Genomic DNA, 72,089 nt, shown 5'->3' with positions numbered 1-72,089 from the left:
TTACAACATTGTCTATCTAAGTTAATACAGAAGAATTTCATGACTAAACACTATTTTACTCTGAAGATATTCTATAAGCATACATGTCTCTTCTTCATGAGGGCCAAAAGCAGGCTGCCCTATTTTGGCCCACTTTGGCAAAAATATTATTTTGAGTTAAAAAGAATCCCAACCCAGAAGGTTCAGAAAAGGCTCTTTACCTCCTCTTGACTGCCTATTTGTACCAGAGAGCTATTAACAGAGATTTCTCTTTAAGAAACTTAGCTGCATAACAGGGCAATCCTTGTTTTCCAAACACCTTCTGTCACCTTCCTGATAATTATCTTTTCCCCCTTTGAATCTTCAGACTCCTATCCTTCTTTTTAGCTCATATAAGCATCACTTTGCCTGTCTTTGGAATTCCATGGCTGTATGGATTCCCCATCTGTACATTATTAAAATTGATTAACCTGTTATCTGTCTCATGTCAATTTCTTAGTCCAGCTAGAAGGATCTTGAAGAGTAAAGGAAATTCTTCCTCCCCAACACTGACAAAACAATCAAGAGTATTTCTTTTAACAACAGGATAAAAGGGGATATGGAACAAGTGTTACAGAATTGGGGACAAAATACTCACTTAAAGAGTAAAAATTTGGACTACTTGACCAATGGCTCAGATAAAATTGAGCACAGTAAATTAAACCAAATAATCATAGACTATAGAAATGTTCAAGCTGGAAAGAAGCTAAGTATGCATTTGCTATAAAACCCTCAAATGAACAAAGTAACCCAGAGTGATCAAGTGCCTTGTCTGAAGACACCAGCCCATAAATATTAAAATTGTCTCAGTTTTCCAGGCCACCAGTTCTGTTGTTATGAGAACTGCCCAGTTCTCTCAAATGCCAGTTGTATTGCAATATAAGTGCCAGCAAATCAAATAGCAAATGAATAACTATACCAATTCAGTTCCACACAAGATATTACTTGTTTTTTTTTTCTCTTTTTCTTCCTCACCTTATTTTTGCCCCAATTTGTTATTTTATTCATCAGGTTTTCATTTTATGTTTTGATTTCCTTTGTTTCCCTCTCTGTTGTCTTTCTGGGTATCCATTTTTTTTTTTTAGATACACCCCTGGGTTTATTTATTGAAATATTATTTACAATAGCCAAATTATAGAAATAGCCCAAGTGTCCATCGATGGATGAATGGATACAGAAGATATGGACTATATACAACAAAACATTACTCAGTCATCAATACAAATGATGTCTTGCCATGTTCAGCAACATAGCAACATAGATGAATCTAGGGAGTATAAAGCCAAACGAAATAATTCAGTCAGAGAAAGCAAATACTGTATGAATTTTTTCATGGATGTCCTTTTTGATGGAGGAAAGACATTAGGGTTCAAAGCTGACAGCCAAGAAAGAATTCTTGAGACATCTTTGTTGCAAAAAGGTAGTTTTATATGTCACTCTGGCTCTTTCAAGGACTTGTCAATGGGCTATATAGGTAGTAAAGAAATTTAGTACTTTTTCTTCTGCCTTTGTTTCCCACATCACGTTTTATTTAGTTTTGGCTGAAGTAATGATTTCTTTCAGTTGAGAAGACAGACGTAGTAAACCTACCTCAGCCTCTGCTGCTAACCTAGTAGTCTTTAACTTTGGTAAATGTCCTTAGCCCACATGATCAATTAATTAATCTTCCTTTGTGTATTTATAGATCACACATTCTTTTCTAGAAAGAACAGAGCATTTAAGAAAACACAAAACAAGAACCAGACCACCTTGCCTAACCCCTGAGTACCCAAGACAACATCTATAGCTAGCACCACTGAGTCTAAACGTAATCAAAAAATGTTAGAGACCCCGCACTCCTTTTACTGATTAACTAACCTTGGAGTTGGCCTTTGGACAAGAGTCTGCTCCCTCCTTAGGTGGCCAGCCTCCTGAATAAAGCTCATATTACTTTCCAATCAACACTCATCTCTTGAGTATTAGTCTTCTGAACAACAGACAGCTGAACTCGGGTTTGGTCACAATAGCAACTTCTTTCAATAATTGATAGTATTAACAAAGTTCCTCGATTCTGCAATATTGAAAGGAGGTCAGGTACTGTGCAATGTGCTTTATACATGTTTCCCCAGTCAACCTTCCAATTCTATTTCTATAGAAAAGGTCACTTAAGTTAATCATTATATGGCCTTGGTTAAGGAGTGGGATCAGAATTCAAACCCATGTCTTGATGCACCCATAAGGACACCCATTGTGATGCAGAGTGCCTTAGGAGTTTCCATTTAAAAAGTATGCTTAGGTAAGCAGTCTTTTTTCTAGGTCTCTGCAGGTTATGAATTTATAAATAGATAAAAGAAACTATGACAGCAGATGAGGTTATCTCTACTTTCTTTGACCATTTCCATCTTATTAAATTTTAAACATATTAATTACTAATTAGACAAATCTAGATGGTAATCACAGAGATTTAATTTACTCAATATCATTTATTGGAGGGAGAGATTTGTTACTTGGAAATGATAATTAACTCATCAAAAATGTTTGGGGATAGGAGGAAAAAAAATTAAAGGAAGTACTCAGGAATTATGCTAAAAAAAGAAGCTAAGATTCTCATGGTTACTGAATATACTGGTGCAAGGCAAAACAACCTCTCAACAGGTAACATGTTTGTGGCTTTAAAGCAGGAATTGTAAAGAGATACAATACTGGAAAGATCTTTGGATATTTTAACATCTTAATGTAAGTTTAATGGTCTGTGAATGTTGGTTTTCTAATGCCTAATCAGAATTACAAATTGATTTTCAAAGTTCTTTTCTTCCCTATTGTTCTTGTTTTTGCTGTCTACTATGGAAGAAATGCATACACATCCATAGCAAGTCTTTTTAATCTCATCTCCCTATCTCTCTAACATACAAACACTACAGTTAGACACAAAATAATAAATTTCATTACCAGTGTTATTGAGCAAAGAAATGGTAGCCTTTTTAAAACATGTTTATTGAAAGTTATGCATTAGGAGTTTAGATACTAATAATAACAAGAATACCAAGTCTATCAGGAAAGATATATTTTCAGTTTCCACCAACCTTTACAAAATCACCTATGTAGTACTGAACAAATTGCATCCTTTTGCAAAAGATCTAAGTCTGACTGGATGAAGTGTAAAAAGCTCAAATATCTCATGGGTTTGACTTCCTTAATTCCTTGCAAAATATTCAATAGCAATGAGAAATTTTAATGAAAAAATAACAAAAATCATGCTTAAAAATGAAAATTAAAAAATAATATGGAAAATAAATAAGAAATGTGTGGGTAAATCCCTATGTACAAGAAGTTAAAGAGGGGGGATCCTGCATTATTATTCAAAGATGTCTCTGGTCCAGGTTATAACGGTAGTGTAGTCTGTGCCTTATTGACACTACTGGACTCCTCTCCAAAACAGTGCAGTTTCCCAGCAATGCTGTTCAAAGAACTCTTTAAATAGTGGCTTTTTCATTACAAATTTTGCATGTAAACACTTTGCATGTTCTGATTTAATGAGGCCATTCAATGCTTTCTTAATACTACTGAAACTTTCTCCCCCGGGACTCATTTGATTGCTCAGAAATATCTTTGATTCATTTGCATTTACTAATTCAGGGAACCATGAGGATATTTTCTAAGCCCTACTAAATTCCTGACAGTAAGCCCTGGGGATACAGCAATAAACAAGACAAATGTGGTCCTTACCTTCACTGAGCTTGTAATCCACTGGCTAAAACAGATTTTTGAGGAAGTAATTACAAGAACAGTGAATTTAACAAAGAAGTTCAAGGCACAATGCAAATATAAATATTTTATACAATATAAAATGAACAGATGTCAAAGTTTTTATATAATTTGTTAATTAATGAGGGAACCAGAAATATACTGAAGTTGGTTCAAATGAGAATTTAATTTACAGAGATTTATACTCTATCAAACAAAACTTAGCTCATTATTATGAACAGGAATAATTTACATTGCTCTGGACTTGAAGCATTTACATTACTATTAGTTTTCCTCTATCCTTATGTAGTTGTAAAACAGCTTAGTCCCTCAAACACAGACACCCCTGTGGAACAAGGTCATCCCTAAAGGGTCCCCCCAGTGACCTCTTCTGCTCACTTACAGGTCTTTGACAGTTTGCTCTGGTAGCTTAAAAGGGATAAACCTACAGAGAAAGTTGGTAATAAATGGGATGAATGGATAGTCACTATGTCTCTGTAAACCTTACCTAGAAGGCTTAATATGAGCACTGAAGGGAGTCTAGAATCTCAAGACTAGGGGTCAGTGCTTATACATAGATTGAAACACAATCCTATTTATTTTACTTTTTAAAAAAATTTATTTATTTATTTATGTAAGATTTTACTTATTTATTTGACAGAGATCACAAGTAGGCAGACAGGCAGGCAAAGAGAGAGAGAGAGGAGGAAGCAGGCTCCCTGCAGAGCAGAGAGTCTGATGTGGGACTCGATCCCAGGACCCTGAGATCATGACCTGAGCTGAAGGCAGAGGCTTACCCCACTGAGCCACTGAGGCACCCTAAAAGATTGATTTATTTACTTTAGAGAGAAGCAGGAGTGTTTGTGAGTGGGAGGAGGGGCAGCGAGAGGGAGACAGAATCTGAAACAGACTCCACACCTAGCCCAGAGCCCAATGTGGGGATTGATCCCATAACTGCAAAATCAAGACCCGAGCTGAAACCAAGAGTCGGACATTTAACTGAATGAGCCACCCCGATGCCCACAAACACAATTTTAGAACATGGGTCAGCTTGCCTTGTTTTCCAGGAAAAATACTGACAAAAATCTATGGTTTCTTGTGATTTGGTATGTCAGCTGTAACTTTATGTCAATGATCTTTATCTATCAATATGCATGCAGCTACTTACTTTTCAAATGGAATCTCTGTGTGATGCTTAATTTTATGTGTCAACTTGACAGGGCCTGTATGCAGATTATTTGGACAAACACAATTATGTGTATTTATGACAGCATTTTTGGATAACTAACATTAAAGTCAATGGACTACATATAACGGATTTCCTTCCCTAATATGGGTGGGCCTCAACCAATCAAATGAAGGTCTGATAGATCAAAAGGCTGATCCTCCCCCAAACAAAAAGGAATGTCTTCTTGTCTAACTCTCTTAAGCTGGGACATTGGTTATTTTTCTTCTTTCAGGATGGAAACAAAGTATCAGCTCCTTCAAAGGTCTTGAGCCTGCCAACTTTCAGCCTGAACTACATTGTCAGCTCCCTTGGATCTCAGCTTGCTGACTGCAACCCTTGGGTCTTATCAGTCTCCGTAATCATGTGAGCCAATTTCAAATGTATATATGTTTTTATATTATAGTATATATATAATTTAAATATTTGGAAGACTATTTTTCAGTAGTCTCTTGACTATCAGATGTAAGTTTGAAAATTCAGTTCCACATCTAAGAAATAACATTTAAATTTTCTGTGTATGTATGTATCTTTTAAATTTTTATTTATGCTTGCTTATATAGCATGGAAAAAAGTGTAGAACATCATGCATTTAAAATTTCTTGAGGGGCACCTGAGTGGCTCAGTCAGTTAAGTGTCTGCTTTCAGCTTAGGTCATGATCTCAGGGGCCTGGGATGAAGCCCGGCACCGGGCTCCTTGCTCAGCGGGGAATCTGCTTTTCCCTCCCCTCTCCCCCCCATTTGTGCATGCTCTCTCTCATATAAACAAAATCTTTTACAAAATTAGAAGTAAATAAAACTTCTTGATAATATGGAGAGCATATATCCATTAAGATAATGTGTGTACTAGAGTTTATTCAACAACCTCTTTTAGTTGGGTTTTCAGTTTTATTAAAGCTTTTCACTATTAAAATAACAACAGCCTTATATGTACCTATTTGCTCACATATCTAATAATATATCTATAATCTATTTTTACTGATAATATCTGCAACAAAGAGAATGTTGATTTTTAAGTAATTTGAAGCATTATTCTGTCAATTAACATTTTTCTTCTTCCTTTCTTCCCTCTCTTTTCCAATACTAATTGGAGCAGATTTTTTAAAAAAGATTTTATTTATTTATTTATTTATTTATTTGACAGACAGAGATCACAAGTAAGCAGAGAAGCAGGCAGAGAGAGGGTGGGGGGAAGCAGGCTCCCTGCTGAGCAGAGAGCCCGATGTGGGGCTCGATCCCAGGACCCTGGGATCATGACCTGAGCTGAAGGCAGAGGCTTTAACCCACTGAGGCACCCAGGCGCTCCTAACTGGAGTAGATTTTTATTAAAACAACAACAATAGCAACAATAAAATCTCTCTTCTTACTATTAAAAATAAGTGAAGGTTTCTTAGCCTATAGAGTGCTCTACCTCCCACCATGACTAGAGCCTGGTGGGGAAAATGCCCTCTTAGAGAACATTTCTTCTTCTTATCCCTGTTGTTGGGTTAAAAGAAAAATCATGGAGAATTTGAATGTCAGTAATTTAGAAGAATCCACAAGGGAGACAAATATGCTGGTTAATTTAAAATGAAAGGGGTGGGTACATGGTGACCAGATACATGTTGGTAGCAAGAGGAAGGCCATCTAAACCATTCATGTCATAGAAGAAGGAATACAGATGATTTTCTTTTATCCTCTTGAAGAATATTTTAAGCATTTCAATCACTTCAGAATTCTGGGAAGCATGAGCAAAAAAACAAGGCACTGACTTGTCTATCTTTAAAACACAATTTAAAAAAAATTCTTTCTGGGAGAGAGAGTGTGCAGTGTGGAGGGAGGGGCAGAGGAAGAGAGAGAGAGAATCTTAAGCAGGCTCCATGCCCAGTGCAGAGCCTGATGCGGGGCCCAATCTCACGACCCTGAGATCATGATCTGAGCCGAAATCAAGAGTTGGATGCTTCGTCAACTGAGCCACCAATTTTTAAAAGAATTTTGAGACAGAGAAGCAAATCAATATTTGTCAAATGTAATGCGTGATTGTGGGTTCTTTTATGTAAGAAATGACATGGGGATGCTTTTTTAAAAATCACTTAATATGTGAGGCCGCTGTAATTATAGGTAGTCAGACATGTACCTGTTCTAGTTGGTTATGAATTAAAATGATGGACTCCAGAAATGCACATTTCCATATGGCTGAAGCTGATACTGAACTTTTAATTGATCTCACTTCAGCCATCCTACCTTATTGTTTAAATCCTCTCTCAGTCATATGGACTCTTTGAGTTGGATTATGGAAGCACAATTTTGTAAGACCCCATTAATAACTCAAGTTCCATACCTAAAAATTATTTGATATGATTTAAACAATATTAAAAAGGGGAATTTGGCAAAGTGGTAGATGATTGTCTAGGGACCAGGAATATAGTATTTATTACATTAATTATTATTAGCATTAATATTAATTAATATTAATAGCATTCTGTACTTCCTAGAAACCCCCAACAAAAGGGAACTTTGTTGAGTTATAAGTCTCATTTTCTAACAGGAAATAGTATTACCTGGTATGTATATGTTTTTGCTGACAAAAAAGTATAGAACTTACTAGCCAACTTGTAAGACATGTTAGATAGTGCTATGGTCTAAAAGTCTGTGTCCTTCCAAAACTCCTATGAAATCCTCATCCCCAGAGTTGATGGTATTAATCAGGTAGGGACTTGGGGAAGTGATTAGATCTTAAGGCTGAGATCTCATGAATGGGATTAGTGCCCTTATAAAAGAGACCCCACAGAGAGCCCTAGCCCCTTCCACCATGGGAGGACACAGTAAGAAGAAACAGCTATGAATCAGAAAATGGGCCTCACTTGACACATGACCAACTAGCAATTTCACCTTGGACTTCCAGCCTCCAGAACAATGAGAAATAAATTTCTGTTGTTTCTAAGCAACCCAGTTTATAATTATTTATTATAGCACCCTGAACTGACTCAAACATATAGTACAACACAAAAGCTGTAACTACTGTGTAATATTATTTCGTAGATTTAGTTTTATGTTTTATACTATGAGACTACTTAAAGACCTTGATTTCATTCTGTTTGTACATCATTTGGGTGTTTGTAAAGGGAAAAAGACCCTCACGTTTGGAGTTCAGAAGTATGGCAGAAACGAGCACAGAGTATTTCTTCGTGTTATAATCTTATTATGTCTCTTCCCCTCAAGCTGTTCTTTGGGAAACTTCAAAATGATTGCAAATTCTAAGACTCACTTAAAGAGGGTAATGAAGATACCTCAGAGCAAGATATGAAAAGGAGAAAGAAAATAGGAAAACTATAAATCAAATTTGGCTTAAGAGGTCATGAAAGGTTTGTATTTTCATGTCTTGTATTTTTTATTGTTGTTGCTTTTTTAAAAAAATTATTTGACAGAAAGCGCGCGCGCGCGAGAGAGAGAGAGAGAGAGAGAGAGGAAGAGCACAAGTGGCAGGGCGAGGAGGGGAGGGGAGGTACAGAGGAAGAGGGAGAAGCAGGCTCCCCACTGAGCAGGGAGACCAATGCAAGGCTGGATCCCTGTACTCTGAGATCAGGACGTGATCCAAAGGCACACACTGAGCCACCCAGCTGTCCCAATTTTTGTTTGTTTCTTATGTTACTTGGTAGCAAGAGGACAAGTTGAGGAAACAAGATCACCAGGGAAAATAAGGGATACAATAAAAAGAAAAAAAGAAAGAAAGAAAAGATATGGAAAAAGAAATCCTTGTTATTTCAGGTACATTCTTTTTTTGTTCTCTTGTTTGCGTTTACTTATGTGTTATGGCTTCATCTCTTATCTGAGCTCCTGGTATTCAATGCTCCAGATAGGGAGTACCACAATCCTTCCCATCTCCTGAGGAGACCTGGTTCTCTTGAGGTCTTCAGCAGGCATCTCTGGGGAGACTTAGGCAAGTGTTTTTTGCAAAGCTATATTTTTAGGCATCACATTGGAGAATGTCAGCATACTTAACTCCTACCATGCCCAAGACACTTCAAGATAACTAGACACATTTTTTTTTTGACTAGACATATTTAAATCTCCCATTCTAATTGACCAAGGAATTACTATTTCCTTTAATAAATAATATCCCTTGGGTATTTCATATACTATAAAGGCTTTTTGAATGAGTGAATTTATCTATATTTCCTTGTATAAAAGACATTGTCTGTGTACGTATTTACACATCATCCATTCATCTGGCCTTTAGCGAATTTAACAATGCGATTTGTATCATCGTAAGTGGTGGGGAAATACAACTTCGGAACATACAGAACTTGCACAAAATACTGAAAAAATAAATTAATGTGTGTTAGTGTTAAAGCAGATGTTAACTTGTTTTCAAATTATGTGAGTATTTGCTTATTTCAAGTACTGCATGGGATCTGCCATCATAAAAACATAGGGTTGCTTTCTGGCTTTGTCATTTTCTAGTTGAATGATCGTGGAAATGCCATTTAACTGCACTGAGCCGCAGATTCCTCATCTGTAAAATAAAGATCATAAAACAGACTTCACAGCATGAAGACTGCACGAGGTGATAATGTATGTGAGGACACTGGAATATAGAAAAGAGTCCAGAGTTTTAGTCTCCGTGCTTTCCTTTCAATGTCAGAGAAAAAAAAAAATGGTGTTTCAGTTCCTCTTCTGCAGGCTTTGTGACTACTGCGTTACAGTCAGCGTACAGAGTAAATGTATGAATCGGGTCAAATTCATACATGGGGGAAATCGGGATTACCTGAATGAGATGCGGGCATGTTCCCCTTAGGCACAAGCATGAGTTGGGTCTTGAGAAAATGCAAGTAGACATCCTTTTACACTGACACCTAGTGGACCTTTCAGGTAGTCCTAGGTATAGGATAAAAGTAAAGAACTGGAAATGGCTAGTCTGAACTCCAAATCCTGACCGATAGCATGCGTTGAGCAAAATGGCAGATGCTGTCTTTTCGTAAGTGTATGACTGTTTGTTTGATGAGCACTAGGCTTCAGGCCATTTAAATCTTAGCAAGAAAAAATTTCCTTACTAACTTTCTTTCTCTTTCCTCCCTCCATTCCTCCTCCCCTCTCTCCCTCTCTCTCTTCCTGATATTTTAACTTTTCTGAGTGGCAGTTTTCTTTTTTCCTGCTTTACTGAGAACTTGTTAACATAAAACATGTTAAATTTAAGGTGTGTAACATAATGACTTGATACATAATGATCACCACAGTAAAATTAGCTAACACCTCCATTCCCTCACGTAATTATAACTTCGTGTGTGTGTGTATGTACATGTGAGTATGGTGAAAACATTTAATTATCTACTCTCTTAACAAGTATATAATATTGTTAACATAGTCACTATGCTGCATTTTAGATTCCCCAGAACAGACATACCTTAGAGTTTGTCTCCAATCACCACTACTCTACTTATTTCTGAGCGTGTTTTTTTTTTTTTTTTTTTAAGATTCCACATATAGGTGAGAACAAACAACATTTGTTTTTCTCTGATTTCACTTAGCATAATGCCCTTAAGGTTGCCATCTACATTGTCGTAAAAAGCAATTTTCATTTTATATTAACTTCCGGCATAATTTACACATATAACAAAATGTACCTGTTTTAGAGTCAATATGGAGCATTTTGACAAGTGGATATATACACCAGTGGAATCAAAACTCCAGTCAAGATGAAGAACATTTCTGTCTCCACGAAAGTCCCTATCCACCTCCTTGTAGTTAAGCTGCTGGTATCCTTCTTGGGACTACAAAGAGTTTGTCTCTTTGGGAATTTTATATCAATGGAATTATGCAGCATGTGTGCTTCTGAGGCCTGTCCAAGTTGTGTGTATCTCGAAACAGTCTCTTTCCAATGCTCAGTGTATGAATGTAACACAGTCTACCCACTGTCTCATTGGTGGACACTTCATTTTTTCTTAGTTTGGAGCTATTTATGAACATAACTGTGATGAACATTCATGAATAAATCTTTAGGAAGATACACATACTTATTTCCCTTATGAAATGACCTGGTAGTAGAAATGCTGGGTTGAGAAGTATATAAATATGTTTAGGGGCACCTAGGTGGCTCAGTGGGTTAAGCCTCTGTATTCCGCTCAGGTCAAGATCTCAGGGTCCTGGGATCAAGTCCAGCATCCGGCTCTCTGCTCAGCAGGGAGCCTGCTTCCCTTCCTCTCACTCTCTGCCTGCCTCTCTGCCTACTTGTGATCTCTCTCTGTCAAATAAATAAATAAAAATCTTTAAAAAAAAGTATATGCTCAATGTTTTAAGAAGCTACTTAACTGTTTTTCAAATGTTTGTGCCATTTTACAATTTTCCCAGCAGAGGCCCAGTTGTCCCATATCTTCACCAATATTTGATATTGTCAGTCTCTTTAATCTTAGCCATTCAGATAGGTGTGTATTAGAAAATCATTGTTATTTTAATATACAGTTAATGGATAGCCAGTAATGCTAACCTTTTCACATGCTTATTGGTCACGTACATTCAAATAGATGATTTTTATTTTTTCTTTGAAAATAATTTCAAATATAGAGAAAAGCTGCAAAAATCAAAGTAAAGCAAATAAATGTTTTCCCCATTTATGCTCTACTCAAATTTGCTAACTCACGGCATTTGCTCTCTCATTTGGTTCCCCCCCCCCGCCGACCAAACTTTCTCTAATACTTACGCATGCATGTGTGAACACATGTGTAATTTTGTTTTCTTTAAACAATGTGAAGGTAAGTCAGGTGTGTTATGGCCTTTTACCTCAAAATATTTTAGGGTGCATCTCCTAAGAATAGGATAAACTCTCATGTAATAACCACAATACAGTTGTCAACAGCAGCAGAGGTAGAGGTGACAGAAAACTTTTACTTAGCCTGACACCTGTTTTCCAGATTTGCCAACCATCCTATCAATATTTAACTCTCAATATTGCAAACTGGTCTGTCTCTCCATTTATTTATGATTTCATTAATTGTTCTCATCAGTGGGCATGTATCTTGCTCAGACTTCACAAAAATCATTCCTATGTATTTCATATTTATTAAAAAATTTATAGTTTTGGCCACTAATTGCTAGTGTATACATATACTACTCGTTACCGTATGCTGACTTTGTAGTCGTGACCCTGCAAAATTATTTATTTATTTATTTACTTATTTATTTACGTCCAGGGAAGAGGCAGCACAGGGACAGGTCCCAGGGCTGGATCCCTTTCTGACTAACCCTCCTTCTCTCCCAACGCATCTAGTGCAGTAGGATGAATGTCAGGCACTCCTGGCCATGTACACATGCCTACAGACTCCCACTGAGCCAATGGAGAGAGAGGGACAGGGACAAATGGCCATGGGACCCCAGGTCCCACCTGTCTAAGGGTTCCCTCAGCCCCTTTGGGATGCAGGTAATATCTCCAGAAGGCAGGTAAAGCTCCTCTGGGCTCCAGGCTCCCTCCTCCGTTGGCAGCTCATCACGTGGGGGCCCCCCAACCCTTCCCTTTTTATTTTTAGTAGCTTGTTCACAGGTTTCTTGGGATTTTCTATGTATATTATCAAATTGCCTGACAATAAAGACACATTTGCTTCTTTTCTTCCCATCTATATGCCTTTTGTTTCCTTGTGCTTCCGCACTGGCTAGGCTTTCTAATGGAACTGGTAATAGGGTATCCTTACCTTGTTCTTGATCTTAGGCCAAAAGCAATTAGTTTTTCACTACTAAGTGCCATGTTAGGCCCAAGTTTGTTTGTCTGTTTGTTCTCATAGATATTCTTTATCAAGCAGAGAGCATTTCTTCTGTTCCTTGTTTGCTTAGAGTTCTGTCGTGAATGCATGTTGAAATTTCCTAAATGCTTATTCTTCTGCCCTCATTGAGATAATCATATGATTCTTCTTTTAATTTTGTTAATATGGTTAAGTACCTTAATCGATGTGCATGTGTTGAATCAAACTTGCATTTTTGAATAAAGCTAACCCTACATAATGCTGAATTTCAGCTTGTTAACATTATGTTAGCCTTTTGCATCTGTGTTCATGACAGATACTGGTCTATATATTTTTTACTTTTGTAACACCTTTACTTTTGATAGTCTGGTTATGGTGGTCTTATAGATAAGTTAGGAATCATACCCTCGTTATCTATTTTCTGATGAAAAGAATGGTAATATTCTTTTTTTGAACACTTGGCAGAACTCACAAGTGAAGCCATCTGAGCCTGGCACTTTCTCTATGAAAAGTCTTTTATTTAGGAATTAAATATCTGGAGCAGGTGTAACACAATTCAAATTTTGAATTACAGAATTGGTTTTGGAAAAATCATGTCTTTCAAGGAATTAGTTATTTCATCTGGGTTGTCAAATATACTGGCATAAAGCTGTTGATAAGATTCTTGAATTACTCCTTTTACGTCTCTCAGGTATCAGGTAAAATCTTTTCTTCCATTCCTAGTACTGACAGTCTGTGTCCTCTCATTTTCTTGATCCGTCTATAAAGGTTTATCTGTTTTTATTTATTTTTATTGATTATTTCTACTGTCTGCACACTTTCTTTATAATTATCTTATCTTTTGTATTTGCTTTCATTTATTTATTCTCATTTTAATTTCCTCTCCTTTTTCTAGCTTAAGAGGAAAGATTATATTACTGGTTTTAGCCATGTCTTCTGTTTATATTTCAGCATTTAAGTCTACAGTTTCCCTGTAAGTGCTGCTTAGCTACTTAGCTACTTCTTCATTTTCACACAGTTTCAAAATATTTTCTAATTCCCCTTCTGATATCTTCTTTGACCCATGGATCATTTAGAATTCTGTTGTTTAATCTCCCAAATATGTAAGTATTTTCCAAATATCTTCCTGGCACTGATTTTTATTTTAATTATGTTGTGATAAAAGGATATGTTCTGCATTATTTTAATCCTTCTAATTTTGTTGGGACTTGGGACCAAAAATGTACTCTACCTTGATAAAATTGTGTAAGCATCTAAAAAGGGTGTGCATTTCTCTGTTATTTTTTTGGCATTTCTACAGATGACACTTATTTCAAGTTAGTGAATAATATTTATAGGCCTTCCATGTCCTCTAGATGTCAATTATTTTGTGTTAGTTAACAATAGTTACATCTTCTATGTCATCTTTCCTTGTCTACTTTTACATCAATTTCCAATAAAGGTATAAGAAATATCTACTCCACTATAAATGTAGGGCTATTTCTCCTTTCTCTTCCATCAGTATGTACTCCAGGCATTTTAAAGCTCTATTATTACATGCATACACATTTAGATTATATATGTCCTTGTGATAAACTGATCTTTCTATCATTATGAAAAGTAACCTTTGTTCCAGATAATGTTCCTTTTCCTGGGATCTACTTTTTATATTAACAGAACCACTTCAACTTTCTCCTGACTGGTATTTGTATGCTTTATTTCTAAAAAATTTTTGCTTTTAAGCTACCTGTATCTTTTTACTTAAATTAGTTCTTCTAGGAGCCCCTGGGTGCTCAGTCATTAAACATCTGCCTTTGGCTCAGATCATGATCCCAGACTCCAGGGATTAGGCCCCACATCAGGCTCCTTGCTCAGCAGGGAGCCTGCTTCTCCCTTTCCCTCTGCTACTCCCCCTGCTTGTGCTCTCTCTCTCTCTCTCACTGTTCCTCTCTGCTAAATAAATAAATAAATACATACATACATACTCTAAAAAATAGTAAAAATAAAAATAAAAAATAAAATTAGTTCTTCTAGAAAGCATGTACTTGAATCTTGCTCCATTTCTTTTTTTTAAAAATATTTTATTTATTTGACAGACAGAGCTCACAAGTAGGCAGAGAGGCAGGCAGAGAGAAAGGGGGAGTAAGCAGGCTCCCCACTGAGCAGAGAGCCCGATGTGGGGCTCAACCCCAAAACCCTGAGACCATGACCTGAGCCGAAGGCAGAGGCTTTAACCCACTGAGCCACCCAGGTGCCCCAAATTTTGCTCCATATCTTAATAGCTTACAGTTTCTATTTTTTAATTGGAGTGTTTAGACAACAGTTGTGTTTACTTTCTTACTGTTTTGTTTTTTTTTTTAATTTATGCCCTCAATTCTTTGTTCTTTTTAAAAAATATCCTTTCTTTTGGACTGAATATGTAATATACACAAATATATACAAAACACTTCATGGGTAGGTAGACTTCTGAACTTCACAAGCATAGCATAATTTTTAACTGCTGTTTTTATTACCACAAACGATGAAGAAACAAGCCCATCTAGTGAGATTCATGATTTCACACACACATATTTTGTGATGAAACTGAAGGTCATCGATTGCTTAGTCTGGCTCTTTGTAATATGCTGTTTCTACTACAATGCACAAGTTGCAACATGCATTATGTATATGAAAATTTGCTTGGAGCGTATTTACCTGAAAGTGATAGCTTTCATTCAGTTAACTGACCCTTAGACTTATTTTTGAATTAATTTCAGATTTGAAATATTACTGTGTTCTAGTAAAACAGTAATTAAAAATTCAGTTTTTGCCATCAGACACTTTGGTGTCAGATCTTAGCTTGACTACTAATAGTTTGCCCAATATCACACAAGTAGAAATTTTGAGCTTTAGTTTTCTTTATTTGCTAGGTAGAAATAACAATGCCTAATTCTTAGGGTGCCTAGGTGGCTCAGTCAATTACGCATCTGACTCTTGACTTTGGCTCAGGTCACGATCTTAGGGTTGTGAGTTTGAGCCCTGCATTGGGCTTTGCAGGCAGCACAGAGTCTGCTTGAGATTCTCTCTCCCTCTCCCTCTGCCTCTGCCCCTCCGCTCATGTGCATACACACACACTCTCTCTCTCAAATAAATAAATATTTATTGTTGTTTTGATAATTAAAGGTACTAGAACCTACAAGCTCTATCCGTGAATCAAAGTATAATCTTCAAAGGACAATGTTTGGAATGCTGAAAGATACCATCACTCTCATTCCCTCTATCCAATTATTTTCTCTAAACCAAGCTGATTAATCTCTCCTCTGAAGACACTTTTTTTTCCTCTTTCTCAATATTTTCATAGACATCCCAATTCAGCCATATTGATCTAGAATCAGCCTGTGTTTTCCAAGTAACTTAGTGATTGTTACATGCTCAGAGGAAAAGTGATAAATCATCTTCTAAGGAAACAAAAGAGGGGAGGAAGCAAGGTGTTTGAAGTGAGGCAAATCTGGATATAGTTTCAGGCAACTCACTTAATAGAATTATATATTATATAATATATAATCAATATAAGAGGGAGAAGCAGGCTCCACGCTTATCAGGGAGCTATAGTATATGTATATTTATCATATCTATTATCTTAGTGGGTGGATATTTTAATTTTATACTCTCAACTACTATCTCCAAGATTTAATATTTAAATTAAGCTACTCCACTTTAAGTACAATTACAGGATACCTCTTGTTATTTCTGTCTTACCCTGTCTATGAATAGTAGGCAGTTCTTGCATCTCTGGGACAGTAGTAAAAAGCAAGAAGAACAATCAAATGATCAGGTTATCACAAATACGAGTTTATAAAAGTAACTTGGAAGGTCAATTCTGGAAGATTAATTCTTCCAGTGCAAGAATTAAAGTGGCAAGATGAAGGGTAGCAAGCAAGAGGGAACCATGGAAAATTTGGTTAATCTACTCTGGTTTCAATGTCCACCAGTACAGAAGCTAAGATGCTGTTAGGTTCACAGGCTTAATGTCCCACCCCTACCTACTCCTACTCCACAACTCTAGCCCTTTCCCATGATGGGCTGGATATTCTCTCTTTGCCTTCCAGTCAGCTTCACCTTTTGAGCATTTGCCTTTATAGGCTTTCTAGACTCTATCAAGGGACTCCGGGCCTCTGACTTTCTATGATGTAACCCATGAAATACACTGGCAGGAAACAGGATGGTAGAAGGCAGAAAAGAAGGATGCTGAGGTATTATTTCTGGTTTTTTTTTTTTCCCTTGCCCAGGTATGGTTTTGCCCTGGCTGCTCTCCTCTAAGTAACAAATCCCAATGGAGCACCTTCAATGAACAGAGGTCTCACAAGATTTCAGTGATGGCTTATGTCTTCCTCTACTCTCCCTCCCCAACTTTCTACTCCAGGATCAGAGTTGGTGGCATTTTCTTACATATATTTCATATGTGTAGAAATATGTATTTTATACATATACATGTATATTTCTCATATCTATTTATTTCTTAAAGAGAGAGAGATTGAGCACAAGCAGGGGGAGTGGTAGAGGGAGAAGGAGAAGCAGGCTCCATGCTTGATCAGGGAGCTAGACACTGCATTTGATCCTAGGACCCTGGGCTTGTGACCTGAGTTGATCTCATACCTATATAATATATATGTACGTGAGTGTGTGTGTGCACGCGTGTGTGTGTGTGTATATATATATATATACACACATATATATAAACTTTCATCAAATCTCTAAAGTCACCCCTCTTGACCATGCCTTTTTTTCTTTTGCAACTTTGATATATATATATATATAGACCCTCAATTCAAATCCTTTTTCTAAACTCACAAAGTCCACCCAGTTCATCTTCTTGTCTTGCTGCCCTAAGAGCATCCAAAATATACATATTCTTCTTCTTATCATGCCTGGATCTCCAAGTATCTTGCTGACCAAGACTTGTTCTTGTCCACTTAAATACACTCATCTGCTTTACTGATTTAAAATTATTCCTCTTCCACCAGGAAGATATGACAGACACAACTTAACATTAACATGCATCGGTATTTCCAAGCACACAATAGCATGTACAAACCTCCTTATAAAATATATTTCCTCTATCCATTAAGTTTTTCAAAAATCCCATTTTAAAATAATACATTTTAGTTTTGATCAAAATTTAAGCTCTTTTTTTTTTTACTCTCTATATCTGCAAATGATTATTTTTTTTCTCTGCATGCCCATACAAGTATGTAGGTAAAGCCTATGGTTTTATGCTTTCAGTATTGAAGTATTTCATAGTATGATCAAATAGCACAGTGTAACTGCTTCATTATTTCATACAACAGTTTGTTTTTTGGGCAACAGGTGGTTCACTGGATTCAGAAGTATAAGGCAATTATAACTCCTAACTACAACTGAGAATGATGTAAGGAATATAACAATTTATTCTAAGGAGAAAAAAAATTGTATTCATTGGCTGCTACAAGTTCAGAGACAAAACTGTGGCATTTTATACGTGGTGATATATTTGCAGCTTACACAACTGAATTCTATACTGACAGTCAGTACCCAAGATGTCATCCACTCACCACTGAACCGCAACATGCTTTTCAAGAAGAAAATTCAAGTTTAAACAGAGTGGGCCATGCCTGATGGCCACGCGGATACTCTCTCCCTTTGGTACTATTCAACACCGTTTGTGAGGCAAAACAACCAGAAAAGTTACATCTTGTTTAGGAATATCTAGAAATTAAATTATCACGTTGTTTGTGAAGAAAATGCCCTATGCATGCCTTTCATTGGTTATTATGAAACAGTATAAAGTTGTGTTCATGGATTTCATGGACTGACCTGAATCTATTATTTAAAATATTTCAAACACCCTTAAATCATAAGACAGCAGTATTTACAATTGGCTTGTATTTTTAACAATGAAAATGGTTTTTCTCTCAAAAAATTACTGAATCATGGGATAAGTACCATACATTGCTTTATCCCATCATTTTATATAGGCCCTTTTAAGCATTTTTATAAGGTCTATAATAATTTGCTTGTTTTTGCTCACTATCACATATTTGACCCTAACATAATGACTGGCACAAAAGAGCCACTCACTATTAAGTATAAACCAATCAATTTTTAAAAAATAGTAAAGGTTCTTCTAATATCCCATGTTCCCCCCTGAACTTCTCCCGAATTTTCTCCAACACTATTAATGGATTAAGGAGAAATGGAGCAGAGTTGGAGCACAGAAAGGAAAAAACAAAAATAAAGCTATCCTATCTTTTTCAATGCTTGTCATTTCAAAAATAATATTTTTATATTTCAATGTGGGGGCTATCCATGGGTTAAACCTGGCATCAGTAAGTGAACTATAGTTTCCAAATGGAATAAATTTGGGTAAACCAATGTACTTGACAAGACAATTATCAATGCTGACTCGAAGCAAAGGAGACAGAATCAGTCAAACCAGACTAACAACAACAACAGAAAAAAGGTAAACAATGCCTTTATATAAAGAGAATAAATAAAGCATGAAGAAGATACACACACCTATCCATCAGACATGCACAGCAATTCAAGGTTATTTGATAAGTTTGAATATATTTTTCTGAGGAAACATTTAGATAAAAATGAATTTACTCTTTTTACATGAACTCATACAAAAACCTCTTATTCCTTATTAACTCAGAAGTAAAAATAGTCTGTGGAAACCTATTTTTCAGTCATAGAGGAACACAGGCATGGTGGTATAATGCAGAGAACTTTGGCTCCTGGGTCAGACAATCTGTGTTCAAATCCTGCCTTTATTAATTACTTGCCAAATGACAAAGCTCATCCTACTTAGAAGGATTGCTCTGAAAACTGAAGTTAATCTAAAATTGCACCAAACTCACTTATTCCCGTATTATTGGTTCTCTTTGAGAAACTTCTCTTCCAGGAAATTTAATTCTACTTTGAGTTTCTGTGTGTGTTTGCCTGTGTATGTGTGACCACGCCATAGTCTGTTGTTCATTTTCTCAAAGTTTTCTTAAAATATAAGGATCATAACTGTATTACCTTTCCTAGATGAAATCAAATTGAACCTTAAGTACTTGTCATTCTGTGAAGGAAAGTTTTGTTTCCTTACGGCCTGAATATCTGGGAATGGATTTCCCTTGGTATTCTTTCCAGTTAAGACGGGAAGCAAAATAGGCTGAAGAAAAAGAAAACTTCCAGCATCCACTGGATGCCTTGATAATGAGTGTGGGTTTTAAGTGTACAGATGGAGCGCCTACTGATAAATGTGGCCTTTCCAGTATTTATTTTGAAACTAAACACTGCAGTACATAAAAATCCTGAAAAAATTATTTTTTGAAAACATAAGCATTTAAAATAAATATGTCTCTTGCTTCAGTGAAGACTCACTAGCCTAAATGTTATAATTGCTTTTAAGTGCCAAGGAAGTTGGAGAAATAAAAGATAAAATTGCAGTGACTTCTTCCCTCATGAAAAGTCATTCTTTTAGTAATTCAGTAAACAGAGGCGCTTATATAATCCTGTTCATCTGTGAAAAATACTTTATGACAAAGATGTCTCTGTGATAAGAATTAATTAAGATCAACCATCTGGTTTGAGGAGTTTTTCTCTAAAAGTGAAAGGAAAAAAGTATTCTTGAATTGTTTAAAAAAGGCAGTGTTCATTAAAGATAGAAAAGTAAATAATATTATTTGGATTAATTTAGGCAGGAATGTGTATGTTTAGGAAAGAAGGGAGTCACCCAGCTGAGATGAAAACCAAATAAATATCTGTACCTCTATCTATATATCTATGTAGTCTGTATGTCTCTATATATCTCTATATAGCGTATATGGCTTATATTATTATATTATTATTGTTGTAACATTTTTCTTTTCCTTCTTTTTTTTTTTTTAAAGATTTTATTTATTTGGCAGAGAGAGAGATCACAAGTAGGCAGAGAGGCAGGCAGAGAGAGAGGAGGAAGCAGGCTCCCTGCTGAGAAAAGAGCCTGATGTGGGACTCGATCCCAGGACCCTGAGACCATGACCCGAGCAGAAGGCAGGCGCTTAACTCACTGAGCCACCCAGGTGCCCCTTGTTGTAACTTTTCATTAAGACTTTCAAATGAAATATTTGGGGCCTCAAAAAAACTTTGTGTTTAGTGTTAATCTTTTATTTTCTCCTCCCAAACCCCACCCCTACACAAAAGTAGGCTTACATAGCCTTCTGCCTGTTCTGTCATTTTGATTCTATCTCTCCTGAACTCAACTAGTAATTTCACTAAAGAATCAGGGAACAAGCTCCATTATCTTGAAATTCTTCTGTGTCCTTAATTTTAACTCTTCATAATACAACTACATTATTCCAATCCTATTAGCAAAGAAATCTATATCTTTCAGAATGACAGAATACGACACACATGCTAACCTAAATATATTTCTGGAGTATGTGTTTTGGTATGATCAGGTAAGAGTAAGGTAATTGGCCCCCACCCCCAATACCCATATTTTTTCTAATCCACCAAACAGACTTGAATTTAAACCTCTTTTTCATTTACTAGTCACGTAGCCTTGGACTCTTGCAAAGGACTGTTAAAAAAAAAAAAATAAATCCCTCTATTATTTTCCATGACAATCTTGCTATATGTTTATGAAATATTTAGCATAGAGTATATAAAGGAGCAGATACTCAATCAATGGTAGCCATACAATAGAAACAGTTTCCTAGAAGAGCCTTTTGAAGGAAATTTATAGTCGTGTCTCTGGGTCTCAATAAAGAAGACTTAAGAAATCAGCTGCTTGTGAGCAGGGCACATCCACATTTGTGCAAACATACCTATCTTCTCTAATTTCAATGTAACATGTGTAAGTTTATTAACATTAGTTTTTTAATTATATGTAAGATTTTAACACTCATGATGCTATTAAGAAAAAGCAAATTCTTCAATACCTATTTTTACAAAGCTTAGTCGTGCTTTGGAGATACATGACTCATCTATGCTAAAGATGCAAATTTACTTATAACTTCATATTCCCAATGACTGGTCAGTAACTTTTAAGAGTTCTCAATGTCACTAAGAGAACATATGATTTCCTGGACAGATATGTTCTGTAGGGTTTTTATTTTCTAATATGTTACATAATTTCCCTTTTAAGAAGTCTGAGTTGCTAAATGGTCAACTGAATCAAAAGAATGTTGGCATTGTGCCCAACAAACAAATATTCTAGGTACAATAGACAAGTAAATATTCATTAGAAGTGTCTGAGGTGGCAATGGGATAAATTACCTTGTGTTAGGTAGGAGTAAGTCAGGAAACAGGGATTATACCATTTATTTTAACAAAGAAGATTTTGTTTACTCTAAACTATTGTTAACAAACAGAAAAGAAAGAAGAGAACTCGAAAGTATCAGCTACCCTCCCTAAGGATGGGCGAACCAAGGGAAGACTGGAATTTTCGTAGCTTAGAAGTTAAAGAGTGGGGTCCTGTGGAGCAGAGACTCAGCCTGAGACAGGGCCCCAGTCAGATGGTGCCATGTGTCCCTGAGCGCAGAGGATGTGCTTGGATCTAGGAGGGTACCAACTGGTTGGTTTTATAGCCTCAGAAGAGGGAGTGATGAGGTTGATACTGTGAGTGCTGGGAAATCTGGGGATTGGAAATCTGCTGGGTTGACACTGTTGGGTCCTCAATGTTGGGTCCCCCAATAATGGGTCTGGGATTAAAGGAGCAAGACTGATACAAAGCGAAGGTCAAGCAAAGCTTTATTTCGCGCCAAGCATTGAGAATCAAACCGACCAGCCAGGGCCATACCTCTTACAGAGAGCACAACCCCTCCCTGCCTCAAAGACTAACTTTTATAGAGCAAAGGCCATGTGGTTGAGCCTGGCCACATACAGGTGGCCAATGAGATTGCAATACACAGAGAAAGCTGCACAGTCATGCTAGGTCACAAACAGGTGGCCAATTGGACTACAATTCACCCCACAGTAGCTATTTGAACTAGCCTATCACCTTAGTCAGAATGGGTGCCCAAAAGGAACCCCAAGGGCGGGGCCCATACTCCTTGGTAGCTAGGAGACAGTATGCACCTCCACTGATTGAATACCTCCACTTGACCTGACCCACCCTTGTATTTGGGCTTTGTTACTGGGGACTGGTTTCCCTGACTTGCTTTTAAGTAAGGGCAGGGTCAATTTAAGTTGTACTGCATAAACAACAAAAGGGCAGTTCAACCAGGGTGGGGCCGCTCTGGCTGAATAGGCCCCTACAACTCCGATGAGAACAGCAAGCAAAAAAGGGAAGAACCATAATCCTCCATCTCTCCTTCAGCTCTCTGGCCCTCCTCTAGAGATGGTAACAGGTAGAACCCAACAGGTAGCCACCGGGCAAAGATGCAATGTTCTCTGAGCCTGAATGAGTATGGCTTAATGAAAGAATTTGTATTATCAAAGCGACTTTCTTTTGGGCATAATTTCTGTGTTTCTGTACTAAATATTCAGAGATGAAATAGTAAATAAAAACAGAGAAAAGAAGGAATTATATGAAGTAAGACAGAAGAACTTTAAAGAGATAAGGGTGGCATTAAAGGATGCTTAGAGAATGGAATGCATAAGTAAATGGAGAATTTAGAGAGTGCAGCCCAAGTAGTGGATGCTTCCTAATGGATCTGCGCAGAACAGCGTCCTGCTTTTCTCAAACGGATCTTCTTGTTCTTTGTCAGATATGACACAGTTTAGGGATCCACTCAGTGCTGCCATTTCCGTGCATATTATAAACTACCCTGAATAGAAGGATAACCTAGCTCACAACAGAGTTTAATTTCCTCCCAAAGGTCGGACAGATGGACAGAGAAGTACTCTTTTGTCTTTATCGTCATCATCGTTAGCCTTAAATTTAGAATCACAGAAACTACTGAGTTTAAGTTTCTCTCTGTTGGTGAAGAAGATGGAAGCCTTGGGTCCATGTATACAGAATAAGCTAGTCCGAGAATGGGTCTGCTCCCAGGGTGGACAGTCAGCAGAAGAAGAGAGAGCAACTTGGTGGGTTAAGTTCCTCTAGGAACCCTGACACCATCCTGTTTGCTGCTAGTCCCTGTGATTGGGTGACCTTAAAAAATAAATCCCACCTTTTTCAGAGTCTCCTCTGACTTTGGCTTTTGTCTTGCAAGCCCAAGTCTCCTCCTTGGTCTAGGATATCTTCGTGGATTTAAAACCTGACAACTTCTATTACAAGGTCTATTAAACACACCCTCCCCTTTCAACACTCTTTTCACTAATTCACACCCTGACATTCTCTTTTGTGGGGAGACTAAACTATTTTAAGAATAACCTTGATTTTGCTCCAATTTATAGTAAAAAAAAAAATCCTCCACAAATTCCAATATTCTAATGAAATTTCGTTTTGAGTTATTCAAGAGAAAACTCATGATGTATCAACATCGTGCTTGAGAACTGCATCCAAACTGAGTGCATTTAAAAAAAATTTTTTTTTTTCTTTCCACCTGGAATGCTCTGCTCTTTCTTTCCTCTACCACCTGCACTCTGAAACTCTGAACTGATTTTTGGAAGCACACACAGGATGCAGACATGCTAATGCCACTTGAACCTCCTTCATACAATCTTCACGGAATTCTTCTCAAGGCTAGAATTTACCAGTCTTCTCATTTCTCATGATTATTTCATTATATAAGGCGGAAAGTACTTCAAGGTTCAGCTAGACATTTATATAAGAGACTTCTCCTTCCTACAATATGGCAGACTTTTAGCTGTGGATGTGAGCTGACTCACTGTTAACCCATAAAATGAAAATGATAGTGGCCAGGTAATATATTTATACAGAATAGGTTTTGCCTCATAAATTATTTATTTTTGTTGTGCCTTAAATATTTTCTAAGTGTATATGGACTAGGTTTTTTGTGTTTTTTTTAAATTTTGTTCTTTCTGTTGCCCATGAAATGAGATCGGAACAAGGTTATTTTTTGTAATTTGAAAGTAAAGACTTTTCTCCTGTTTTAAAGGTTGAATCGACTACTCTAGTCTTTCTTTCTGTCTTCTGTCACCACCTTTCCCTGTCTCAGCTGCCTCCTAAGTCCCCTAGCTCTCTCTAGACTGTTTATTACCCTGGTTTTCAGGTTGTTTGAAAGGTATTTGAGGGATGCCTGGGTGGCTCAGTGGGTTAAAGCCTCTGCCTTCGGCTTGGGTCATGATCCCAGGATCCTGGGATTGAGTCCCACATTGGGCTCTCTGCTCAGCAGGGAGCCTGCTTCTTTCTCTCGCTCTGCTTGCCTCTCTGCCTACTTGTGATCTCTGTCAAATAAATAAATAAAATCTTTAAAAAAATAAAAAGGCATTTGAAAGCATTTAAGTAACTGTTGAGGGCTGGCTTTTCTCTTGGACATATTAAACAGTTTCACTGTCAAAGTTGTTATTTTATTATTAACTGACAGACAATAGCATCCTGAAAGTCATGGTGTCTTTAATTACCTATATTCCTTACAATGTTTTGCATAGTTAATTTTTTTCTCCAGCAGTTTAGTGGGACCTTGGCTTTCACTCATGGGACAGTAAAGTACTGACTATTCACATCCATCCCTGAAAACACATGACATGCGGTGATTTGTCATTTTCCTGGTGCTCAAATTTGAGATGTGCATGTTGTGAGGCTGTAGTTCAAAAAGGGTCCTTTAACTGGTGAACGAATTTTGCTGAGTAGTGAGACTACACAGCCCCACCTGGCTTTGCTCTCTAGTGGCATCTGATGTACAAGTTCAGTCTTGCTGAGAAAAGATATTTCTTATTCAGGAAATACTCATTTTAAATCTTTTTTGTTTGTTTGTTTTTAAAGATTTCATTTATTTATCAGAGAGAGAGAGGGAGAGAGCTCGAGCACAGGCAGACAGAATGGCAGCAGAGGCAGAGGGAGAAGCAGGCTCCCTGCCGAGCAAGGAGCCCGATGTGGGACTCGATCCCAGAACGCAGGGATCATGACCTGGGCCGAAGGCAGCTGCTTAACGCACTGAGCCACCCAGGCGTCCCAGGAAATACTCATTTTAAAGTAAGGAATTTCCTCTAGATCTCCCTGATATGAGGAAGTGGTGATGCAACATGGGGGCTTAAGTGGGTACGAGAAGAATAAATGAAAGAAGATGGGATTGGGAGGGAGACAAACCATAAGTGACTCTTAATCTCACAAAACAAACTGAGGGTTGCTGGGGGGAGGGGGGTTGGGAGAAGGGGGTGGGATTATGGACATTGGGGAGGGTATGTGCTTTGGTGAGTGCTGTGAAGTGTGTAAACCTGGTGATTCACAGACCTGTACCCCTGGGGATAAAAATATATGTTTATAAAAAATAAAAAATTATTAAAAAAAAAAAAGATTGATCTAGAAAAAAAAAAAAGTAAGGAATTTCATGCTGCATTCTTCCCTGAAAATAGTAATCACTGGAATTTAAAAGATAAGCTTCTTGGATATTGATGGAAAACAAATTTTCAACAGATGCACAAAAGGGAAGAGAAGGAAAAACAGAATAAGGTGAAAACAGTGAGGAGACTCTTAACTCTAGAAAACAAACAGGATAGCTGGAGGGCAAGGGGGGGGAATGGGGTAAATGCGTCCTGGGCTAAGGCATGGGCATTAGGTGTTCTATGAAACTGATGAATCACTAAACTCTACCTTTGAAATTTACAAAAAAAGAGAGTGAAAGAGAAAAAGAAAAAGAAAAGAAAGAAAAAAAAAACAAATTTTCAAGTACTCTCTTTTGTCATAGCTGGAAAAGTACTTATTCGCTCTTAGTTTATATTCTAACCTATAAAATACTTCTGAAGAGGTCAGGAAGGATTAAATAAGACAATAAATGCATATTAACACTGGCTCACGGTGGGCCCTTAATAACCAATGAGAATTATTGTTAAATTTTATCTCAGTACTTCAGCCAACAACTATAGTTTCTTTTTTCTTTCTTTCTTTTTAGATCCTCTGCTGTTTTTCAATATTTTGCATGATTATTAGTTGACTTTCTCCAATAGGATAATATCAAATATTATGAAAGAGGTTAACCTGGTAGTTTTCTCTTCCCTGAAATGACTACACAATCTCCTCAGAGTCTTAAAATTGGATTTCAGTTGATTAGTATATTTTTTGAATTCTAACACTTCTTCCAAGACACTGGTAAAGAACAAAAATCAATTTCAAAATGAAAAATGAATCAATCATTTTGATACCTCATTTTTCAAATATACTTATTTTCATAAAAGCTATTTAATGTTAAAAATCTTTTTTAAAGAGATGCTTTACTCTTGATCTGTGTTTTTCATTAATTTTGGACCAATTTAAGGACCAAAGTGCTTGCTCTTTAAAAGCAAAGCAGACCCTGTAGTTGTCTAAAGAGATTTTGCTACATTAAGATTATTTTTCACTCCACTCTTCTAAAATAAATTCTATTCTATGACATTGAAACTTTTAAAAACTGCTTTATTGAGACATAATTGATATGCAAAGAACTGAACATATTTAATTTGCACAAACTGATGAGTTTGGATATATGCAAACCCCCATGATACCATTAACACAATCAAGGTAATATACCCAACACCTCCACAAGTTTCCCAGTGTCCCTTTTTTTTAAGCTTTATTTAGGATAATTGATGTACAAAAATGGCTCAGTTTGATGAATATGAATATTTTTCATACACTCATTAAATTATCACCACAATCAACATAATAGACATATCCATCACCAACAAAAGTTTCACGGGGTCCCTTTTGGTGTGTTTATGGTAAAAACACTTAAAATGAGATCAAAGCTCTTCATACATTTCTAAGTGCATAATACAGTATTGTAAACTATAGTCATAATGTAAAACAGATCTTATTCATTTTGTATTTAGTTTCTTGCATAACTGAAATTTTATATAATTGAACAACTCTCTAATTTCCTCTTCTCAATGCCCATAGTAGCCACAGTTCTATCCTCAGCTTCTAGGAGTTTGATAATATAAATGGAATCCTGAAGTATTTGTCATTCTGTGGTTGGCTTATTTCACTTAGCGTGATGTCATCCAGGTTCAACCATGTTGCAAATGACAGGATTTCCTTATTTTTATTTTTTTAATGATTTTATTTATTAGACAGAGATCACAAGCAGGTAGAGAGGCAGGCAGAGAGAGGGAAGGGGAAGCAGGCTCCCTGATGAGCAGAAAGCCTGATGTGGGGCTTGATCCTAGGACCCTGGGATCATGACTGGAGCCAAAGGTAGAGGCTTTAACCCACTGAGCCACCCAGGCGCCCCAGAATTTCCTTATTTTTAAAGGCTGAAAAACATTCTAGTTTATGTATATGCCACATTTTCTTTATCTATCCATTCATCCATTAACATTTAGTTTCTTTTCATATCTTGGCTATAGTGAATATTGTTGCAGTGAACACGAGAGTGCAAATATCTCTGTGAGATCCTGATTTCAGTTCTTTTGGGTATACACCAAGAAGCAAGATGAATTATACACTAACTCTATTTTTTATTTTTTTGAGACCCTCCATATTGTTTTCCATAATGGCTTTACCAATTTACATTCTCACCAATAGTGTACAAGTATTCCAATTTGTCCACTTACCAACAATTTTTATTTTTTGTTTTTCTGGTAATAGCCACTCTAAGAGGTCTGAGGTAATATCTTGTTATGGTTTTGATTTGTATTTCTTTGATGATTACTGATTTTGATTACCTTTCCACATACCTGCTTGCTGTTGTATATCTTTGGAGAAATGTCTCTTCAAGCCCTTTGTTCACTTTTAATCCAGTTAGTTTTTGCTATTGACTTGTAGGAATTCTTTTTATATTATTGATATTAATTCCTTATCAGGTATATGGCATAAAAACATATTTTTCCCTTTTAACTGTTGTTTTGTTTCTCTACTGTATAGACACTTTTTAGTTTGAGGTAGTCTCACTTGTCTAATTTTGCTTTAGTTGTCTGTGTTTTCCATGTCATATCCAAGAAATCATTGCCAAGCTCAATCTCTTGAAGTTTTTTTTCCCTATGGTTTCTTCAAAGAGTTTTATAGTTTCTGATCTTGTGTTTAAATCTTTAAATTTTAGTTGATTTTTCAATATAGTGTAAGTTAAGGGTCCAATTATATATATAATTTTTTGCCAGTGGGTATCCAGTTTTCCAAAAACATGAGATTTCCAAATGACATGAGACTGTCATTTCCTCCTTATGTATTCTTGGCACCCTTGTGGAAAATGACTTGACTATTCATATCTGGGTTTATACCTGAACCCTCTGTTCTGTTCCATTGATCTATATATGTTTTTATGCCAATATCATCCTGTTTAAATTGCAATAGTTTTATAATATAATTTGAAATCAGGAAGTGTACATTTTGTTCTTCCTTTCCAAGATGACTTTGGCTATCTAAAGTCTTTTGTGGTTCCATATGGACTCTGGGATTTTTTTCTATTTTGGTAAAAAGTGTCATTGGGATTACGATAGGTACTGCATTGAATGAGTAGATTGCTCTTGGTAGTATAACCATTTAACAATTAGTGTATCTTCCAATCCATGAACACAGAATGTTTTCCCCATAATGTCTTCTAAATTTCTTTCACTGGTTAGTTGTAGTTTTCAGTATGTAAGTGTTTTATCTCTTTGGTTACATTTATTCCTAAATATTTTATTCTTTTTGATGTTATTACAATAGGATTGTTTTCTTTATTTCCTTTTTGGATAATTTGTTGTTGATATATAGAAACATAACTTATTTTTGTATGTTGATTTCATATCCTATAACTTTACTGAATTTGATTATTAATTCTAAGCTTTTTTGGTGGAGTCTAAAGGATTTTCTTTATGCAAGATCATGCCATCTACAAACGGAGATAATTTTACTTTCTAACTTTTCCCAATTTTTTCTGGGACTCCCATAATGCACTATTGTTTTTATCAGTGTTGTCTCATAATTCCCTCAGACTTTCTTCACTCTTTTTCATTCCCTGCCTTTTTTTTTTTTTAGTGTTTTAACTGGATAATTTCAAATGGCTTATTTTTGAGTTTGCCAATTCTTTTTTCTGCTTGGTCAAATTTGCTGAACCCCTCCAGTGAGTTGTTTTTTTTTTAAATTCAGTTATTGTATTCTTTAGTTTGATAATTTGTTTTTATTATTTCTATCTTTTTGTTTAACTTCTCATTTGTTCATGGGTTATATTCCTGATTTTATTAAGTTTTCTATCTGCATTCTGTAGTAACTTACTCAGCTTCCTCAAGATGACTTTTTTTTTTCTCCCCAATTTATTGTCAAGAATTTCATAGGTCTCCATTTCTTTAGGATTGGTTACTGGAGATTTAATTTGTTCTTTTAATTGTGTCATGTTTTTCTAAGTCTTTGTATCTCTTGTAGTTTTGCACTGATATCTGTATATTTGGAAAGAAAAAAAAAAAAAAAAAAAAAAGAAAGTCACCTCTCCTAGTCTTTATAGACTAGTTTTGACTGAGAAAGACTTTCACCAATTAGGCTACCTTAAGATTATGTCTTTGTTACTAGCTGTCCCAGGAGTTTAATCTGTTGTTGTTTCCTTGTTCAAGGAACCTAATCTCCTCTACAGTCTGTTTCTTCACAACTCTTGTTTTAGTTCGGCAGAAACTAGCCCTTCAAGCAGCACATTGAATATCTGGGGACACTGGAACTGTATATATCACACTCTTGCCTCCCCCCTCAACCAGGAGAAGAATCCTCAGTACTGTATTTTCTCTGATACTTGCTGAGCAAATGTAGCTATAGAAAGATGCCCTTCTGCCGGCTGCTCCAGGCATCTAAACTATGCTAGTTCTTTCAGTGCTATGTGTGTGACGTGACAGAACCCTGCCCTCTGGGAGCATACTGAAATGCTCAGAATGCTGAATGTTCACTCCTTTCTCTCTCCTCACCTTCCCTTGGAAGTAGTTAAGATCTTTTAGGGCAGAGTCTTGCTGGCTCAGGGGAGGGCCTGACACGGGTAAAGTTAATTTGCTTTTTTACAAGTTTCAGCACAACTGATCTTGTTTTTGTACTCACCAGGGATACTACAACTTAATTGGAATCTCAATTTCTTGTAAGGTAGTCTGTTCCTTATATTGTTGTTAAATCGGTGTTTCTGTGGGACAAGTGGTGAGACTTCCTAGTCCTCCATCTTGTTGACATTATCCTCTATGACATTGAACCTTACAGTCTCTGCACTCTACTGGGAAAGGTGAATCAACTCCAAAGGAAAGGAAAAGTATTCAGAAGCACCAGAAACCATCTTCTGGAGGCTTATTTGCATTTAATGTCACATGGTAACTAGCCCAGATTTTAAATTGAACCTCCTTTGTTGATTCGTGCAATTACTGAGTGCCTTTCCTAAAATGTAGGATCACCAACATTTTCTTTAGGCAGACCTATTACTGAGGAGATTTAGCTCATTTAGGTAGAATAAAAGAAGATTCTAAACAAATATCAGTTATGAGGTTGAGCCATCAAATATGACATTTGCATGCAGAATTATGAACAAAATCTCAAAAATAGAATGTTACCATGGCTTCCATTAACTGTTTTTTCCCTTCTTCTCTTACTGTAAAAAAATTGCCTGTTGACTAGTCTACTTGCCTCTAGCTTTGACCTAGTTACATGAACACTGCCTATAGGACTTCAAGCATGTACTCTTTAAAAAACAACTCTGACAATGTCCTTCTTCTTCTATTTTTTTTTTCCTCTTATAATGTTCAGTGCTTTGTGAACTCCAGAAATAAGACAGCTGTTCTTTAACATGGTATACAAGGTTTCCCCATTGCCTGGTCTCTACTTACCTATCCTTATCTCTCTAGTTTCATCTCCTACCACTTAATTGTTGTTCTAAAACCATAAAAAGCCAGAGCTTCAGAATTCTCTCACTGCTCACTCTGCCTGGAAGTTCTATCCCTGACATATGCAGTATGTTATTCTTCCTCTTTTTTACATCTTAACTCCTACTGTTGATTAAAAATAATTTCAGACCTCACTTCTTCCAGAGAGCCTTTTCTGAATCTCCCAAGACAGACTGACTGTCATTAATATTTGATGTAACTTAGGGGCACCTGAGTGGTGGTGCAGTCTCTTAAGCATCCGACTCTTGGTTTCAGCAGCTCAAGTCATGATCTCAGGGTCCTGGGATCAAGTCCCTATCAGGGCCCACACTCAGTGCAGAGTCTGCTTGAGAATCTTTCTCCCTCACCCTCTGCCCCTCCCACTTGTGCAAATGCTCTCTAAAAAGAAAAAAACAATTTTTTTTTTTAAGATTTTATTTATTTATTTGACCGAGATCACAAGTAGATGGAGAGGCAGGCAGAGAGAGAGAAAGAGAAAGAGAGAGGGAAGCAGGCTCCCTGCCGAGCAGAGAGCCCGATGTGGGACTTGATCCCAGGACCCTGAGATCATGACCTGAGCCGAAGGCAGTGGCTTAACCCTCTGAGCCACCCAGGCGCCCCATAAAAAGAAAAAATTTTTAAAAAACATTTGATATAACTTAGAAACTTCTGAGACTGTGATAAATACTGTGTATTGTTATTTCTTCTGGACTATGTGCTTCTTCAAGAAGGAAAATGTTTCACATTTAAGTTTGTTTTGCTGTACCCAGCAGAATGCTTAAAATATCTTAGTCATTTAATAAATAAAGGATTGCATGTGGTAGGAAAAAACTGAGTTCAAAAATCTACTCTCAACTCTTGTTAATTCTGACTTACAAACGGACTACTACCACATATTACTGCAATCTCTTTATTGGGTTCCTGACACAGCTTCCCAAATGATCTATCTAGTTCTTTCTACTTGTTTCCACCCCATGGTAGCCATCACTGTAGACAAATCTTCCAAAATAACAGGCATAGAGGTACTAAGTAATCAAAGTTTTCTAGTTTGGATTAAAGGTGTAGAAAATCAGGTTCAGATATTCAAAATGACATTTAAAAATGAAAAAAAAAAAAAGCATTCTCAGTCTCCAACTTATGTGCTTTTATTTGGATTTTTTCCCTTGATCTGAAATCTCTGTCTTTATCTTTGTACTAATTCTTGTTTATGCCCCAGTTATGTCCTACTTCCTAATTTTCAGATCTAGCTCAATGTCTAATCAGCATAGAAACCTTTCCTGATTTATTCCCCCGGCAAATTGGAATCTCTTTCATCTTAGACTCGAACTGTGCCCTGTACTTATTTAAGTAGCACATTTTCAAATAAGTAATGATGTCTGTTTTGTTCTTCCTGTTCTGGTCTAGAACCTAACTACAGGAAGGGACCCTATTTCTAGCAGTATGGTACAGTACTAAGAAAACAGCATTTGGGATCAGATTTAAGCTGCAAAATTGACCTAGATTGTATTCCTTTTAGCTGCAGGATATTCTTTCTTAGTCTCAGTTTCCTCTGCTATTAGTAGGCATGATGGGACAAATTTTGGAAAGGAATTCTAAATGACAAAATCACTATTTGTACAGCTGGAAAAATGAGATTCCACTTGGCATCACAGAGAAGTCCAAACTGACAGCATGTCTGGTGAGGCACAGGTAGAGTGATCAGTTTTCCCAATCTGCCTAGAACTCTCCTGCTTTTAGCTGGAAGCCCCACATCCTAGAATGCCTTTAGTTCTAGGAAAACTGAGATGGTTGGTCACTCTACAGCTAATTGGCATAAATATTCTCATAGATCCTTGAATGACATGAATATAAAATTTGAAGATTTTTCAGACAGTGTAGAATAAAATGAAATAAATAAGACTGAAGTTACAATGATCAAACAGTCAGATGTTGAACAAATCCAGCCCCACATCGCGAAACCATTCCACGGATGGCATAATGAATATGTGGGACTTCTGTTCAATTATCAAAAATTTGATGATTCCCTACATAAAGGGTTGAGAAGGAAGAACTATAACCCCAATAAATTAGCTAAGAATCTCATTAGGAAGGAAGGCAGAATTATCATCAGGCTTGTTTCCTAACGAAGTTGATCAACCAAATGTTCCCAGAACGTTGAGCTAATGAATATTATTGAAAATAAAATTGTGGGAAAACAACATTTAGGTGGAAAATTGAAATGAACATACTACATTAAATTTTCAGATAAAGCTGGGCTGCATGGAATTTTTGAGACATAGTAGAGAGAATGCTATGAACACATCTGGAAAATGTGAGAGCATGAAGAGGAGGAAGCCGGAAGAGAAGTGGAATGGCTAGAGAAAATGTGCTCTGACTTCTACATTTCAGTTCCAACAATGAATAACAATAATAATAAAAGTTCAGCACAAGCAGTTGTCAATTATGTCAAACAGTATGCTAAGCGCACATAAGTTATCTTAAACCTCAAAATCACCAGGAGTTAAGTATCCACTTGAGAAAATAGTTCAGTTATTTGCATTTGGGAAGATACGAGATGGCCAAAAGGAACAAGGGATCCTAGAGAGAAGGAGATGGTAAAAACTGCCCTGCTTGAAGATGGGCAAGTCTCACTTTAACTACATTAGAAACAAGGAGGCAAGGCTGTTACTGAAAAGAAACTGAAATTAAAAAGAGGCAGTCATGTCTGGGACAGATTTGATATTTTGCCATATTTTAAGTTTAAATTATGAAAAGTGACTTTTAAGAAACAAGTTTTCACTGATGTTGTCTGGGACTCACATAAGAGATAAAATAAGTTCTGAATACTAAATTGGATTTCAAAATGCTGTACTTCAGATAATATCTCAAGGAATTTTGTTCTTGCAAACTAATTTTGAGACGGTGGATTGTCCTACCCCCAAATTTCACATTAAAGTCCACAATAGTAAAGGATTATAGTTAAACCAGTAACAAATCATTATAGTTAAGAATGCAGTTTGATTTTCCATCAAAAGCCTATATACTTTTTCAGGAAAATTGTGATATAAAGTTGGACTGAATTGTTACTGTTAAAATATAATTGCAGAAACAAAGTCTTTTTTCCTCTAAATAAGCATATATTGGTTGTATGGAGGAAAGTTAGGAAAGAAGACATATTTTGCATTTAGGAAATAACATGCCTTGAGAAGATTAACAAGATCTATCCCATTTATACAACATTCCCCCCACCCCCAAACATAGGAAAACCACTTATCAACACAGTTCCCAAGTCACTTCCTAAATCTGTCATTAGGGGGATTCAATACATCTTTCCATCATTTATATGCAACTTTTTTCATTTCATGCAATGTAATTGAAGTGGAGATGTTGTTCTTGTGGAAAACATAAATAATCTGAAAATTTAAGTTTTGAGAATTAAAAGGGATTAGTATATTTATTCTGTGAATGAGGAGACTAAAATTAAAATGAGAGGACAGTTTTTATTTGTTGTTGTTGTTTTTAAGATTCATTTATTTATTTGACAGAGATCACACGTAGGCAGAGAAGCAGACAGAGAGAGAGGAGGAAGCAGGCTCCCCACCGAGCAGAGAGCTGGATGCAGGGCTCGATCCCAGGACCCTGGGATCAGGACTTGAGCTGAAGGCAGAGGCCTTAACCCACTGAGCCACCCAGGCGTCCCGGGAGGACAGTTTTTAATTAGAAACAAAATCATTAAAAAGAATATTTATAGAGTAATTACTAAGTGCCAGGCATTGGGTATAAAGCAGGGAGCAGGCTGGTGTGGCAGTGGCCCTCCCGGTGCTTACTGTCTGTATCACTTAACTATGGTCAAAATGATCCAGAAGCACATGAGAGTGCGCTTACTTAGTGCCCACATCTGGGGACCGGTTGGGTGTCTGCTGTTCAAAGTAAGACTCAAACTGAGTTGGCACTGTCGCTCTTGACTGGGCTCTCTCAAACAACTCAACTGACCGATTTTCAACTTTGTGGTTTCCTTTTTGCTCACTCAAATAGATTAAGCTTTCCCAGTGAGTTTTTCACAATAGCTGTACTTTTCAAATCTATAATTTCTATTTGGTTCCTTAAAAAATAAAGAACTTCTATCTCCCTATTGATATCATCTATTTGAGGAGACATTGTTCTAAAATTTTTTTTAGTTCTTCAGATATTATTTCCTTTAGTGCTTTGGATATACTTAGAGTAACTAAGTTAATGTCTTTCCCTAGTGAGCCCCAACATTTGGAGTTCCTCTGAGATAGTTTCTATTGGGTGCTTCTTTTAATGTAAATGAGTCATAGATATCCTGTTTCTTTATGTGTTTCATAATTGTTTAGTTGCAAATTGGAAATTTTAAGTAATATAGTGTGAGAAATGTGGAATCAGATCCAGCCCTCTCCCCCAAGTCTGTTAACTATCGTTTCTTGTTATTGTCTGTGCTGTTACTTTCTGAACCAATTTTCTAAAGTCTATATTCTTTTTGTGTTTGAGTACTGAAGTCTGTCTGGTTTCCAGCCAGCTGATGAATGGGCAGAGATTTCCTTAAATTTTTGGAACCATAATCCCCTGATCTTTTCAGGAGCCATTTGTGTACATGTTATGGCGCATCTTCAAAGTTCAGCCAGGAAGTTTACAACTCCACCTTAACCTTTACATAATAGGTTATATTATGTAACCTCAGGCAGAGACGTAATAAGCCACAGGTTAGATGCTATGTCTGTCACAGGTCTTCCTGGATGTTCACATAGTCTTACACATGTAAATGACCATCTATGTTCCTAGAAGTATGTCAGAATGTTCCAAAGATTCCTACAGATATGTCATTCCACATGTTTTGCTCTTAAGTTTTTGATCAGCATACTGTTTTCCCCAACTGACAGACACTAGCTCAGGAAGCCATGATGTTCAACAATTGCCTCTGATTCTTTTCAGCAAATACCCCCAGAGAGTATTGTCACTGTTTGCAGTGACAAAACTCTGAGCCAGGTGAACTAAGGACAGCATTATAACTGGGTTCACCTAAAGAACCACCACTCAGGTCAAGTAATCACAATTCTCTGAAAATGGGACCTTGAAGATGTTCCAACCCAATTCTACCCACTCTAGTGGCTGCCAGATGGCTGGTTTTCTTATGACTGTGAGTTTCAGGTTTCTAAATCTACTATGGAGCTGGGAAGAAAATGATGGGAATAAGGCAAGTTAAAATGCAATAAAGCTTGCTGTTTTTATTAAGTTCAGCCATTTTTCTTGCATAAATGCTTCCCCTAAATGCTGCACGCCTTTAGTTAATTTCCAGAGTTCTAAAAATGTTCATTCTGATTATTTCTAAATTTTTCCAGTTCATGGAAGACAACAGAGAATTTTTGAAGGTCCTTAATCCACCACTTTTACTGATACCTTCTCTATCATATCCACATGCCAGCTAAAGGTCAGCTGATTTGGGCTCTGCCCTACTTTTTAACCACCTTCTGTGACTAGTCAGATTGCCTGGGTATATTCCTGTCATAATGATGGTAGATGATAGAGGGAAACAAAACAAAACAAAACAAAACAAAGCAAAACAAAAACCATGAAAGCCTTCTCACAGCCTAGGCTCAGATCTGACACAATGCAGGAACCCAAAATTCACATTTTAAGGAAGGTAAATACAGAGAAGTGTGACAACTGGGGTGGCTATTATCACAAAATCTCATGGTGATGAAGCAAGCAGTTTAATTCAGAGGAGAGTCATGAAGGAGGGCGTATATCGTACTAGGGGTTAACTGGGAGCTAACGCTACAATGTTACAGGGTGTGCAGATCAGGAAATAAATACCTGAGAATATATTTCTGTAAGATTAACTGGAATTGATCTAGACTAGAAAGAAAATATTGTATTCCATTGATTTGTAGGATGAGTTATAAATAATATCATTTTTAAGTTCAGAAAACTAGGAGTCTCAAAATTTTATTTTAATTTTTGCAAGTTATTTTATTTCCTAAAATCAGGGATTCTCTAAATTTTCTATCAGCATGGTTCTGGTGTTACTCTGCTCTACAGGAGAAATGATATGATGATATGATGGAAAAAGCACTGGACTTAAAGGGATCAAACCCCAAATCAAACATTTCACTACTGCCTCATTGTGGGAAACCTCTTTCACTTTCTGGTGAACTTTATTTCCTCAGCCATAAAGTGAGGATAATTATAGAATTGTTGTGAAGCTCAAACAACTTACTGTATGTGTAAAAGCTTTATAAATGGTTGAAGCATTATGCAAATATGAAAGACTCTTACTATGCTATAAACCTGAGTGGGATATTGTCCTGCTGGCTTTATTGACCAATAAATGCTGTGGCTTGCCTACGTGTAAAGAGAACTAGGGAAAGATTTTACTAATGGTTTTTAGCACCATCACCACCAACTTCAGAATCATAGCCTGGACAGATTGCTACAGTCTCATAAAGAGTTATAGGATTGCAGGGATATGAGGGTGGTCCTTTTTGATGTAGCAATTCTCAAGGGTATGCTGGTCATGCATACAGTGCATGAAAGGATATAGCAATTTACTTATGAATTACTGCCTGACCTGGACAGAGCAACTTTGATTTATCCTCAACGTTATTACCTTATCACCATTTCCTACCTTTAAAAAAAAAAAGGAAAGATAATAACTGTTAAAACATCATATGTATAATTACTATTTATAAATAGTATTTATCATTCTAATGTATAAGTACTGTTTATCATATCTACATATTTATTTAATAGTTTTAAAATAATAAAATTGATATGCCATCATTACTATTTACATTTACTTTTTGTAATTACTATGAAATAATAACAATGAGTTATTATATACTAAGTATTATATATTCCAGATCCTCTAATAAGCACAGATAATCCTTAAAATAACCCAATGAGGTATGAATTATGATCTGCGCTTATAGGTTAAGAAAAATAGAGACCTGAGAAGCTTAAGCTAAAACCTGACTCCAGTTGTGTGATTCTTAAGCCCATGCTCTTGAAACACCAAGATACATTTTTTTTTTTCTTTCTCTCTCTGATTAAGGTATTTAAACCAAATCCCCTTGAAGCGATATAACACTAATTTAAACAGAATATCATTTTCAATAGGTAACATTTGAAGCTGATCCCTGTAATTTATGGGACACGTTGACACGTAGCTCTGGGGAAATACTGATGTGGTAAAATGGAATCAATGGGAATAGTTTTGAATATTCCTGATGATTTTCCCACCAAAGCTCTCTATTAGTTGGTAAAGAATTTCTCAAGGGATCTCTGATCCTGCTTAGTATTCAGATGGCACAGGAAAAAGAGCATCTACTTTCCCTGAGACATATAGACAAATTATATAGCCTCATTTTTCTGTGGGCTTGGGTCAGGCCTTTAATAATACTTTAATATAGTCATATACATTTAGAGAGTCACATTTCATGATTAGTCGAAGTTTATCTGAGAGAGGACACTGAGGGAAACCCATAGAAATGAAACAAACAAAAAAACATACTGAAATCCTGGTCTCACTAAGATCTGTTTAAAGCGTATTTTCTCACTTCTATTTCACATGCATGCATGTGTGCACACGCATACACACACACACACACACACACACACACACACACACCTGTGCCCATATTTGGAAACAAGTGGACCTTTTTATTATTTTTTTAAAATATTTTATTTATTTGAGAAAGAGAGAGAATATAAGCAGGTGTCGGGGGCAGAGGGACAAGCAGACTCCCCACAGGGACAGACGCCCAGCACTGGGGCTCCATCCCAGGACCCTGAGATCATGACCTGAGCCGAACGAAGACAGACAGACACTTAACCAATGAGCCGCCCAGGCGCCCCTGGAACCAACCAGACTTTGGATAGCAATTTAGACTTAGGTCTCTTCGTTGATTTTTGTTTTCAATTGCAGTAAAAAGCACAGAACAAAATTTACCATCTTCACCATTTGGGGCGTTCAGTTCAACTGCGTTGAGAATACTCTCTTCATTGCACGAATGATCTCTAAAACCTTTTTCATCTCAGAAAACTGACTCCATATTCATTAAACAACTACTTCCCATTCCCCCCACTCTTCGTAGCCCTTGGCAACCACCATTCTACTTTCTGTTTCTATGAACTGGACTAATCTAAGTACCTCATGGAAGGAAAATCATACAATATTTGTGTTTTTGTGACTGACTTATTTTGCTCACCATTCATCCATGGTATGCCATGTGACACATTTCCATTTTTAAGGCTGAAGAATCATACATTGTATGGATCTATCACATTCTGTTTATCACTCCTCTATTAATGGACATTTGATTTGTTCTCACTGCTTGGCTTTTGTAAATAATATGCTATAAATGTGGGTGTGCCAATATCCCTTTGAAGCACTGCCTTCAATTATTTTGAATATCTATCCACAGAAGTGGGATGGCTGAATATATCACTATTTATAATATTTGAGGACTCTCCATACTGTTTTCCACGGTGGATATACCAATTTACATTCCCACCAACAGGGCATAGGGGTTCCCCGGTGTGCACCTGAGAAGAATGGATATTCTGCCTCTGCTGGATGCAGTGTTCTATATCCCTGTCAGGTTCATTTGGTCTAAAGTATGGCTTGAGTTCAGGATTTCCTTATCAGTTTTCTGTCTTGATGGTCTATCCACTGCTCAAAGTAAAGTACTCAAGATCCTACTATTATTGTATTATTGTCTATTGTCTATTTCTCCCTTAAGATCTTTAATATTTGTTTAGTATATTTAGTTGTGTATGTATTTGATTCATATATATGTGTGTATGTATATAAATACATATATATGCAAATAAATAAATAAATAAATAAATAAATTTTTTTTTAGAGGGAGAGAGGGCAGAAGGAGAGGGAAAGGGAAAGAGAGAGAAAATCTTACGCAGGCTCCATGCTCAGCATGGAGCCTGATGTGGGGTTCAATTTCACAACCCTGACATCATGACCTGAATTGAAATCAAGAGTCAGATGCTTACCTGACTGAGCCATCCAGGAGCCCCTGATGGTTATATCTTAATAAAACGGAGTCTTTTATTGTTATATAACAACTTTATTTGTCTCTTATTAGTGATTTTGGCTTAAAGTCTATTTTGTCTGATATAAGCATAGTATCCTCAATTTCTCTCACCTTCCTCTTGTATGAAATACCACTTACCATCCTCTCACATCAATTTATTTACAATTTCTAGACATTTCAGGTTTTCTCATATCCCATGACCTTTGTACTTGATTTATCTTTTCCCTTAAATGCTCATTCTCTTCCTATATTCTCCTACAATTTTACTGAATGCAATTTAATAACTGTCCAAAAGTAGGTATGGTGCTTTCAAATCATCTTTTTTTTTTCTCATTAAGGATGAAACCTCAAAACATTCTAGCTTCCAGTGACATTCTAGCCTAAAAGTTATCAATATACATGGTGAGTGTTTCTTTAGACATTATTTGCCAGACCTCTAGATTGATGAAGGTAAGGGAAAAATTCAATCTCATTTTTATACTTCCATTGTCTAGGACAGCTTGAGTTGACTGCAAGAGAAGCACACATCAACACAGCTTTAAATCTTGCTGTGCCCAGAGTTGAGAAGTTCCTCAAGCCCTATGGACATCACCTTTTTAAGCTATGCTGAGACTGTCAGTAAATAGTGTCCTATATTCTGCCAACATATAATTATTCAGTTTGGTGTGGATTTCTACAGCCAAGACTATACTAGTCATAATTTCACACATGGCCAAAAGCTATCTTGTTATTATTTCTCTTAGGTACTCTAATAATGTGAAATATTTGCCATGTATAATGTACGTAATTTTTTTTTACAAGAAAGGAATATTACTTAAGCAAAATTAACAAGAATTCAGGTTTGTAAACATCAGTGTTCCTTAAATTCAGTTAGTTGGAATGAGCCTCCTTAATTCTGATGAACTCTCAACTGTCTGACCAAACCTTCACCAACTTGAATTTGGGGAGAAGAGCAGAGCTTGGATCATGGAATACTAATCACAGAAGATTTTGTCCAGGAATGGGCCTAAAGGTGTGGTCAGCTGGCAGGATGTCTCAGCTATACATACAGATATATATTTAGAGAGAGAAGTAGGGACACCTGGATGGCTCAGTGAGTTAAGCCTCTGACTTGGTTTCAGTTCAGGTCATGGTCTCAGGGTCATGAGATCCAGCCCATGTTCTGCTATGCACTCAGTGGGGAGTCTGCTTGAGATTCTCTCCCTCTGTCCCTCCCCCAACTCATGCACTCTCTCTGTCTCTGTCTCTGTCCCTAAAAATAAATAAATAAATCTTAAAAAGAGAGGGGAGAAACTACACATTCCCTATAGTACTATTCTGATGTCAACTTTTAAGATCTCTTCACTATAGGAAACCTTAGCAAACTGAGGCCGAGTCAATGGGCTCCATCAAGACAAATTCTTTAACCCGTGATTTCTAAGACTGTCCTCCAATTCCTTTCTGCATCCTATTTTATTTTGTGTCTCAAGTAATTTGTTTTATCTGGAATAGATATATTGACATACTTATCATAGGGATACTTCAGTCTCTTCAACTACAGTCATTCAATGTTTATAAATTGAAATAGAAGAATTTCAATTGCATTCACTCAGCCTGTTGCAAAATGGTTACCACAAATATCTATGCTGAGCTGACTTCCCATTGTCAGGTTTAGGAAATGCCTGCTGTAACTTACCTTCCACCTGTGCTTGAGTTCACACTATTTTGTTGTTGAAGTGACTGCTATACACTCTGACTAAAACACGGATGGCTTCCAAGTTGTATGTGACCTAAAAAAAGGCTCCCCCACTGAACAGAAGATACTGACATCTATGTTTCCTCCTGCATGGCAATATTAAGCACACTGTTTGGCAGTAGCACCCTGTGGCTTTGTCGGGCAGCCATTTCATGCTCACTTCTTTGTAGAATACCATTTTAGAGTGCTGTTTAACTATTTCTTCAGTGAAGAAAAGCCCAACCATATGGATGGATGGGTGGATGAATTATTCTAGACATGAGCTGACAACATTTACTAATATGTTCATTTGTTGATTTATGGAGCTTAACCATGATAGAATTTGTAATCTTTCAGAACTAAAATAAGCCCCCTCCCTCTGTGCTTTTTTCTGGCAAATTACATATGATGGAAAAAGCTTAATTATCTTCAAATAGGACATGCCAATCACCAGAAAATAATTCTAAGTAGAAATTCATATAAAAATGACAAATATGTATATTTAATGAGTAAGAGTCAGAATCTTAGAAAACAGAGCACCAAGGATATCAAAGATTAATCTCTAGTAATTTGGTGTTGAAACAGCTGAAGAATAATATCACTATTGACTGAACTATATAATGTCCTTTGTGAAAAGCTTGTCAGGACTAATATAATCAAATACAAAATTGATACAGGGAATCATGACCCTACATCTCAAACCACACTGGGCCTCTCCCACCCAGAGAAAGATAATTAATTAATTTCAGCTGGAGAACGTCTGCCAGTTTGTAATTAACAACATGTGCACCTACCACACTCTAATCCTCCACTGTGGTAAGGTTATACAGGGTGATTAATGAAGTCAAATTGCAAACATGCCTTTTGGTGTTCTTTCTTGTGTTTCAAACTCTAAATCTTCCAATCCCACTCCACATTTCTTACCATGTTTTAAATGCATTAAAAAAATCAATCAAATAATAAATACTTATTTTCTTCATTTTCTTAAAAAGATATTTCTATTCTAGGTTCATACCATAAGTGGTGAAGTAAACCAGAGAGTAAATGTCATTTTGGCTTATTAATATACAGGGCATGTTATAAATGCTCATATACATATGATGGATACATGCATATTCCATGTACTCTGTCATCTGTAATTTTTTTAATTATTGAAGTAATTGAAAAGTGACACTTATAAGTACATAGTAAAGAGGCAACATGTTTTCTTTCTTCAAGATTTTGGCCTGCCATCTCTACAATGTATCCAGCTCCATAAAATAATCAAATGGAAAAATCAGCAAAGTATAATATATATGAAATAACACAAGGTTAGTCTTAAACCAGAATTTTTAACTTGGTTTTGCTGCTTCTTATCAGTGTGCCTTTGGCCATATGACTTGGTTTCTCTGTAATTTTCTTACCTCTTCAGTGAAAGGACGATATGGTATGGTCAATATTGTAAGTAGGTAATGATAGATGTATTTAAGTATGTCCATTATATGTAAATATTTATAAATGAGTGTTTCACCAAAGAGGATTCATGCATGAAGACTAAGAATAAAAAAATATATTCAGTATCACAAGCCATTTAAGGAAATGAAAATTACAACTATGATGAGATAGCAATACATAACTATTAGAACAGCTGAAATAAAAACACTAAAACAAAAAAACAAGAAATAGTGACAATACCAAATGCTGGAAAAGATGCAGAGAAACTGGATCTCTTACACATTGTGAATGGAAATGTAAAATGGTACAGTCCTTCTGAAAATAGTTTGACATTAAAAAAATAAAAATAAAACATACTATGGTCTAGCAACTGCACTCCTTGGCATTTATCTAGAGAAATAAAACATAAAGACATGTACATGTCTTTTCATAGCAGCTTTTCTATAAGAGCAAACACTAGAAACCACCCATGTGTCCTCCACTGGGTGAATGGTTAAATGACCTACATTATACCCATACCAAAGAATACTATCCAGCAATATAAAGGAACAAACTATCAATACACACAACATGAATGGATTTCAAGGGAATTGTGCTGAATTAAGACTGCCAGTATCAAAGGTTCTGATATGATCTTATAGAATATTCTCAAACTGACAAAATTATAGAAGTAGAGACAGATGAGTAGTTTTCAGGAGTTAGGGATAAAAGGTGATGAAGGAAATAGGTAGAGATATAAAGGGGTACTATGGGGGGATGTGTGTGGTGAAAGAACAGTGATCTTGATTGTGATAGTAGTTATATAAATCTATGCATGTCTTAAAATTACATGGAAACACACATACTCCTCTACAAGAAATGAATATGTTCTAAATCAACAAAACCAGAATAAACTCTGTGGATGGTACCAACATCAAATTTCTGATTTGATATTGTGCCAGAGTACTGCAATGAATGTTACCCTCGAGGGGAAATTGATTGAAGAGTGAGTACATGGGACCTTTTCTGTACCATCTTCAACTTCCTGTGACTACATAATCATTTCAATATACAAAATTATATAGATATTTAAAGCATGTAGCATACAGCACAGAACACAGAAATGGCTCAATAATTGTGGTTATTATTGATGTCTCTAGAAGATGTGAGTCCAAGCCCCAGATATCTAGCTCATTGGTTTTGTCATAAAGGAAATTTACTTAACTTCTACTTTTTCATGTATATAATAATGAAAGCAACATTTTATCTGTCTGTCTCAGTGAGTTCTCATGAAGACAAAATTAGGTATCTTTTAAAATATACATTGTTCTAAAAAATAAATAAATAAAATATATTGTGTTCTTAAACAGCTTTATCCAGCAATAAGATATCACTGATTAGTGCTTATTTGGTCTGCCTCAATAAAACACACCAATGAATGCCTTCACTTTCAAACAGTTTTCTTGAACTATTTTAAGCTAGTGAAAAATACACCTGTGTGTGTGTGAGAGAGAGAGAGAGAGAGAGGGAGAGAGAGAGAGAAAGGGAGAAACTGTTTGATGTAAGTTATAAAACTTGATTTGATTTGATTTGATTTTTTTTAAGGTAAACTGTAATTCATAATTTTATTAATTTTTTATTTTTTATTTTATTTTATTTTATCTTATCTTATTTTACAGACAGACAGCGAGAGAGGGAACACAAGCAAGGGGAGTGGGAGAAGGAGGCTTCCTGCCCCACAGGAATATGGGGCTCCATCCCAGGACCCTGGGATCATGACCTGAGCCAAAGGCAGATGCTTAATGACTGAGCCAACCAGATGTCCCTATTTTAGCTTTTATTTTTAAAAGACCTTATTATTCTATTTCTGGGACTTCAAAATGACAATACAAAATGCCCTAAATATGGAATCATAATCCAAGAAGAAGACAAATTTTATTCTTATATGACCTCCTTCCCTGGATCTCACTCCCAATTATCACTGATACACACATACACACAGACACAAACACACACAGACACAAGGGCACATATATACATAACATATACTAAAAGTATATATACTGAGATTTTAAAAAAAGGCTTACCATTTATTGAGAATTTATTGAAAAGTCATTGAGTAACCAGCTATAGGCCTTAACTCATTAATTAAAATCTCATTTATATTTAACAGAGGTTTCTTCATTCTAATTGTCCACTAAGTGTGACAATATTTGGTCAATTTGTTGATTAATGAACTGATCCATTCATTCATTAAAAATAATTTCTGATTTTTCCTTACACCACACACAAAAATAGACTCAAAATGGATGAAGGACCTCAATGTGTGAAAGGAATCCATCAAAATCCTTGAGGAGAACACAGGCAGCAACCTCTTCGACCTCAGCCGCAGCAACATCTTCCTAGGAACAATGCAAAAGGCAAGGGAAGCAAGGGAAAAAATGAACTATTGGGATTTCATCAAGATCAAAAGCTTTTGCACAGCAAAGGAAACAGTTAACAAAATCAAAAGACAACTGACAGACTGGGAGAAGATATTTGCAAATGACCTATCAGATAAAGGACTAGTGTCCAGAATCTATAAAGAACTTAGCAAACTCAACACCCAAAGAACAAATAATCCAATCAACAAATGGGCAGAGGACATGAACAGACATTTCTGCAAAGAAGACATCCAGATGGCCAACAGACACATGAAAAAGTGCTCCATATCACTCGGCATCAGGGAAATACAAATCAAAACCACAATGAGATATCACCTCACACCAGTCAGAATGGCTAAAATCAACAAGTCACGAAATGACAGATGCTGGCGAGGATGCGGAGAAAGGGGAACCCTCCTACACTGTTGGTGGGAATGCAAGCTGGTGCAGCCACTCTGGAAAACAGCATGGAGGTTCCTCAAAATGTTGAAAATAGAACTGCCCTATGACCCAGCAATTGCACTATTGGGTATTTACCCTAAAGATACAAACGTAGTGATCCAAAGGGGCATGTGCACCCGAATGTTTATAGCAGCAATGTCCACAATAGCCAAACTATGGAAAGAACCTAGATGTCCATCAACAGATGAATGGATCAAGAAGATGTGGTATATATACACAATGGAATACTATGCAGCCATCAAAAGAAATGAAATCTTGCCATTTGCGACAACATGGATGGAACTAGAGCGTATCATGCTTAGCGAAATAAGTCAAGCAGAGAAAGACAACTATCATATGATCTCCCTGATATGAGGAAGTGGAGATGCAACATGGAGGCTTAAGTGGGTAGGAGAAGAATAAATGAAACAAGATGGGATTGGGAGGGAGACAAACCATAAGTGACTCTTAATCTCACAAAACAAACTGAGGGTTGCTGGGGAGAGGGGGTTTGGGAGAAGGGGGTGGGATTATGGACATTGGGGAGGGTATGTGCTTTGGTGAGTGCTGTGAAGTGTGTAAACCTGGTGATTCACACACCTGTACCCCTGGGGATAAAAATATATGTTTATAAAAAATAAAAAATTAATTCACAAAAAAAATAACAATTTCTGATTGCCTAATACATGCTAGAAATGGAATTGAGTTCTATAGTCTATACAGTCTTTGCCAGTACAGAATATACAATAGTTTTTTGAAAAAATTTTTTACTGCTTATAAAAGAATAAGTGATATACATCATTTACGTCATTACAGAATAAAGAATAGGTATCAACAGGACAGGCAGAAAGAACCTTTGGCTCTGACTCATGGTTCCAGGAAACCTCCTAAAGGAAGTAGTATCCAAACTGAGCCTGGTGGTGGGCATTAAGTAGGGCATGTATTTCATGGAGCACTGGGTGTGGTGCATAAACAATGAATTTTGGAACACTGAAAAGAAATAAAATGAAAAAAAAATGCATGTTACAAAAAAAAAAAAAAAAGAGTCAGAGGCTTAACAAACTGAGCCACCCAGGCACCTTATTAAGTGATGAAAGTACGCAAAGCTATGCAAGCAGAAATTTTACAATGAGTGCTGATCCAAAATAACTGATATTAATTATAATAAAGAGTTTAGACAAAAAATAAAAATAAAATTAAAAAAAAACCAGAACTAGAATAGCTGGAAGAGACAAAATTTTAAAAAGGCATGGAAAAAATCTGAATTATCAGTCATTCTTGTGGAGGTGATTGGTGGAATCTAAGTCACTTACCAAACTCATGTATTGGGCAGAGGAGAAGAGAATAATAATTTTTAAAAAGAGACCTAGTTTTAGCTGCTTTTCCATGACACTTCCTCTAGAACAAATCAAAGAATTGATGCAGAGACTGAAATATTGAAATATTGGAAAAGAGACAAGAAAGTTTTGTAATCATCTAAGAGGAAGACAAAAGTTAAGGGAAGTAGACCAAAGAAATTATTTTTGTTAAGTTCCAGAGACAGGACGGCGAAGCTTACAGCAGGATTATTTACTCAATTATGGTGTTCACTACGATGAAGCTGGTAAACCAGCTTTTTAAAAAAGGGCCTGGAGCTGAACTATGATCTTTTTTTGTTGGTTTACTCATTCTTCTTTCAATTCCAAAAATGTAGTAGTATTGGCAGTATTATTCAGAGATAAAATTCCAAAGAAAAATAATATTGATATATTTGAATATTGATATATTCATTGTCATAATATTCCTAATACCACTTTTATTTTTTTTAAAGATTTTATTAATTTATTTGAGAGAAAGAAAAGAGAAAATATGAGTGGGGGACAGGGGTAGAGGGAGAGAGAGAAGCAGACTTCCCACTGAGCAAGGAGCCTGACTGCAGACTGAGATCATGACCTGAGTGGAAGGCAGACACTTAACAAACTAAGCCACCCATTGCCCCCCCACAACCCCCCCAGCAATCCCTCCAGCCCCCTTCCCACATATCAGTTTTCTGAAAGCAAGGAAAAGTACTTAATCCTGCACACAACATTCCTGCAATACCAACAAATTATTGTTGCCATAGTTTTTTTTTTATTTGGGAGGAATTTTGAGGGAACTCTTAGTCAAATAAAAATGCTTAGCTTTGTAAATGAACAAGGTTATCCATTAAATGGTATAGGTTGCACTAAATTATTAGCAAATGACCATTTGGTTGCAGATGTACAGAAGAAAAGTTGGGACGTCAGAAGACTACACATAAAGAAAAAAGATAAATAAGAAACATTGTTTTGTCATACTGAAATATGAAATGTTAGGTAGAGGGAACTAATTTTATTGTTCTCCATCATTCTGGCTATAATATTAATGAAGAGAGCAGCTAACCCGGTAAAACATTTTTCTTTGTTTTTTTTTGTAAAACATTTTTATATGAAAATATCCATTCATACACTATCAAGTAAAGTAGCTTTCTTAGGAAGAACTTGCTTCAAACTCCCCATTTTTAAATTAAATAGAACTTGTTCAAAAGTTCTATTTTAAATGAGATTTTCTTTTAAGTTGTCCAAATCAACCCAAGACTTTGCTCTTCCTAAATTTACAGATCTTCATGTTTTTGTACACTCTGCTATGGTATAAATTTAAAAATATCTGATTTCATGGTCTTTACTTTTCCTTTAATTACAGGACATAGAATTTCTCACTATAGCAAGATGGCAGACTAAGAAAACATTAACATACTTTCACTACAAGTGTACTGAAATGCTGGAAAAGCTATTTGAAAAATATTTAAAATAAGTAACTAAGCTTACAAAAAAAAAAAAAAAAAGGAGGGAACGCCCAAGTTAGTAGGCACAATGAGGTTACCAAAAACCAGAGCTGAAGTACTTGTGTTGCTTTCACAACTGCAGGTGTAAGTGTGTGTGTGTCCCCAGTGAGGAAGAAGATGTAGAAGTTGAGAGTGACTGGTCCTCCAGGGGCTTGAACTTTCATGACAAATGACCTCAAGTCATGAGAAAAGAATAAGGCATTATTTTAGAAGCCCTATTTTTAAAAGAACAACAACAACAAAAAAACTTCAGGAAATGAGTATGTTGATTATTTGTAAAACTAGGCACATAAGTTTATTAGCACAGGTGAAGAATTCCTGGACTGCAAAATCGTTAGGAAGACTATCCAGAATGCAGCAGAGATAAAGAGACAATAGCTGGAAGAGGTGTAGAGATATTGAGTTAGATGTCAATTTATATGTATAAAAATGAGGACCAAAGAGAAAGAAGAGAAAAAAGAAATATTAAAAAGTAATTGTTAGTAGGGTTAAGGATGTCCACAAATTCTTTGATATTCTTCTCATTATGGGGTAGAGCACATTTTTCCTCCTACTGCATATAAACGAGCCTGTGACTGTTTTGAACAACAGAATACAGTGAAACAAGTTTTATACTTCGCCTTTAAGATGACTAGCTACTTCCCTTTGCGGGCTGGGAGACTTATGCTGCCATGTAAGTACAAGTACTGTGCTGAACAGACTATATAAAAGGACTCTGAAATTATATGGAAAGGCTAGCCTTCAAACCATCCCTGCCAAGCACGAGCCTGCTTGGACCTTCCAGATCAGACCATTCACCAGCAATGTGTCACTGAGTGATCTCTCTACGCCGCATGGAACAGAAACATCACCTTGCAGAGAGCCTTGTAGGAATCAGGAAGCACAAAGTCATAAGCTATCATGAAATATTTGTGGTTTAAAGTCATTATATCTTGAGGAAATATTTTTTTAGGTAGAAGAAAAAAATACATATATATATGCATCTGGAACAGAAATAATGGCTGAGAAGTTTCCAAAATGATCCAAGCACGAATTCTTAAAGAATCACTCAAGTTGCAAGCACGAGAAGTAAAACTAAGTTCTCTCTGCCTGGACTCTGTTGTGGACAGTGGAACAAGAGCATAGTGAGACCGTGAATGAAGTGGTAACAATTCTAAGACTGAAACCAGATTTTTTAATAGGAACAAGAGATGAAAAAGTAACAGAACAGTATCTTCTAAGTGATGTGGGCAGTTATCAACCTGGCATTCTATACCCTGCCAAATAACCATTCAGGATTAAGAATAAAATCAAAACAACTTTTGTCCTAAAAGACTTAGAATATTTACTAATATTTATAGAGCATCTTTTAATGAGCATAATAAACTTAAAGGATATATTTCAGTATAAAGAAAACTAAATTCAGAAGGAAATAGGGCTTCATGAAACAGTGAAAACAAATAGCAATATCCACTTGTGAGAAAAACAGTGATAGGTAAATTATCTTTTATGCATCCAGAGATGATCATTAGCAGATGCACATTTATGCCTGACAATTATTAGTACTATCATTATTTCCTGATAGTTGCTGCCTGACAGAAATCATACTTTATCTCCTGGAAAGCTCTCAGCCACTGATGGAATGTGTATCAATGTCTTCATAGATAACAGAAGAAAATAGATATTAAATATCTTAGAATCTGAAGAGCTAGTAAGTGGCAGAGATGGAGTCTGAAATGATGCAATGAATACAGATAGAAAGCAAATTCCTTGAACTACATAGTCTCTTGTGTATTTTTTATGCTTTAAAAAAAATAATGCTTGAATGTGTTTAAGCAGTTTAAATGACTTGTTTCTCCATCGTCCTCTCCCCATGTTCAACACCCCCGTTATCTCCTTTTTCACGCAACAGCACTGATGCCATACCGCAAGTTGTTCACTCTGAAAACAGAGTATTGCCGGTCATTGAAGCAATGTTCCCACGACAAGCAATAACTGTGAAACTTTTGAATTAAAAAATCACACCCCCTGGGGGCACCTGGGTGGATCAGTGGGTTAAAGCCTCTGCTTTCGGCTCAGGTCATGATCCCAGGGTCCTGGGATCGAGCCCCGCATTGGGTTCTCTGCTCAGCAGGGAGCCTGCTTTAAAAAAAAAAAAATCCTACCCCCTAAGAATCCTGGGCATGAGGTACTGTTATTTCTACCTGAAGGACTGAGATGTTAGTTTCCATGTGCTTAGCACGGGAAGGATTGCAATTTTCATTTTAAAGTAGGGAACAATGAAGCCAAGACAGAGTGTGTAATCAAACTGAGATCATAGAACATGAATAGAAGAAAAAAACAATGAAGGAGATTCAAAATAATGTCCAATGTGTCTAAAGATAACATATCATCTATTGCTCATGCTGACTCTCATCGTTTCTAAGAATCTATTACGTGTCTGACATTGGAATTTGCTACTATAAATGATTTTTGATTAAGTCTTGTTAGAAAGACATGATTGTACCCAAGTGAAAACAATTCCAAATGGCAGCAGCCAACATTTATTTATTGATCACTTAAAATCTTCTGCCCCATGAATTATTACTTTACGCAGATGCTATAATTAGGCATATCTCTGGAATGCGGAGAAAATGTGCCTTGTGTTGAAGTCAAAATCAATACACAAGACAGGGGTTTTCAGGCTATACATACCAATTTTTCTAGAAAGAACAGTGGAACTTCTGGCTCACCTAATAAAAATTAATTATTGGTAGTGATGTAATTAAGGAAGGCAAAGTAGAGTTGGGGCAGAAACCCTCAAGCTAGAGAAATAAGGAAAGGATTTTAATCTAACTAGACTCTTCCATTTACTACCTCACTGCCCATTCTGAGGTTTATTTCCTTTTATTCCCTATGTTGTATAAAACGGCACCTGTGTTTAGCATTTGTGTGCATGTTTCAGGAAAAAGGAAAAGTGAAACAATGAAGATAAAAGCACATCACATGGAATCTAGCACATGGTGGTTATTTAAAATATCACATGAATTGTTTATTGAATGAAAATTCATTATGTTGTTTGACAAAGAAAGCTAGTAAAGAAAACAAATGTGGGCATAATGAAAATGGGCCTTAAAGTAGTCTATTTTAAGAATTGGGCATTTATTCCCATAATGGAAGAGAAAAATGTACTTATTAAATTTTGTCATACTGTTTTTCCTATTAATTTTAATTAGATCCTATTAAATATTCAAGAATCCCTTTTAGTACTTACCAAACTTACTACGTAGACGTATTATTAATTGTAGATGGAACTTCCCTCCCATTCGACTTGCCGTCTTTTGAGGAATTTTGTTTCATTTAAGCGTCATTCTAAGGTGGGATCCCATGGCATGTTCCCAAAGAATACACCACAATGTTGAATATACTGTGTACAGAATATAGGTGTTTCTCGCAATGGGGGCTTTGCTCCAGATACTCTAACTAGAAACAACAGAAGGTGGGTGGGTCATACATCTGACATCAGATTTTAATGTCTCTCACAACCTACTCTCCCTCCCTCCCTCTCCTTCCTTCCTTCCCTCCCTTTGTCTTTCTTTCTCTCCGTCTTTCTTCCTTTCTCTTTCTTTCTTTCAGATTTTATTTCATTTCAAGTTAATTAACATACAGCATATTATTAGTTTCAGGAGTAGAATTTAGTGATTCCTTAGCTGCATAGAAGACCCAGTGCTCCTTATATCAAGTGCCCTCCTTAATGTCCATCACCCCATTACCCCACCCTCCACCAATATCCCCTCCAGCAACCCTCAGTTTGCTCCTTATAGTTAAGAGTCTCTTATAGTTTGCCTCCCTCTCTGTTTATCTTATTTTCTTTTTCCTTCCCTTTCCCTATGCTCTTTAGCTTTGTTTCTTATATACCACACATGAGTGAAATCATTAGATAATTGTTTTCCTCTGACTGACTTATTTTGCTTATTGTATATTAGCATAATATTTGTATATTGTATATTAGCATAATATACTCTAGTTCTATCACATCACTGTAAATGGCAAGATTTCGTTCTTTTTGAAGGCTGAGTAATATTCCATTGTGGAGGTATACTACATCTTTTTTACCCATTCATCAGTTGATGGACATCTGGGCTTTCTATATTTTGCTGCTGTGGACAACTCTTCTATGAACTTTAGGGTGCAGGTGCCCCTCAGGATCACTATGTTTGTATCCTTTGGATAAATACCTAATGGTATGATTGCTGGGTCATAATGTAGCTCTATTTTTCACTTTTTGAGGAACCTCCATAATGTTTTCCATATGCAATGCACCAGCTTGCATTCCCACCAACAGTGAATGAGGGTCCCCCTTTCTCCACATTGTCATCAAGACAATTGTTTCTTGTGTCACTGATTTTAGCAATTTGGACTGATGTGAGATGGTATCTCATTGTGCTTGTGATTTCCTTTCCTGATGATGAGTGGTGCTGAGCACCTTTTGGTGTGCCTGTTAGCCATTTGTATGTCTTTTTTGAAGAAATGTCTGTTCATGTCTTTTGCCCATTTCTTGACTGGATTTCTCATTTTTTGGGTGTTGGGTTTGATAAGTTATTTATAGATTTTGGATATTAGCCCTTTATCTGATATTTATCTGATTATTTGCAATTATGTACTCCCATTCCATAGGATGCCTTTTAGTTTTGTTGATTATTTCCATTGCCATGCAGAAGTTTCTTATCTTGATGAAGTCCCAATAGTTTATTTTAGGTTTTGTTTTCATTGCCTCTGGAGACCAGTCTTGTGAGAAGCTGCAGCAGCTGAGGTCAAAAAGATTGCTGCCTGTGTTCTCCTTTGGGATTATATTTCTTGCCTTTCTTCTATTCTAAAGACTGGCCTTCATTTCTTGATTCATGGTCCCCTTCTCAACTTACTCCTACCACTGGCTTCCCTCATCACATTTACTACTAATGGAGACTCCTGCGCCACTGAAAAGAACCACTGAGACGCACTGGATAGTCCTAGATACCGTCCCATCAAGATTCTTAATCACATATGCAAAGCCCCTTTAACTATGAAAGTTGTTCACAGGTTTTGGGAAGTAGAATACGATCATCTTCAGGAAGATATTACAGCTTACCACATATATGCAGAGATACAGTGTGATATACTTTATATTTTAGAAGGAGTCCTCTGATACAGTGAGAGCTAGTTTGCAAAAGAACCAGCCTGGGAGAAGGGGAACAGTTAAAAAGAGGCAGTTTCTGAGCTCCTGACAAAAAATGGATTATTCCATATGCCTTAATGTGCAATGTAAAACTCTGACTACTACTTCCCATTTCCTCCACGGGAGAAAAGGCATCTATGATGATAGCAAATACATTCATATATTAATACATTTGTGCCTTTTCACAGAAGCTAGAAACTACCTGGATAAGGAGAGCAGTGAGGATAAAAGTAAGGGTAGTGACTTTAGTCTCCAAATTTGGATCACCCTGAAAAGCAATGGAAAATTCAAAAAGAGAAGAGACTGAAGAAGAAAATAAAGGGTCCAATGAAAGACCCTACTAGCCTATAGTATCCCTGTGCAAAATGGGAAAAGATAGCCCTTATGGACAGATGAGATCCTACAGGCACATGGCTTGGTCATCAGACCCTGCCTTTACACAAAGGAAAAGGTGTGCTTTCCTTCCAACTGACACAACTCACTGGTAGGGCAGTGAGAGCCCACCACAGGCCACAGCCATATGAAGTCCTGAGCTCAGGTTGTGTATGACACAAATAAAATAACAGTGAAAACCCCACTGGAATCATCTATAGGTACTTCCCAGAAGCAAAGTCCAAAATTTGGACACTAGTCTTGCGACTGTCCGCAGAAAACTAATAGAAGAGGACATATGATGGCTGAGATTGTACAGGAAGAAAAGAAAAAGTAACAAACTCTAAGTGGCAGTCAAATTTGTTATTTTTAAAAGATTTTATTTATTTATTTGAGAGAGAGAGAGTGAGCACCGAGGGAGAAGCAGACCGAGCAGAGAGCCCGATGCAGGACTCCATCCCAGGACCCTGAGATCAGGACCTAAGCCAAAGCCAGAGGCTTAACCAATGGAGCCACCCAGATGCCCTAAGGGAGTCAAGTTTAAAGAGATAATGTTCAAAATCACAGTATCATTGCTACCGCCAGAATGGGGCCATCTCTTATTGAAGAAATCTATCAGGTGGATGTTTAGTGCCTTCATTTGGTGCTTATGACAAGGCTATACCTTTCCCATTTGGCTCATTTTATTTTTGAGAAAATTTCATGTCTTAAATATTAACATGTTAATTTTTCATGTGCTAATTTACTAACATTAATCCTATTTGGAACCAAACGAAGAAATGGAGCATATCTACGGTACTTGCTTTCAGCGAAAGGGCAGCTAAGGTATCTCAACCATGGGTGAAAACAGCTAGAAAACCCCTTAATAGGTATTTAAACCAAAATCTCTCAGAAACCTCTAGGAAGGGAAAGAGAGAAAGAAAATAGGAAAAGGGAGAGAATGAAAAATTTTAATAAAAATATCCTTGATTTTTTAAAACCAACTCACTTTCAAATGAATTGATTCCATGAAATGATGGTTCATACTAATTATTTGAACCTGTGTACAATGCTTTGACAAGGGAAAATGCATTTCCTGAAGTTCCATTTGTGGAATTTACTTATCTATTCAATGTATGTATTTCATTTAACTTCAGCTGATCTGAGACACCCAATTCTCCACTGGGAGGCCCTTGGCTTTTCTCATAAATGTGTAATTTTCAGCTCGAAGAAACACTTGCACCTTTAGGGAGCAATATATTCTCTTTTCCCAGTAGTTTCTTATTTTATTTACCCTGTCAAGTAGCCAACAAGAACATGTTCTCATCCTGTACCAGGTCTAAGTGAAGTTTAAGCATTCAGTCTGCCCAACTTTTAGAAGAAAATTAGAAAATACTCTCTATCAAAGTAACTACATAGTAGTTCTTACTGAGCCATACGTCCCCTGTCTGGAATTATCAATCAAATTAGCTCCTAGGATAAAGACCAATTATTTTCTTTAACATAACGCCTTCCAGAAGTGTTCGCATTTTGCCTCTGGCATCTCTGCAAAGTGCTGGAAGAAAAGAGTCTAAATCTTACAGCATACATTTGTTAATTGTCCCATTTTGGAGTCACCTAAGCATGAAAAAACTAGAAGTGCTTTTTCTCTTATTGGTCATTTAGTGAGCTGCATAAAATTGAATATGGCAAGTTCTGATTCTTTGGATTGTTATTTGTTGAAAATGTGCAGAAATGAAGCTATCAGAAATGTTCCTTTTAAATGAATATTGAATAGAAGCTAGTGGCATCTTTCCAATAAAGTAATTTCTTCCTTAGTTAGAATGGTCTTAGTTAGAGGGGAAATCCTATTTCAGTGCCATTTTTTCCTCCCCTCATTTATGCCCGAAGCATATTGTATGTAGAGATATCACACCATGGACCCGTAATAGTTCTGCTGTAGACAATTTCCACCTGACTGCATTTCTATTACTGTGGATAACCTTCAACTCAGGAACAGCATTCACAATTTGTAAAGAATATAGAAAAAAGAGGTCTTCCATATAAATCCAGAATTCTGTGTGAAGTATGGATAAATCACGTAACTTTGAAAGTGTATGTGAAATCCTTTTGGGTGTGATCCATATGGGAAGGATTACTAGATTGTCACTCACCCTGAAAGTCTTCCTAGGTGTGCTATTATTGTTCTCAAGTGTCATATGTTCGCAAGACATCTCCCTGATGTTTTCCCCGGGGCATGGAGAATCAGACTTAGTCTGACTAGTCAGGCTAAAAGTGAAAATCGTAGTTTAGCAAGAGGTAGTGCCAAAGAATAAAGGCTAGTTAATTTTGTTAACCCGGGTTGGGCAGACAAGAGATTGATTCACAGAGTGTGGCTCAACGAGGAAATATTAAAGAGGTATACTAACATTGAAGTAGACAGAATCCAGAACCCAGGAGCTGGCCACAGCCTATCTGGCTTTTATTGTTGACTCTCTTAAAAATGTACTATACAACCTTCAGCAAGTAAGTTAACACATCTGTTCTCTTTTTCCTCCTCCTTAGAAAAGTGTTTTGAATTGCTCGATCCATAGCATTCCTCTCAACTGCAAACTTCTCAGTTTAAAGGAGGGGCAGAAATAGTAAGCACATGGCATCTGGAGTTTATCTGAATATGGAGCAGAAGGTGTATGTTCTCTGAATGTCATGTGTGGACATGGTAGCTCTTAGACCCGTTTGCTTCCAGTCAGAAGAAACGAAGGAAAAGACTAGATCCTTTAAATCCAAAACAGGGAAGGTTTGCACAAATTGTCAGAGCCTTTCAGAATTATAACATATCCTATGACCATAGGCTAGCTTTAGTTGTGTTTCAGCCATTCATTCAAGTGTCCCTGTGTGCATGTCTACAGGCATCCATCCATCCCTCCTCTATTAATATATACATTCAATCAGCTTTACTGTGTCATTAAAATAAATACACTGCTTAATAAGGCAGGGCTGGACCTGCTTCATGGAACTGAGTGTAAATCAAGGGGCATGTACTGTAACACATAGTTAATTACACCTGTGAAAATGCTATTTAAGAAAATACAGAGAATAGTAAAAATGTGTAATAAGCAGGTTTTTCACATAGAAGAATAGACATGATTATCCCCACACCAACTAACCTCTTAATTCAAAGGAAGCTAGAGATACAAGTTGATTAAAAAGTCAAGAATGAAATTCATTTTTCAATGTTCCACCGCTGGATCTATTTGCAAGGTCATATCATGGCCATAACATTAACACTACCAGTTTCTGAACAACAAATCATTAAATTAAGAAAATTCTCTATGCCTATGACGACTTCCAATGAGGTCTTAGGAAAGATTTTGCCCTTGTAAAGCCAAACAGAAGCACAATAACCTTTAATATCAACTTGGTATTCCAAATACACTAACACAAGAAAGAGGAATAAAATCCTGAAGGAACTAACAGATTCAGTCTTTATTTGGCAGGGAATGGCAGGTGATTATAAACCTATCAAGACTCCAAACATATAAGTTTCATTAAGAATAAAGATGAGAGACTACGTAAATTCTCATGAGAAAACTTAGGTTCCCTTCTGACAAGATTATGCAATTATGACCCAAATATCCCATTATGGATTTAATTGATCAACCATGTGTCCTGATTTGTCTAAGACTGAGTGTTCTGGAACACAGGACTTTCAGTTCTAAAACTGAGAAAGTGTTGGTCAAATTGAGGATGGTAGGTTTTACATAGTCTATAAAATAATTTGCAAGACTCTTATTATTTAAAGTTCTAACTTCTTCAATTTATGCTCTTTAAACACTTGTAAGCCATGCATTATAGCCAACCACCCTTTGGAAAAGAAATTTTTAGAATCTACTAAAATCTCCACAAAGTTAAGTTCTTAGCAGGGACTATTTTGTCCAAAGTAGCATCAAGAAGCACATACAGGGTGCCTGGGTGGCTTAATCAGTTAAGCATCTGACTTTGGCTCATGTCATGATCTCAGGGTCCTGGGATGGAGCCCCACATCGGGCTCCACACTCAGTGGGGAGTCTGCTTATCCCTCTCCTTTTCCCTTCCCTTTACCTCTCCTACCCTGTTCATACACACATGTACTCTCTATCTCAAATAAATATATCTTTTTTTAAAAAAGATTTTATTTATCTATTTGACAGAGATCACAAGTAGGCAGAGAGACAGGCAGAGAGAGAGAGAGAGAGGGGGGAGGAAGTAGGCTCCCCGCGGAGCAAAGAGCCCGACGTGGGGGGCTTGATCCCAGGACCCTGCGATCATGATCTGAGCTGAAGGCAGAGGCTTTAACCGACTGAGCCACCCAGGCACCCTCATCTTTTTTTTTTTTTTTTTTTTTTTTAAGAAGCAAACATACATAAGCTCCTGTCACTGTAGCTATGTATTTCCACCTCACAAGGCACCTGTTCTTTACAGAATTAATGAACAGCAAAATATACCATCTGGCTATTCCATTTTATGATTTAACCAGCGCGGAAGTCAGTGATTGCAGCTCCCTTCTTAGTCTCCTCCATCCTAAGTTATTCAACTAAAAATACCAACATAAGTTAATGAGGCCATTCTGAGCCTTGGTTTCTTCAACTTCAAAAAGTATGATTGTCATAAGGGAAACAATGAAACCCTATGCCTAGGGTGGTGTCTGGTAGATAAAAGATAGTACAAAGTAAGCTGCCAGCTAAATTTGTTACATGTATACCTAGAGTGCCTTGTTTAATTGCTCATAAAGCCCTATATGAGGTACGCATCTTTAAACCATTTTATTGAGGTATGATTGGCAGATAAAGACTACATATTTGTTATATACTATTCCATGAGTTCATGGGTAAGTATACACCTGTGCAAATATTACCATCATCAAGGTCACAAACATAGCTATCACCTCACAAAGTTTCCTCCTGCCTCATTTAATAGTCATAGAAGTAGTAAGGATACTTAACATAAGATTTACTCTCTTAGCAAAAATTAAGTATAAAATAGAGTATTGTTAGCTATAGGCACTGTGCTGTATAATAGGATTCTAGAACTTATTTATCTTGCATAACTGAAGCTTTGACTACAGTACCTTTGACTACAGCTTCCCCATTTACCACGCGCCCCCAACCCTGGCAATCATCATTCTACTCCCTGCTCCAGTGTGTTTAACTTTACTAGATTCCACAAATAAGTGAGATCATACACTATGCTTTTGGTGTCATAGCCAAAAAAAATCACTGCCAAGATCAATGGTAGGGAGATTTCCCCCTATATTTCTTGTAGAAGTTTTATGATACCAGGTTTTATGTTTAAGTCTTGAACCCATATCAAGTTGAATTTTGTGTGCTGTATAAGACGGATCCAATTCATGCACACACACACACCCACACACATATCACATTTAGATACTTAGATGAATGATGTGCTAATTTGCTCATGTTTACTCATCTTTATAGAGTAATAGTCAACTTCCCTCTACCTTTCAGAATATACTTAAGTGTATCAGTGCCTAGGTTTTAGAAAATATAGGCAATACTTTCAAGCAAGAATAGCACATGATAGAAATTTTTATTTATAGCCATCATATATTGACTACCCAAATCAGCACTGTCTTCATTATAATTATGTTTTTAAATACTCCTATTTTGTTCCAGTTCTCAGAACTTATAATCTGTGACTTTCCCCTGAGCCTCTGAGTGTAGTCTGGAAGCTGGGACCGTATTTCTTAGTTCTGGAACATTCCCAAAGTTTTGCTTAGTCTGAACCAGACAGACATCCATGGTCGGTAGGGGAAACAGCCACACAGAATAAAGTGGAAATCAACTGAACCTAGATATCATGTTCTGATAGGTGACAGGAGTGAGGGCAGAAGGAGAATATGTAGAGAAGTGCTGGTTTTAATTTTTAGCCTCCTCTACAGAATCAAAAGACATGACACCACTCATGTGAGAGATAGTGGCTCATGAGAAACGGTGACTCAAAAGAAACAGTGGCTCACTATAGCAGTTATTCCAAAATAAGAGGAAACGTCAGAATCTCCAGCACACAGAGAGGAAATATCTGTTGAATATCTATTGTATTGCTCAGTCTTAACAGACACAAATTTCCTGGAAATCAGTTAAACAATCCAAGAATCAGTATTCCTGAATCTCATCCATCTCTGACTCCGACTTCTAGGAAACAGGAGATACGGGCTCTTCCACATTTTCCCAGCCTATGTTCCCTCTGTCAGTTTGGGGGACAAAATTGATATGTAACTCCAGGATGTATTTCTCATACCAATTTTGTGAAATTAACATTTTTAAATGAGAGAAATCGAATGATAGTTCCACTTCACTTTTTGTTAGTAAGAACTCATTTGCCATGGCAAGAGCATCTGAAAATCATGTATTAGAAGGGATACTGAGAACAGTAACATTTCCATGGAAATTGCCAGAACACTGAAGGAAACACCGAGGATTTGAGGGTCTGAAGGAGAAAGTAGTGATGTTTCGATTTAAATAAGACACGTGAAGTGGGCCTATGACAGATTTCATTCACAAGATACTTGAAAATAGGTACTTTTTATTTACTAGTCCTTTACCTGGCTTCAAGAAGACAAAGCAAGTGATTGGAAGATAAAGAAGCCACTTCCAAAATTTTACAAATGTGATCAAAAGTGAAACAGATGATCTTATTTAAAATTGAGTTTCTATCATGCAGGTACTTCAAAGAAGAAAGTGTGGAGTAAAAGATAGATAAAGCTGTTTTACACTTACATTCCCAAGGTGTATACCACAGAGGAGTAGATCCAAGTTAGGTTAAATGGTGCCTCTGAAAAAGAAAAAAAAAATTTTTTTTAATTGAATCTGATCAGAAAATACTAGGTTAATTTAAGTTAGACTTTTTAATTACAGGACTTACCAGAGCATTTCAAACAATAGTGTGCATTCCTAAACAATGAATGGTGAGGAAAGGATATGGACAAAAATAATTCTAAAATAATGGATCGAAGATCTCAAGATATTATTTTTGTTCTTATATTAGTCTTACTCAAAACAATTTAAAACACCATTGCCTTGTGGGGCGCCTGGTGGCACAATCAGTTGAGTGTCCAACTTTTGGATTCAGCTCACTTCGTGATCTCAGGGTCATGAGATCAAGCCCTGCTTGGAGCTCCACACTCAGCACAAAGTTTGCTTGAGACTTTCTCTTCCTCTCCTTCTGCCCCTCCCTCACCGTCCTGGTGTGCTGTCAGTTTCTCTCTAAAATGAATAAATATTAAAAAAAAAAAAAAAAAACAAAACCCATTGCCTTGTCATGTTAGTATGTTACAGAATAAAAATAAATACAAATAAATTAAAAGAGATAATCATCAACCAGTATTCTATGAGTTGCATGGGCTTATTCCTGAACCACAATATAATGATAGCAAAAGAGCAGCAAATGTGATGGCAATGTCTACATGTATTTACCCAGCTGGTAATGCATAAGCATGAGGTGACCACTAGGATTTGATGTGGGAGGCCTTGGGGTAACTCACTCATTCAACTAAAGTCTATAATAAATAATAATTTTCTACCTTTAGTGGATCAACTGATCAGGGCAAACAGGCCCTCTGATCTATCTCTTGCTCCTTTTCTGCTGGTCCCTGGGTGACAAAGGAGCTATCTCGGCAGGCTCCCAGATCAGCTGACTTTTAGCTGTGTTCAGAGACTGAACCAAGAGACTGGAGAGCAGGAGAAACAGGATGTCCAGGGATTTTCTCTCCTCTTTCTCTGTCTCAGGCTGGGTCTATACAGCATCACAACTATTTCACTGGTTCCAGTTTAATCTTGTTCTTCTCTTGGTTCCTCCTACCTAGGATGGCATAGACATTTTTCTTTAAAGATTTTATTTATTTATTTATTTGTCAGAAAGAGAGAGAGAGAGAGAGAACAGCAAGTAGAGATGGAGAGACGAAGCAGCCTCCCTGCCGAGCAAGGATCCCGATGTGGGACTCGATCCCAGGACACTGAGATCATGACTTGAGACGAAGGCAGTGGTTTAACTGGGCCACCCAGGTGTCCCTGGCATAGGCTTTTTGCTTTTGCTAATCTCTGGGATGTACCAGAGTCTTCTTCTGGTTTCTTAGCAATTCTGTCATTCATGTAACAAATTCCCAGCACTTTCTCTACTGTGGCTTATGTCCTTCTAATGGCTTCTGTTCTCCTGATTGGACTATGGCCAACGTGAAGTGTTCCTACACTACAAAACATTGTTTAAAAATACTGATGCAATGTTATTTTCTCATAGGACTCCAGAGACGAAAATGATCTTGGAAATTGCTTAAAGGTCAGAATGCAGTGGCTGGTAGAGAGAGGGAGAGAGCCAGATGGATAGGGATGAGAAACCCTTACCTTTATTTCAACAATATCTTTATAATATTTTACCTGTTTACATGTGCTAGTTCTATGTAATAAATAAAAAGAATTCCATAGATGTATCTGTTTCCCCTAATATTGAAGAAAAGTCCAGATAAAGATTGACTTTTATTTTGTCCAATTCACTTTCCACTATATCCTTCCAGGTTCAACGACCTTTTATTGAATGGATCTGTTCTTTTGCTTTGTCTTTTTTTTTTTTCCTCCAAGTATCATAAGGAACTTTAATCATACAGTTTTGCTTTATCTTTCCCATCAACCCTTTAGAGGTGGAAGTAGTATTCAGAAATTGAGGTTTAGAAAGGGAAAATCGCTTGCCTACACCTACACAATAAATAAGCATCCAAAATCAGACCTAAACACCAAACGAAGGTCTTTCCACAACACAATCCTGCTTCCCTTGATGATTAAATGCTTATCTGATCTTAAAGTTACAAGAAGAGAAAATGATGCATTTAACTGTGCAGATGTCAAAGAAAAATCAACTGAATGTGCCTTTTAGCAAGAACTTAGTGTAATGCCTGATCTAACCCTGATAGAGTAACTTTTGCCAACTCTGTTGTTTCTGTTCAAACAATGTCTTGTGAAATAGAGCCTCCACCCTTAAACTATACCTTTCTCACAAATTATTCCACCTCAGCTTCTTGAGTAATATTAATGTTCTAACCACCATCATAAGCCTCTCCAAAATAATTCAAGATACACGCTTTGTCTGATGAGGGAACAAATAGACAAAAATCTTTAACAGATTCCCATACGGGAGGGAAAAACCAATTAAAGATTATCTCTGAACCAGGACTGCCAATATGAGATGAGATGCATAACTAATCAGCCCCAGATATACAACAGGTGAAGTGATGAAAATGTGATTGTGAGAAATGTAGCAACAGTCTGATGTGCATAATTCATTTTTCCCGTGGAGCCCCTGCCCATCTGCTGTGACTCAATTGAATATCAGAAGATGGAAGGAGGCCATCATTCATTAACTCAACAAACTCCTTCAGGGCCCGGCTTCGCCTTCATTTTATTTTTGTTCCTGCACCAAAGACTTGGAAACCGTTAATATTGCTCTATGGGCTTCTGAGCTTTCCAGGCTAGGATCGACTCGGCTCCTCTCCTAAAGGGGGCGGAGGTGTGAAGTGCTTTTATACACAAAGCGAAGAGTGTCTAATGTTTGTTGATGCTCCAAAGAGTTGCCTTCTCCTGGGCTATGATGGATTAAAACCATGAAAACACAGGCCTATTCCCAATGTTCTGGCACACCACCCTCTCAGCTTTAATTTTCTCTGTGTCTATTCTAGGTTCATACAGGTTTTGACACTAAGCATTTCCAGCTGGCCTCTGGAATCATTGCTGAAAAGAATTTCTGGAACTTTAAGGCACACATGGGATCAGTAGGTAATTTTAATCTGATTTCTGTGTGACATACTGGCCATTTATGTAAAAGATCTTTATCAGATGATGCTTTGTATTGAAATGTCCTTAATGATTCTCTTGTATTTTAGGAGCAGCTTTGTCTCTCTTGCTCATGCACTCATGGATTCACTTGACAAATACACAGTGAATGTTTTCTGTGCCAAGCCTTGGCATATACATTTGGGGTTCAGCGAACCCTAAGACCTAGTCACTTTCTTGAATGAGCTCAAGTTCTGTTAGGTGCTTAGTACTTGTATTAATGCTGATGCAAGAATGGGCATTATTTTCCCCTTTCAGGATACCCTTCTCTCTAAATCTCGGAATCCTGAATCTTGTCCTCACATTCCTCTAGATCTGTCTAAGCTATAAACTCCACGAGAATGATGACTGTGTCTGCTTTTGCTCACTAGTTCTTTATTCTCAGTCCCAAAAGTGCCTATCCCATAGTGGGCATGCAACAAACATTTTAATTATATATTTATTGGAAAATCCTTTTGTTATAAATTAAAGACAGTATACAAATAAGGAATATATAAATATTAGGATTGTTCTCTGTCTGTTATGAATCTGTATTAAAAGGCTTGATGTGAACATTATTCTTTTTTGGCAGCTTTAAAAGTAACATTGTTTTGTTAAAAATGTAAATTTGGTGAGTCTCTATAAATGCATAAAGCCTTGTAACTGTCAGCAAGACTGAACTATGGAACATTTCCGTCAGCCCAAAAAGGTTTCCTTCAAAGTATCTCAAAGAGGGAGCTATTCTTCTGTTCTGATACTTCATACAAATGGAGTCGCACAGGAATATAAAGCAGGTATGATAAAATATCTATGATAACATTACTCTTTCAATACTGTATACACAATTCACAGCTTTATATACATTGGGTAACAAATCAGTGAGCATACAAGTTTTTCTGTTGGAAATATGAGAACATACATAATTATTTTATTTTTTTCCCAATTACCACTCTAATTAATCTATTTTATTTATTTTTTAAATAACAAGTCAAACCAATGTTGATCTTGAAAATAACATATTGTTTAAATAAAGAAATGGAATGGTGTGATAGAACCTCTTAACACCTTTGGGGGGAAAAAGGCATAGAGCATCTTGTGTTGAATGCCTATCTTGAAATATAAAACCTAATTCATCTCATCAGGGAGTCTTACTTAAAATGGGTATGGCTGGCCAGAATCCAGAATTTTGGGTTCCAATAGGACAGTGGCCAAATGTTATGGTTCAGCTATAATTTCTAAAATCAGATTAGAACTATAAAGACTTCAGGAGCTGCTAGTGGAATGCAGAAATTCTGCAACTCTGAGTGTTGTATTTAAGTACGTCTACCAAGATCCTTAAGAATGTAGGCTTATCTGTAGTTGGAAGGTGGCAAGTCCTGTTTTCCTGCCAGAAATCATAATAAACTGAAAGCGTTGGCATGGTCTACAAACAATAAACAAGATTAGCGGAAGTTACACATCCCACTCATTATTGCTTTGTTGAAGAGTCACTCAATTGAGAGAAGAGTGTTATAGGAGTTATTTACACTGATGTGAATCATTTGGTCCATAAACAAATGAGTAATGACCTGTTAGTCCAGAAGATTAAAAGCAAAGCAGATGTTTCACAAGAACAAAATTAGAGAGTCACCAATGGCTTTCAGACTGGATAGAGTTAGACAACTTGTTTTTGTTGAGTGGGACCAGGGAGCACCTTTGCCTTTTCTGCTCAGGACCATTTATAAAGAAGTTTCAAAAGTCCTTTTGGAAAAATGATGCATTTTTCAACAAGAATGTGGGTACAGAGAAAAATGTGTCTTCAAGCAGCTCACCTTCAACTTCATAAAAGGCCACCAAACATCTGTGGATTGAAATTTATGGCCCAGAGACTGGTTTCACTGGCTTCATCCCAAACCATCAATCCAGGACGCACTCCAATAGGTCATGCTACTTCCTATTAACTCTTTAGGCTACCACCAGTGAAGTAGAGAAAAACTTTTTCCAGGATATTGGACAAAGATGAACAAAAGGAAAGTGGAGTTCATATGATCAAAAAAGTCCATCTAGTAACAAGGTAATGAGAGTACATAATTCATAAGGAACCTAAAGTCGACAATTCTGTGCTTTTACACATGGATTGTCTACAATGAGTGATGCACTGAACTGGACAGTAGTGATGCAAAGAGAAGTCTCCCCGCTACTGAGGAACTTACCAACTCATGAAAAAGACTTTATAACCTTGTCATAAGGTGTTTCCAATCTGAATCTCTGGGCCTCCAAGGATGCACAGACATTCTTAGAACTCTGTTAAGTCACTTAGGTCAAAAATATTGCTGATGCTGGTCAGATGAGAACATGGATTTACAGTGATCAAGGTAGCTGACACTTAATCTTAGAATCTCACATGCTTCTATTTTTTAGAGAAAGATAACTATTCTTAAGTGGGCAACACTAAATCCTGAGAATGCAACCTTCTTTTACTCAGTTGACATGATCAGTTTGCATACTGAATACCACAGTCTTAATTTTTCAGTTAAGAAATCTATGAGACAGACAGTTTAACAAAATGGCTAGAGCTGCCCCAGGATTTTTAATCCTGACCCTGTAAGTAACAGGGTCAGGATTAAAAATTCAGGTGGGTTTGAGTCCAATCTGGTGTTGTTTCTACAAACCTAAAGGCAAGGATCTGGAAGTATGAATCAAATGGGGAGCTTTTGCAACCGTAGGTATCACAATTCTATCACTGTGATAGATAGCCCCATTGTAAATGTACCAATTTTTAAAAGATTATAATTTTTATTGAAGATGTGTTGGCATAGTTTAACATGTCTTAGATTCCCTAACTTGTGCAAACTATCTGAAAATCATCTAACTATGCAAACTAGTACATTAACTGGAATGCCCCAATTAAGAACATCCTATTCTTCTCAATGTAATTTAACCAAGCTTCTTAGTAAAGCTTTAAAGCTGCATGAATATTAGGAAATTTTGAATGCATTTGCTAATATGCTGATTACATAATCAATGATACTGATCATGTAGTAGGATAAATTGCCATTGACTTTGAACTGCCTTCAAATTCCCCAAACATAAATTACCATAAATTTTTAATTAGAACTAACTTTGTTTCTGGAAAAAGCAACAGACTATCATTTAGTCTATGTAGTTATTTGTAATTCATTGACTACAATTAGTGTTCTTAATATATCGGATGAAGTCTTTCAACTGAAAATTTTCCTGGAAAAAAATATTTAGGGCAGACTTCCAGTGTCCCTAATATGCACCATGTGCTTATATAATCCCACGCCTGATACACAGTTCCATTCCTTACGTTTTCTGTCCTAATACGTTCTTTCTTGCTCATACTACCTACCATGTTCAAGCATCACTTCCTAAAATAGTATCTTTTCTGCAACTACAGGTTATGGTACCTAATATATGTGTAATATATTCTCACAGACAGAAAGGAAGGAAGGAAAAAGGAGGATAAAATATTAACCATGGCAGTTCTGCTGCTAGGAATAATAGCAGCTAACATTTATTGATAATTACTCCATTAAGCACTCTACATACAGTCCTCCAATCAAAAACCACCAGTACCCTGGCTATGCTTAAAAAAGTCAGTTTATTATTCAGAACACAGGAGAATGCACACCATGGAGAAGCATGGGATAGCTCAATATTGTGGTAGGTAGGACCTATTATAGGATTTGTGCTCTGGTTGGTTTGGGGTGGGTCCAAAGAAGCTGGGCCTTGCACTGGGTTGAGGGATATCAAGAAATCAGGGATAGTTCTATGATTAAGATTCTCAATAAACCTCACCTTTAAGAAAGGAGAACTTAATAAAGGGAGGCTAGCACTGTATTTGGTTTAAAAAAAAAAAAAAGCAGCAGCAGCCATTCATACTAGTGAGGAGAATACATGCTTGGTATTTGGTGCCTTGGACAATATTCATATTTGGTCAGTTTTTAGACTTGATAATGGAGAGGTCTTATTTTCCTCTTGAGCCATCATGACCACAGAGTGTCCTTGTCTGGTGTTGATATTCTCTAAAATTGTTTGTGTTCCACAGTAGAACAACAGGGTCTAGCAGTGAGTGCCCAAATAATGTGTAGCAACACCAAGGCTTGGCAGATAGGACCAGGCCAGCTCCTGGATGTCAGAGACTTCTTTTCTCTTTATTAATACATATATTATAAAATTTATTTAACCAAAATCCCATCAACCTTAGGCTATTTCCATCTCCATCCTATTGGTGAGACAAATGTAAGTCAGATGGGTTATGGAACTTGCCCAAGGACACAGTGATGGTAATTGGACCCAGTATTTGAACATTAGGCCATCTGCTGCCCTGATTTTAGAGGCCAAACCATTAATCCTAAATTAAACTCTTCATGAATAGACATATGAGAGAATTAATAATTGTCTTTTTCCCCGTTTGAGTCAACTCGTTACTCTAAAAGTTACAAACAAATTTTTTTTCTACTCTTGATCCACTGATAATGTCTAACATTTCAAATTTAGCTCTTCCCTCCTTCCCTTACCCCTTCCCAGTGTTTGGTTTATAAAATGGTCAGTTTGCTCTATACTGTCCTTAGATCTACTCATTCAAAGTATATTATTCTCATGTTTTTAGGATGAAATACAGAAGGCATATAAACGTCTCTAGGCTGAGCCACCTAAACCCACGAATAGGCAAAGCCTGTCTTTCACCCAAGGAGACGAGCAGAAAAATTTTCTTGCATAATCCCTGCAACAGATCTAAGACTACTTAGGGATCTGTTTGGCTCACAACTGTGGTCATGGCAGCCTCAGACAGTTCAACAACACAATGTGGTTTCTCATGACTCTTTTTTTTTTTGGACAGACTGGCTTTATCTTCTACCTTGAGTTCAGTTATTCTAGGAAGGATTCAGAACCATGTGACTTCAGGTTTCACAGTTCTAAAATAAAAGATAGTTGACAGCTTGATGCAAAATTTGGCTAATGTTGGGGCACCTGGGTGGCTCAGTGGGTTAAAGCCTCTGCCTTCAGCTCGGGTCATGATCCCAGGATCCTGGGATCGAGTCCCACGTCGGGCTCTCTGCGTCGCAGGGAGCCTGCTTCCTCCCCTCTCTCTCTGCCTACTTGTGATTTCTCTCTGTCAAATAAATAAAATCTTGAAAAAAAAATTTTGGCTAATGTTATTTTATGTTTACAGATACGTAACATTTTGATACAATCAGAGTGTTTAGTATGATAATTATATTTCAAAAGATCTACCTAATGTTAGAGATAAACCACTAGTTTTAGAACATCATTGCAGGGGTGCCTGGGTGGCTCAGTGGATTAAACCTCTGCCTTCAGCTTAGGTCATGATCTCAGGGTCCTGGGATCAAGCCCTGCATTGGGCTCTCTGCTCAGCAGGGAGCCTGCTTCCCTGCCCCCCCCCCACTGCCTGCCTCTTTGCCTACTTGTGATCGCTCTCTCTGTCAAATAAATAAATAAAATCTTTTAAAAAAAAAAACACCATTCCAAATTCTCTGACATGCCTCCCAGTGAGAGGTAGATAAGTCCCCTCCCTTTGAATCTGGCCAGTCTTGTAACTGACTGTTAAAATAAGGTAGAAGTGGCACAATGACTTCTGAGTCTAAGGCATCCAAGGTTATGCAGCTTCTGCCTTGGTTATTGGAAAACTCATGCTTGAAGTCTTAAGCTACCATATGGGTGGTCTGATGACCCTGAGATTACCCTGATGGAGTCATGAACCATCCCTGCCAAGGCATCAGACCTGTGAAGTTCATTGTTTTGGGCCCTTCAGACCGTATGCCATAATAATACCGCTGAAAAATATGTGACAATACCATAGAGGATAGAAAAATCACCCAGCAGGGCCCCATCTGAATTTCTAACACACAAAATCATGACATAGGGTAAAATGGCTATAGTTTTGTCAGTTTCATGCACAGAAGTAAGTAACTAGAATAAATACATTTATCTCTGAAAACATGAAGGATGCATGAATTTCACATGGCTGGAGAAATGGCTCTTTTTATTTCCATTTTTTGGCTAAGAGAGATCTTTTTTGCAAACTTGATTCACCATGAATGAGATGCAAACTTTTTTTCTTTTGTTTTTCTTACTTTTTTTTTTTTTTTTACCCAAAGGAATACAGTCTGAATGGGGTTAGGAAGAAAATAAATATTCCTCTAAATTATTTTGTGTATACACGCCAACTTCTACTTAAGTATTCATTCATTCAATCAATGAACAATTGTTCACTGCAGAGAATAAATTCGGATTTGGGATTTACTTTGTACTAGGCACTGCATTAAGCACTGTGGACATAGTAGTAAGACACACACTATTTCTTCCCAAGGATTTTTTTAGTTTAGAGAAAAAATACAAACATTTTAAAACATTCTGGCATTTTTTTCATGAGATAGTTCCAGTTATTTTCAATCCTTTCAATCATCTGTTTCAATTTCTAAATTCAAATGTCAGCAGGGAAACGCATTTTAGTATGATGGGTAGCCTCATGAATGATGAATATAAAATGATGTAAGGCAGTAAGAAGTGATTCTGATATTAATACATGCAAACAATACTTAATTGAAGGGAAATGGTTACTTAATAAAAACTAAATTACCCAATGTAAAATATACTATGTAACAAATGTATGTATCACATTTCTTATTTTGAGTCTGTATTTTTATTACATATACTTTTGAGCATGTGTGCCTAATATTTTTTGTAGTTAAGAAAACCCTCAAGATTCTGTTTGTGAGTTCTCACTACATCAATGTATTATTTGCCTTTGGGACAGTAAATATGTAAACTCAGATGAGGAAAATCTTGATTGATCCCATTTTTGAAGTTCAGTTTGTAAAAAAAAAATAAATGTTAGGAAATAGGTTTTAAAAAAGTATAATTTACATTCGATTACAAGTTGCTAAAAATATATAACCTCTTATGAAATTAAGTTCTATCAAAAAAAAAAAGCAAGAATTTATTTACTAAAAATAAGTTAAAACTAATTTCTCACTGTAAATGGTTAGGATACAGGAGTAAATGATAAGTGAATTTTTTGGAGACCCATGAGGAGACTGCAAATACAGCATGACTAAGGCAGAAGCAAAAGACAAGTCAACAAATAAAAGGCCAGAGAAGGAACTGAAAGAAATCCTAACACTCATCATTGATAAGTGCTATGCAGACTTCAGAGAGAAAAACATGTGGGGAACCCTGGGTCCCATACACCTACATGCTGATGCTGTGGGCAGCCATTCCCATAGACCAGAACTCAACTCACATGTGGCCCATAAAATAATTTTGGGGGTAGAATAGCAAAATACGAACAAAAATAAGATCTCCTATTGAGAAGGCCATCTTTCCTTAATTCATCT

Source organism: Mustela putorius, unplaced genomic scaffold, assembly GCF_011764305.1.
Source record: "Mustela putorius furo isolate JIRA1106 unplaced genomic scaffold, ASM1176430v1.1 tig00000174_pilon_pilon_pilon, whole genome shotgun sequence".
Classification (NCBI taxonomy): domain Eukaryota; kingdom Metazoa; phylum Chordata; class Mammalia; order Carnivora; family Mustelidae; genus Mustela; species Mustela putorius.
Note: the sequence above shows the minus strand (reverse complement) of the source record.